This window comes from Trachypithecus francoisi, unplaced genomic scaffold, assembly GCF_009764315.1.
Source record: "Trachypithecus francoisi isolate TF-2019V2 unplaced genomic scaffold, Tfra_2.0 Lachesis_group20, whole genome shotgun sequence".
Taxonomy (NCBI): Eukaryota; Metazoa; Chordata; class Mammalia; order Primates; family Cercopithecidae; genus Trachypithecus; species Trachypithecus francoisi.
In genome coordinates this window covers 30,292,445-30,364,533 of record NW_022681466.1, presented here as the reverse complement: position 1 = coordinate 30,364,533, position 72,089 = coordinate 30,292,445, and the positions used below count along the sequence as shown (strand labels likewise).

The 72,089-nt window shown below is 39.5% G+C and overlaps 1 long non-coding RNA gene, 1 other non-coding gene and 1 pseudogene across 2 annotated transcripts; 2 read left to right on the top strand and 1 right to left on the bottom strand.

Annotated features, from left to right (window-relative positions):
* Window positions 1-46,425: 46,425 nt before the first annotated feature.
* On the top strand, window positions 46,426-51,767 carry LOC117067988 (annotated as a pseudogene).
* Window positions 50,812-50,922, bottom strand: LOC117068169. The gene has a single exon (XR_004431018.1). It is a non-coding gene; the product is annotated as a U6 spliceosomal RNA (small nuclear RNA).
* A 13,005-nt stretch (window positions 51,768-64,772) lies between the features above and the next one.
* LOC117067261 lies at window positions 64,773-67,821 on the top strand. Its single transcript, XR_004430675.1, has 2 exons — window positions 64,773-65,562; window positions 67,564-67,821. It is a non-coding gene; the product is annotated as an uncharacterized LOC117067261 (long non-coding RNA).
* Window positions 67,822-72,089: the final 4,268 nt, after the last annotated feature.

Below are 72,089 nucleotides of genomic sequence, written 5' to 3'. Positions count from 1 at the left end.
TATCAGTAATTGCTCTAAGTGTAAATAGATTAAATTCTCCAATTATAAGACATAGAATGACTGAAGAGTTTTTTGTTTAAAACAAAACCCAACTATATACCATCTACAAGAAACTCACTTTAGGTATAAACACATACATTGGCTTAAAGAGAAAGGATAGAAAAAAAATATTCCACACAAATGGTAATCAAAGGAAAGCAGAAGTGGCCATATTTATATAAAAAAATAGACTTTAGTCAGAAACTGTCTTACAAGAGACAAAGAATGACATTATATAATGATAAAGAGTACATTCACCAGGAAGATGCCACTCACAGTAGAGTACCCAAATATAAAAAGCAAACATTGAAGGGATAAATGGACAGTAACACAATAATAGTAGGATAATCCAATATTCACTTTTAATAAAGGATAGATCAACCAGACAGAAGATCAACAAGGAAATAGAGGACTTGGACAAAATTATGGACCAAATGAACTTAACAGAAATATACAGAACATTCTATTCAACAGCAGCAGAATACACATTCTTCTCAAGAACACATGGAATATTCTCCAAGTAGATCACATTTTTTTTTTTTTTTTTTTTGAGGCAGAGTCTTGCTCTGCCACCCAGGCTGGAGTGCAGTGGCCGGATCTCAGCTCACTGCAAGCTCCGTCTCCCGGGTTTATGCCATTCTCCTGCCTCAGCCTCCCGAGTAGCTGGGACTACAGGCACCTGCCTCGTCGCCCGGCTAGTTTTTTGTATTTTTAAGTAGAGACAGGGTTTCACCGTATTAGCCAGGATGGTCTCGATCTCCTGACCTTGTGATCCGCCCGTCTCGGCCCCCCAAAGTGCTGGGATTACAGGCTTGAGCCACCGCGCCCAGCCGTAGATCAAATTTTGAGCCATAAAACTAGTCTTAACAAGTTTAAGAAAATTGAAATCACACCAAGTATCTTTACTAACTACAATGGAATAAAACTAAAATTTAATAGCAAAAGGAAAGCAGGAAAATTCATAAATATATGAAAATTAAACAACACACTCTTGAATAATCAAAGAACAAATCACAAGGGAAATTTTAAAATATCTAGAGACAAGTGACAATGAAAACACATTACACCAAAACTTATGGGATGCAGCAAATGTACTACCAAGAGGAAAGTTTATAATGTTAAACACTTATATTAAAAAAACAGAAAGATCTCAAATCAACAACCTAACTTTATACCTCTAGGAATGAAAAGAAGAAGAAAAAGTTAAACCCAAAGAAGGAAAAAAATAGCAAACATTAGAGAATAAAGAAATGAAATAGAAAAACATTAGAAAAATCAGTGAAAATAAGAATTAGTTCTTTGAAAAGATCAACAATATTGGCAAATCTTTAGGGAAACTAAGAAAAAAGAGAAAAGAATAAAATAACAAAAAGGAGAAGACATTACAACTAACACTATAGAAATAAGAAAGATCATAAGACTACTATGAACAATTACACAGCAACAAATAACCTAGAATAAATGTATAAATTTCTAGAAGGGTGTAATCTACTAAGACTAAATAATATAGGATTAAAAATCAGAACATACTTATAACAAGTAAGGAAATAAATCATTAATCAAATCCTCTCAACAAAGAAAAGCCCAGGATCATAAGCTTTCATTGGATAATTCTGCCAAGCATTTTAAAAATTAGCACCAATTCTTCTCTTAAAAAAAAAAAAGGGGGGCGGAGCAAGATGGCCGAATAGGAGCAGCTCCAGTCTCCAACTCCCAGCGCGAGCGACACAGAAGACCGGTGATTTCTGCGTTTTCAACTGAGGTACTGGGGTCATCTCGCTAGGGAGTGCCGGACAATCGGTGCTGGTCAGCTGCTGCAGCCCTGACCAGCGTGAACTGAAGCAGGGCGAGGCATCGCCTCACCTGGAAGCGCAAGGGGGAAGGAATCCCTTTTTCCTAGCCAGGGGAACTGAGACACACAACACCTGGAAAATCGGGTAACTCCCACCCCAATACTGCGCTTTAAGGAAACAGGCACACCAGGAGAATATATCCCACACCTGGCCGGAGGTCCCACGCCCACGAGCCTCCCTCACTGCTAACACAGCCGTCTGCGGCGATCTATCCGCAAGCAGCAGCGAGGCTGGGGAGGGGCGCCCGCCATTGCTGAGGCTTAAGTAGGTAAACAAAGCTGCTGGGAAGCTCGAACTGGGTGGAGCTCACAGCAGCTCAAGAAGCCTGCCTGTCTCTGTAGACTCTACCTCTGCGGACAGCGCACAGCTGCAGCCCATTAGGGGAAGAGCGGGGGCGGTGCAGACGCGAACGACTCTGTCTCACAGCTTTGGGGAGAGCCGTGGATCTCCTAACACGGAGGTTGAGATCCGAGAACGGACAGACTGCCTGCTCAGGTGGTCCCCTGACCCCTGAGTAGCCTAGCTGGGAGACATCCCCCACTAGGGGCAGTCTGACACCCCACACCTCACAGGGTGGCGTCACCCCTGAGAGGAAACTTCCAAAGAAAGAATCAGACAGGTACACTCGCTGTTCAGCAATATTCTATCTTCGGCAACCTCTGCTGCTGATACCCAGGCAAACAGGGTCTGGAGTGGACCTCAAGCAATCTCCAACAGACCAACAGACAGTCCTTCTGACTGTCAGACGGAAACTATCAACAGGAAGGACACCTATACCAAAACCCCATCCGTACGCCACCATCATCAAAGTCCAGAGACAGATAAAACCACAAAGATGGGGAAGAAGCAGGGCAGAAAAGCTGGAAATTCAAAAAATAAGAGCGCATCTCCCCCTGCAAAGGAGCGCAGCCCATCGCCAGCAACGGATCAAAGCTGGTCAGAGAATGACTTTGACGAGATGAGAGAAGAAGGCTTCACTCCATCAAACCTCTCAGAGCTAAAGGAGGAATTACGTACCCAGCGCAAAGAAACTAAAAATCTTGAAAAAAAAGTGGAAGAATTGACAGCTAGATTAATTAATGCAGAGAAGATCATAAACGAAATGACAGAGATGAAAACCATGACACGAGAAATACTGACAAATGCACAAGCTTCAGTAACCGACTCGATCAACTGGAAAAAGAGTATCAGCGATTGAGGATCAAATGATGAAATGAAGCGAGAGAGAAAACCAAAAGAAAAAGAAGAAAAAGAAATGAACAAGCCTGCAAGAAGTATGGGATTATGTAAAAAGACCAATCTACGTCTGATTGGGTGCCTGAAAGTGAGGGGGAAAATGGAACCAAGTTGGAAAACACTCTTCAGGATATCATCCAGGAGAACTTCCCCAACCTAGTAGGGCAGGCCAACATTCAAATTCAGGAAATACAGAGAACGCCACAAAGATACTCCTCCAGAAGAGCAACTCCAAGACACATAATTGCCAGATTCACCAAAGTTGAAATGAAGGAAAAAATCTTAAGGGCAGCCAGAGAGAAGGTCGGGTTACCCACAAAGGGAAGCCCATCAGAATAACAGCAGACCTCTCGGCAGAAACTCTACAAGCCAGAAGAGAGTGGGGGCCAATATTCAACGTTCTTAAAGAAAAGAATTTTCAACCCAGAATTTCATATCCAGCCAAACTAAGCTTCATCAGTGAAGAGAAATAAAATCCTTTACAGATAAGCAAATGCTTAGAGATTTTGTCACCACCAGGCCTGCCTTACAAGAGACCCTGAAGGAAGCCCTAAACATGGAAAGGAACAAGCGGTACCAGCCATTGCAAAAACATGCCAAAATGTAAAGATCATCGAGGCTAGGAAGAAACTGCATCAACTAACGAGCAAAATAACCAGTTAATATCATAATGACAGGATCAAGTTCACACATAACAATATTAACCTTAAATGTCAATGGACTAAATGCTCCAATTAAAAGACACAGACTGGCAAACTGGATAAAGAGTCAAGACCCATCAGTCTGCTGTATTCAGGAGACCCATCTCACATGCAGAGACATACATAGGCTCAAAATAAAGGGATGGAGGAAGATCTACCAAGCAATGAGAACAAAAAAAAGCAGGGGTTGCAATCCTAGTCTCTGATAAAACAGACTTTAACCATCAAAGATCAAAAGAGACAAGAAGGCCATTACATCATGGTAAAGGGATCAATTCAACAGGAAGAGCTAACTCTCCTAAATATATATGCACCCAATACAGGAGCACCCAGATTCATAAAGCAAGTCCTTAGAGACCTACAAAGAGACTTAGACTCCCATACAATAATAATGGGAGACTTCAACACTCCACTGTCAACATTAGACAGATCAACGAGACAGAAAGTTAACAGGATATCCAGGAATTGAACTCATATCTGCACCAAGCGGACCTAATAGACATCTATAGAACTCTCCACCCCAAATCAACAGAATATACATTCTTCTCAGCACCACATCGCACTTATTCCAAAATTGACCACATAATTGGAAGTAAAGCACTCCTCAGCAATGTACAAGAACAGAAATTATAACAAACTGTCTCTCAGACCACAGTGCAATCAAACTAGAACTCAGGACTAAGAAACTCAATCAAACCGCTCAACTACATGGAAACTGAACACCTGCTCCTGAATGACTACTGGGTACATAACGAAATGAAAGCAGAAATAAAGATGTTCTTTGAAACCAATGAGAACAAAGATACAACATACCAGAATCTCTGGGACACATTTAAGCAGTGTGTAGAGGAAATTTAAGCACTAAATGCCCACAAGAGAAAGCAGAGAGATCTAAAATTGACACTCTAACATCACAATTAAAAGAACTAGAGAGGCAAGAGCAAACACATTCAAAAGCTAGCAGAAGGCAAATAACTAAGATCAGAGCAGAACTGAAGGAGATAGAGACACAAAAAACCCTCCAAAATCAATGAATCCAGGAGTTGGCTTTTTGAAAAGATCAACAAAATTGACAGACCGCTATCTAGACTAATAAAAAGAAAAGAGAGAGGATCAAATAGACGCAATAAAAAATGATAAAGGGATATCACCACCGACCCCACAGAAATACAAACTACCATCAGAGAATACTATAAACACCTCTACGCAAATGAACTAGAAAATCTAGAAGAAATATAATTTTCCTGGACACTTACACTCTCCCAAGACTAAACCAGAAGAAGTTGAATCCCTGAATAGACCAATAGCAGGCTCTGAAATTGAGGCAACAATTATAGCCTACCCACCAAAAAAGTCCAGGACCAGATGGATTCACAGCTCAATTCTACCAGAGGTACAAGGAGGAGCTGGTACCATTCCTTCTGAAACTATTTCAATCATAGAAAAAGAGGGAATCCTCCCTAACTCTTTTTATGAGGCCAACATCATCCTGATACCAAAGCCTGGCAGAGACACAACAAAAAGAGAATTTTAGACCAATATCCCTGATGAACATCGATGCAAAAATCCTCATAAAATACTGGCAAACCGGATTCAGCAGCACATCAAAAGCTTATCCACCATGATCAAGTGGGCTTCATCCCTGGGATGCAAGACTGGTTCAACATTCGCAAATCAATAACGTAATCCAGCATATAAACAGAACCAAAGACAAGAACCACATGATTATCTCAATAGATGCAGAAAAGGCTTTTGACAAAATTCACAGCCCTTTATGCTAAAAACGCTCAATAAATTTGGTATTGATGGAACGTACCTCAAAATAATAAGAGCTATTTATGACAAACCCACAGCTAATATCATACTGAATGGGCAAAAACTGGAAAAATTCCCTTTGAAAACTGGCACAAGACAGGGATGCCCTCTCTCACCACTCCTTTCAACATAGTGTTGGAAGTTCTGGCTAGGGCAATCAGGCAAGAGAAAGAAATCAGGGTATCCAGTTAGGAAAGAAGAAGTCAAATTGTCCCTGTTTGCAGATGACATGATTGTATATTTAGAAACCCCATCGTCTCAGCCCAAAATCTGCTTAAGCTGATAAGCAACTTCAGAAAAGTCTCAGGATACAAAATTAATGTGCAAAAATCACAAGCATTCTTATACACCAGTAACAGACAGCAGAGAGCCAAATCAGGAATCAACTTCCATTCACAATTGCTTCAAAGAGAATAAATACCTAGGAATCCAGCTTACAAGGGATGTAAGGACCTCTTCAAGGAGAACTACAAACCACTGCTCAGTGAAATCAAAGAGGACACAAACAAATGGAAGAACATACCATGCTCATGGATAGGAAGAATCATATCGTGAAAATGGCCATACTGCCCAAGGTTTATAGATTCAATGCCATCCCCATCAAGCTACCAATGACTTTCTTCACAGAATTGGAAAAAACGGCTTTAAAGTTCATATGGAACCCAAAAAGAGCCCGCATTGCCAAGACAATCCTAAGTCAAAAGGACAAAGCTGGAGGCGTCACGCTACCTGACTTCAAACTATACTACAAGGCTACAGTAACCAAAACAGCATGGTACTGGTACCACAACAGAGATATAGACCAATGGAACAAACAGAGTCCTCAGAAATAATACCACACATCTACAGCCATCTGATCTTTGACAAACCTGAGAGAAACAGAAATGGGGAAAGGATTCCCTATTTAATAAATGGTGCTGGGAAAATTGGCTAGCCATAAGTAGAAAGCTGAAACTGGATCCTTTCCTTACCCCTTATACGAAATTAATTCAAGATGGATTAGAGACTTAAATGTTAGACCTAATACCATAAAAACCCTAGAAAAAATCTAGGTAGTACCATTCAGGACATAGGCATCGGCAAGGACTTCATGTCTAAAACACCAAAAGCAACGGCAGCAAAAGCAAAAATTGACACATGGGATCTCATTAAACTAAAGAGCTTTTGCATAGCCAAAGAAACTACCATCAGAGTGAACAGGCAACCTACAGAATGGGAAAAAATTTTTGCAACCTACTCATCTGACAAAGGGCTAATATCCAGAATCTACCAAGAACTCAACAAATATACAAGAAAAAAGCAAACAACCCCATCAAAAGTGGGGAAGGATATGAACAGACATTTCTCAAAGAAGACATCCATACAGCCAACAGACACATGAAAAATGCTCATCATCACTGGCCATCAGAGAAATGCAAATCAAAACCACAATGAGATACCATCTCACACAGTTAATGGCAATCATTAAGAAGTCAGAAACAACAGTGTTGGAGAGGATGTGGAGAAATAGAACACTTTTACACTGTTGGTGGGATTGTAAACTAGTTCAACAACCATTATGGAAAACAGTATGGCAATTCCTCAAGGATCTAGAACTAGATCCATATGACCCAGCCATCCCACTACTGGGTATATACCCAAAGGATTATAATTACTCTACTACAAAGACACATGCACACGTATGTTTATTGCGGCACTATTCACAATAGCAAAGACTTGGAATCAACCCAAATGTCCATCTGTGACAGACTGGATTAAGAAAATGTGGCACATATACACCATGGAATACTATGCAGCCATCAAAAAGGATGAGTTTGCGTCCTTTGTAGGGACATGGATCAGCTGGAAACCATCATTCTTAGCAAACTATCACAAGAAGAGAAAACCAAACACCGCATGTTCTCACTCATAGGTGGGAACTGAACAATGAGATCACTGGACTCGGGAAGGGGAACATCACACACTGGGCCTATCATGGGAGGGGGAAGGAGGAGGGATTGCATTGGGGAGTTATACATGATATACATCATGCACATGTACCCTAGAACTTAAAGTATAATAAAAAAAAAATAAAAAATAAAAAAAAAAAGATGAGGAACACTTCTCTGAGGCATTCCATGAGGCTAGTGTTACACTGACACCAAAATGAGACATAAATACTACAACACAAGAAAACTATAGACCAAAGCCCCTGATTAATGTTCGTGTAAAACCCTCAATAAAATACTAACAAAGAAAATTCAACAGCACATTTAAAAATTATAACTGATAATCAAACGGCATTTATTACTGGAATGCAAGGATGGTTCAACATCTGAAAATCAATCTAATAACTGCATTAATAGAATGAAAAACAAAAACCACCATAATCATCAAATTGATGCAGAAAATGTTTATGGCAAACTGCAGTACCCTTTTATGATTTTAAGAAAAGCAATTAATGAATTAGGACCAGAAGAAAAACTGAAAACTCTCCCATTACAAAAAGGAACAAGTCAGAATGCCCATTCTCAACACTTTAGTCAACTAGTACTGGAAGTCCTAGCAAAAAAAAAAAAAAAAAAAGTTAATCAGGCAGAAAAGAAATGAAAAGTATAACAAATAGATAATGAAGACGTAAAATTATCTGTAGTCTCATAATCACAGAAAACATGATTTTATATGTAGAAAACCCTATAGATTTCACAAAAGACTGTCAGAACTATTAAATAATAAGCAAATTCAGAAAAGTTTCAGGACACAAAAATCAGTTGTGTTTCTATACACTAATAATGAACAATCCAAAAAAAATTAAGAAAACAACCCCATTAACAATAGCATCAACAAAAATGAAACACGTAGGAATAAACCTAAACAAATAGGCAAAAGACTTGTACACTGAAAACTACAAAACATTGCTAAAAGAAATTCTAAGGACACAAATAATTGAAAGACATCCACTGTACATGGATTGAAAGAATTAATATTTTTAAATGTCCATATTACTCAAAGCAATCTACATATTTAATGCAATCTCTATCAAAATTGCAATGGCATTTTTATAGAAATAGAAAAAAAATTCTAAAACTCCTGTGGAATCTCAAAGGACTCTGAATAGAAGAAATAACCTTGAGAATAAAAACAAAGCTGAAGGCCTCACACTTCCTAACTTCAAAACATATTACAAACCTACAGTAATCAAAACGGCATGGTACTGACATAAGGGCAGACATATAGACCAATAGAACAGATAAGAGAACTCAGAAATAACCTTCACATATATGGTCAAATGATGTTCAGCAAAGGTGCCAAGGCTACACAATAGAGAAAAGATAATCTCTTCAACAAATGATGTTGGGAAAACTGTATAACCATGTGTATATCCATGCCTTACACCATATATAAATACTAACTCAAAATGTATTGAAGACCTACACATAAGACCTGAACTTACACAACTTCCAGAAGAAAATGTAGAGAAAAACCTTCATGACTTTGAATTTGGCAGTGGTTTCTTGGATATGACACCAAAAGTATAGACAACAAAAGCAAAAATAGTCAAATAAGACTACATCAAACTTAGAAACTTCTGTGCAGCCATGGAAATAATCAGCAGAATGAAAAGGCAACCTATGAAATAAAAGAACATATTTACAACCATATATCTGATGCAGATTGAGTATATCTTATTTGAAATGTTGAGACCAGAAATGTTTTGGATTTCAGATTTTTTGAGATTTGGGAATATTTGCATTTACATAATGACATATCTTGGGGATGGAAACCAAGTCTATTATGAAATTCATTTACATTTCATGCACACCTTATACACATGGCTGGCAGGTAATTTTATACAATATTATTAACAATTTTGTGCATGAATCAAAATTTTGACTGCTTTTTGATAGTCACCAGTCACATAAGGTCAGGTGTGAACTTTTCCACGTGTCACACCATGTCAATACTCAAAAAGTTTCAGATTTTGAAGCATTTCAGATTTTGAATTTTTGGATTAGGGATGCTTAACCTGCAATAGGTTAACAGCTGAATATATTCAAAAAACCACTGCAACCCAACAACAACAAGAAATTCAATTAAAAAATAAGCACAGGACTTGAAAGAAGATAAACAAATGAACAAGAAGCACATGAAAAGATGTTCAACGTCACCAATCATTGGAGAAATGCAAATAGAAAGCACAATACTATATCATCTCATACTTGTTAAGATGGTCACTTGTTCTGTGGTGAACAGGTCTATGCAAACCTACCTCCAAAAGTCTGAGGAAGCTGAAAGGCTGAAGAAAGAGGCTGACATATCCAGTTTCTCAGAAAGAAACATTTAATAGGGATTTACAATGCCATGTCTGTGTCTCAGGCAGCAAGACAACATGGTGGATCCTGGCACCATCTCTTTTAAGATCCAGGGCTTATGTACCATAAAAAAAATGGTATCCATGGTTCAGAAGAGATGTGTAGGGCAACTGAACTATGATAACACCAAGGTTGTTTTGACCTAAGAGCAGGATTTACAAGTACATGCTCTTATACAAGGAACAATAGATAAAATGAAAATCTTTGAGGCCTTCCCCAAACTGGAGCTAATCAGAAGTCAACATGGCAGATTAGCATCCAAGATGCAGTTGCTTTTGCCCCCATATCATTATCCACAAATAAGCAAACAAAACAAACAAACAGAAAAGAGAAAATAGCAAGTTTTGGAGAAGATATCAAGAAACTGGAATCCTTGTGCATTATTGCTAGGAATTTAAAATGGTCACTGGGCATGGTGGCTCAAGCCGGTAATCCCAACACTTGGGAGGCTGATGCAGGTGGATCATTTGAGCACAGGAATTCAAAACCAGCCCAGGCAACATGGCGAAACCCTGTCTCTACTAAAAATACTTAAAAATTACCTGGGCCTGGTGGCATGTGCCTTAATCCCATCTACTCGAGAGGCTGAGGTGAGAGGAGCACCTGAGCCTGGGAAATCGAGGCTGCAGTAAGACATGATCATGCCTCTGCACTCCAGCCTGGGCAGCAGGAGTGAGACCCTCTCTCTAAATACATAAACAAAATGGCAAAGCCACTTTGGAAAACAGTATGGAGATTCCTCAAAAAATTAAAAATAGAATTGCCATATGATCCAGCAACGCCGCTCCTCAGTACAGATCCAAAAAAAAAATCGAAAACATGATCTTGAGAGAATATTTTGCATACCCATGTTCATTATAGCATAATCATGATAGCCAAGAGTTGGAAGCCACCTACAATATACATGAACAGATAAATGGGTGAAGAAAATGTGGTATATACATACAATGAAATATCATTTGCCTTAAAATAGAATGAAATTCTGCCATATGCAAAAACAGAAGTGAACCTTGAGGACATTATGCTAAGTGAAACAAGCCAGTTACAAAAAGACAAATAGAGCAAAATTCCTCTTATATGAGGTATCTAAAATATTCAAACTCTTAGAAACAGAAAGTTGAATGGTAGTTTCCAGGGCCTGGGGAGAAGAAGAAAGGGAGAGTTGCTGTTTCATAGATACAGCGTTTCCATTTTACAAGATAAAAAAAGTTCTAGAAAGCTCTTGCCCAAGATGAATACAGTTAACATTCTATACTGTACACTTTAAAATGGTTACAATATTAAATGTTATGTATTGTTGATCACAATTTTAAAAATAGCTACAATTGACTGGGTGTGGTGGCTCACGCCTCTAATCCCAGCACTTTGGGAGGCTGAGGTAGGAGGATCACTTGACATCAGGAGTTTGGGACCAGCCTGGCAGACATGGTGAAACTCTGTATCTACTAAAAATTAAAAAATACAAAAATTAGCCGGATATGGTGGTGCCACATGCCTGTAGTCCCAGCTACTCGAGAGGATGAGGGAGGAGAATCGCTTGAACCCAGGAGGCAGAGGTTGCAGTGAGCCAAGATCGTACCACTGCACTCCAGCCCGGGTGACAGAGCGAGACTGTCTTGGAAAAAAAAAAAAAGGTGTAGCTACAATCAAAGACAAAGAGAAATTACATCCATAATAACCCAGAATTAAAAGTCTAAATCAGTGATTCTCAAAATATAGTTCCTAAACCAGCTGCATCAGAATCACCTAGGAATTTACTCAAAATGAAAATCCTCAGGTTCCACCCAGACCTACTGAATCAGAAACTCAGGTGGGTTCCCAGCAATCAGTGATTTAACAAGCCCTCCAGGTGATTCGAATATACCTTTAAAGCTTGAGACTCACCAGTCTTGGTCAGCTATTTTTAAAGTGTGGTTTGTGAGACGCCTTCAAGTCATCCATGAGAGCAAAACCATTTTCATAATGCCAAAATGTTATTTGTCTTTCGGCTCTCTCTCATGAGCATGTAGTGGAGTTTTCTAGAGACTATATAATTTATGAAATTATAAAAAATGGAATGTAATAGCATATATGAGAATCCAGTTGTTTTCTCTAAAGCAGCATTTTTTTAAATTGGGTAAATGCAAAATGATGCCACTCTTTGGGAAAATACAGTTATTTTTAAATAAAAGTGTGTTATGCTCTCATGTAGTGATTTTTTCAATGAATTAATGAATCTTTTAAATTTTCTTAGTTTTACTTTTTAATATAAGTTTTCATAGATATAACTCTCATAAACAAAATGTTTTTGGAGTTCCCAATACTTTTTAAGGGGCTAAAGAGCTTCTGAGACTAAAACTTTGAACTATTGGTCTAAGTATTATCAACATAATGGAAGATGGGAAACAGTGTATACGAGAGTAAGCTAACATCTGTTATAATGGGATACAAAATAAGAAAGGATTAAAAAGAAACTTCACTGAGATATACTGAAATTTAAAACTTTGATGGCAAAACAGATGCAAGTATATTAATAATTGCAACAAATGGACTCTTCCAATTAAAAGACAAAGACTGTCAGACAGGATAAACAAAAGGTACAAATCTGTGTTACTTATAAGAAACACAGAGAATACCATCTAATATTGAAAGTACAAGAATGGGGCCGGGTGCGGTGGCTCACGCCTGTAATCCCAGCACTTTGGGAGGCTGAGGCAGGCGGATCATGAGGTCAGGAGATCTAGACCATCCAGGCTAACAAGGTGAAACCCTGTCTTTACTAAAACACACACACACACACAAAACCTAGCTGGGCGTGGTGACGGGCACCTGTAGTCCCAGCTACTTGGGAGGCTGAGGCAGGAGAATGGGGTGAACCCAGGAGGCAGAGCTTGCAGTGAACCGAGATTGCGCCACTGCACTCCAGCCTGGGCAACAGAGCGAGATTCCGTCTCAGAAAAAAAAAAGAAAGAAAATAAAAAGTACAACAATGGGAAAATACCATGCAAACAGCAAACACTAACCAAGAAAAAGGTGACATGGCTATATTCTCATCACTCTAATCAGACTTTAAGGTAAGAATAATATTAGAGATAAAAACATTTCTTAATGATAAAAGGTTCAGTTCAACAGGAAGATATGCCAATTCTTAATCTGTATACGCCTAATAATTGAGCCTTGATATAAAAAAAAATGACAAGACTTGCATGCAATATCTAAAAATCTAAAATTATACTAGGGAATTTTAACACGCATTTTGCAGTAAATGAGATCACAGGCAAAAATAAATGGGTAAGAATGTAAGTGATTTGAAAAATGTAATTATCAAACTTGTCCCAATTTTTATACTTGAACAATTACTCCAAAATTTTCCAAGACCCACTCATTCTTCCTGGTTTTCTTGGAAATTTAACAAATATTGCCATATGCCAGGTTACAGAAAAAGTTTCAAAAATTTCAAAGGATTGTAGTAATCTAGAGTATGTTCTCTGGCTATAGTGGACTTAAGTTAGAAATATGTAATAAAATCCCTATATGTTTGGAAATTAAGAAATTAATTTCTACACAATTAATGGAGCACAGTCAAAATCACAATAGAAATTAGAAAGTATTTTGAAATTATACTAATGAAAACATGACATATCAGAATTTGTGAGATGAAGATAAGACCCTATTGAATAGAAATGTACAACATTAAATGCACATATTAAAAAAGAAGAAAGGCTGAAAATCAATTAGCTAAGCATTAAGTTAGTTTTTAAGACTAGCAAATTAAACCCTCCCAAAATTATTAGACACAATTTTTAAAAGAATAGAAATTAATGAACTAGAAAACAAACAAACACTAAAGAGTTTCAACAAAGCCACAGGTTGATTCACTGAAAATACTTCTTAGTAAGATTGATAAATGCTTAGCTGGGTCAATTTTTTAAAAGATTAAAAGCAACAGGAATATTAAAATGGGCGTTGCTACATATCACACAGCTATAAAACAACTACAAAGAACTTTATACCAATATATTTGAAAATGTAAATAAAATGGACAATCCTAAAAAGTTATATTGTGCAAGCTCGTGTAAGAAGATATAGTTCCCAAAATAAATGCAAGAAAGATATAGAAAGTGTATCTTCTGGACATTGGCCTAGTCAAAGAATTCATGACTAAGACCCCAGAAGCAAATGCAACAAAAACAAAAAATAAATAAATGGGACGTGATTAAACTAAAAAGCTTCTGTACAGCAGAAGAAATAATCAAAAGTGTAAACAGACAACTCACAGAAAGGGAGAAAATATTTACAAACTGTGTATCTGACAAAGGTCTAATATCTAGAATCTACAAGGAATCCAAACAAATCAGCAAGAAAAAAACAAATAATCCCATGAAAAAGTGGGAAAATGACATGAATAGACACTTCTCAAAAGAAGATACATACAAATGACCAACAAACATGAAAAAATGCTCAAGATCACTAATCACCAGAAAAATGCCAATTAAAACCACAATGAGATACCACTTTACCCCAGCCAGAATAGCCATTGCTAAAAAGTCAAAAAACAAGAGCTCTTGGTGTGGATGTGGTGAAAAGAAAATGCTTATCTGCTGGTGGGAATGTAAGTTAGTACAGCCACTATGAAAAACAGTATGGAGATTTCTCAAAGAACTAAAAGTAGATCTACCATTTGATCCAGCAACCCCACTACTGAGTATCTACCCAAAGGAAAATAGGTCATTATATCAAAAGATACCTACACATCCATGTTTATGGCAGCACAATTCACAATTGCAAAGCTATGAAAGCAATCTAAGTGCCCGTCAACCAATGAATGAATAAAGAAAATGCAGTATATATATACAACATGGACTACCATGCAGCCATAAGAAAGAATAAAATAATGTCTTTTGCAGCAACTTGGATGGAGCTAGAGGCCATTATTTTAAGTGAAGTAACTCAGGAATGGAAAATCGAAGACTATGTTCTGCCTTCTAAGTGGGAGCTAATCTATGGGTATGCAAAGGCATACAGAGTGGTATAATGAACATTAAATACTCCAAAGTGAGGAGAGTAGGAGGGGGGTGAGATATATAAACTTACATGTTGGGTACTGCACTCATTAAACAAATTGAGTACTAATTAATAAATGAAGAAAAACCTTAGGCCCTGGTATCTTCACCAGTGAATTTTTCCAAACATTTAAGAAAGAAACAAAACTAGTCTTAGCTAAACTCTTGTAGAGAGTAGAAGAGAAAACAATTATAAACTCATTTTTTAAGCCAATAGAATCTTGATATAATACTAAGCTAAATGCACCAAAGATTTATGAAAAAGGAAATGTATAGGCCAGTCTCTTACTCATGCACACAGATGCAAGCATCCTCAACAGAGTATTAGTAAATCCAATTCTGCAATCACCCAAAAAGAATAACCAAGTTGCATTTATTCCAGGCATACCCTGTTGTTTCATACTAAAGTTAACCAATATGATTCCACAAATTAAGAGAATAAAGAAAACCTCAGCCGGGCATGGTGGCTCATGCCTGTAATCCCAGCACTTTGGGAGGCCGAGGTGGGTGGATCACGAGGTCAGGAGATCGAGACCATCCTGGCTAACATAGTGAAACCCCGTCTCTACTAAAAATACAAAAAAAAAAAAAAAAAAATTAGCCAAGCGTGGTGGCAGGTGCCTGTAGCCCCAGCTACTCGGGAGGCTGAGGCAGGAGAATGGCATGAACCCGGGAGGCAGAGCTTGCAGTGAGCCAAGATCATGCCACTGCACTCCAGCCTGGGGGGCAGAGTGAGACTCCGTCTCAAAAAAAAAAAAAAAAGTAAAGAGAATAAAGAAAAATTCATATAATCACCTTAATAGATGAAAAAGATGTCATAAAACTTTTTATGTTATATGAATACTTTTTAAATCCTTAGCAAACTAGAATAGAGGGGAACTTCTTGAATCCGATAAAGGCTATCTAGGAAAATGAGAGAGTGAGCATCTACCACACACGGGGACAGGAGAGGAAAATGGTTCATAACGCCAGCTATGCAGTCTGGAACCTTAAGTGGGTGGGACTTATTCTCAGCCAATACTGTTTTTCTGGACTCCCTTTTGATCTCATGAATTCATATCCCTTCAGAAAACTCAAGGCCACCTTGATGGAAGGTCAAGTGACCTATTTCTCTCTAGTCTTATACATACCTGACCCATGCTTCGCATATAGTCACATCATGTCTGTTAGAAACAGTAATTCAGTAGATCATAACCCTAAAACATCACTACTAAATTTTATTATTCTTCCCTACCCGCTGTCATGGGAGTGGAATTTTTTTTTTTTTTTTTTTTTTTTTTTTTTTTTTTTTTTTTTTTTTTTGCCAGTGGGAGTTAAATCTCTCATCTGGACCATAGTGTGTTGACTTCGCTCTTCCCTGTACCCATTAAATTAACTAAGCAATAATTTCCTGACTGGGGAAGTAATCGGGATAGCTTCACTTTCCCAGGTTTCCTCCCTCCTTTTTGGCGTGTTAGGTTTGTGTTTTGCTCTTTTCCCTTCTCTCCTCTTGTCCCTCTATCTGATTTGGCTGAGGATTACTTTTACTTTTTCCCATCATTCTTTCAGTTTTATCTACTTGGAAATATCGGTTAACCAAAGTTTAAGTGAACGCAAGTCTTATCTATGATTCTAAAACTTTCATAAGCTCTATGCCCAACATTATTACATTTAAAGAAAATAACAAAAAGTTTGATATTACAAGAGAGAGTGTAATCTTCACATTCCTAGGCACCATAACTCTGGAAAAATACACATCTTTTGTTCCTGATTCAAAATACTAATTTCCTACAGAGCTCCCAGTTTCATAAATTCACAGCTTGCTTGGGAAAATCCCTATAACACTATAAAGCCACTTTATCCTATTTCAGTGAGCTTAGTTCTTAAGGAGGCTTGCATAGAATAAAAGGAAACCAAAATATTTAAGGACTGGTTTTAGCATTAATTACATAATTTATAAATTATCTTACATAATTATGAATTCTGAACAATTCTGAAGGGCCTAATCCTCTTAGACCTTAACTCTGCTAACATGCAGGTCTACTTATCTATAAGGAGAGACAATTTCAACATTGCTGTGGATATCTGTAGACATCTTTCAGTGGGAAGCTGAAAAGTTTTCACTATAGGAAGACATTATCATTTCTGATGATCACCAGATTCCAGGGGGAGGTCAGGCAAGTGGACTTTTCTTTTTCTCTCCTTCTTACCCACTCCTTTTCTCTCTATCCCAACTCCACTAATTGAAAATGGTAATAAGTAGATACCTTGGAACCTCTACCCCTCTGACTACAATAAGTCCTGAAATCATCTTTACATCACTAGAAAAGAGATATTTGCCTCCTGGCAGTTTAAAGCAACAGCATCATGACAGCATCTCTCCTCTGCTTTCTTTGAGCTCTGTACAACTGGAGTCAGATTCCTTGAGGAAGAGGGGAGAGAGGACCATGCAATGAGGAGACAGACCAAAGTCAGATCATAGGAAGGCAAGTTGGTGCAAATGCTTCCTCAGCCGTCTCTTCATTTCTTCTGCATTTGAAGATTTTGTTACAATTCCAGTTCCCTTTCTCTCAAATGAAAGCCTAGTGTGGAGCATAGGTTTTTCAAGATATGAGGGCAAAAGCATATTAATTAAGCCCAGCTGTTGGCCTCTGCTCTCCCTCCATGAATCTGGCCTTACATCAGAGGTCTTACGTTTGGGGAAAGGAGGGCTGGTAACTCCAAGCGCAGAGGGGAAGGGAAGTTTGATTTTCATGTAAAAAGCACAGAGGGATTTTTGAAGCCATGATCCTTTGTTTAGCTGCGTTGTAATAGATAGTACAGTTGCTTTGCAGCAAAAGGATTTAGGGCTTTCCAAAGGGTTGAGAGGTCTTGGAACGTGTCTCCACTGCAGGCTACAGAATCATGTTGTCAAGAAACTTGAAATAATATAAACAATGATTATAAAATCCAAATGCCACTTGGAAAAGGGATATGGTAAGAAGAAAATGAGATAATATCAGTTAAGTACTTAGGAAGTAACAGGGACCTGTAATAGCAGCAGCTATTGTATAAATTTAATGTTTATTTTCCTATGCTGTTCTTCATCAGAGGTAACAAGTCTTGATATTTTGTTAATACTAACCCTTCCAAAGTCATCAAGATTTTGTACATAACTTCTGTTACATCATCATCCTCATTTCCTTGGCCGTATTCGTGAATTCATTCAACAAATATTTACTGAATACCTATTATATACCAGGCTAAGTACTAAATGCTGGAGGTTCAAAGATCTGGTCCTTGCTCTTAAAAGGCTTACAATTGAGTTAGAGAAACAGACACATGAACAACTAACTTGAACATAAAGCAGAGAGAGGTAAACACACCAATAGTGAAGAGGTTAAGGTGAAGATTCTTGCAAAGCAGTACTGGAGAGTTACAAAGTAGGCAGCCAATTCAAACTAGGAGGGGGCAGGGAAGGGAGTTAGAAAAAACTTCCAGGAATAGAGGAAGCTTGCACTACCTTCCGAATTGAATGAGGATTTGGTGTCCACCAAATCAAAGAGAGAAAATTGGGTAAGAGAGTAGCCTAAACAAGGTAGGGAAAGCCACAGGACCATGGGTCACCAAGATGTCTTAGTACAATGGCAAATCATATCTGTGCCTGGAACCAGGGAAGACGAGGAGTTCAGGCAGGAGTGGAGGAGTAGGCTGGAACCAGATCATAGAAGACTTTGTTTGTGCCTTATTGTACTCCCACCTCTTCATGGCCGAAGGAGGCGGCCAGCCAGATACTAAGGAGCAGCTCGAGGCGTGAGATCACAAGCACATAAAGACAGAAACCCCATTATACGAGCTTCCAGAGGGGACACCAGACAGTCCAGAGATACTCCAACTCACAAGTCCAGTTCTAAAACTCGGGAACTTGGACTTTCGTTTTTGCTGCAGGGCTGGATTCAGAGAGCACACAATGCCCAGTGTTGAAAGCCCCTTTTTGGAAGGAAGAACAGTTACACATCTGGGAAAGGTTAGGGTCATACATATAAATGAGGGGAACGGAGCACATTACTCTGAGACACTCCGTCTGTGACGTCAATCACTGCTGGGTTTGGACAGAGGTTCTCTCTTGTGCAGCAGTCAGGGACCCATTAACTTTGCCCAGTGCCTGAGTGTTTATGTGGAAAATGTGAGGCCAGGAAGTTTCTCCTAATTATGATTTGGAGGTTGTCAAGCAGCTATTCTTTAGTAATTGGTTTCTGTCTTTTCTACCTTCCCAGCACCACTCAGTTTCTATTTTCTCTTTTGTTCTAGCCCTATTTCTCTTTTTCTCCTTCTCATCTGCTCTTAAAAAAAAAAAAAAAAATCCATTATAGACCTCAGTGATTGCCTCCATCCTTTTCCTCTCCATGGCTACAGGCCCAACTGGGAAGTGAATTTTCAGAGCACATAGTCACATATAACATAGTGAGTGTTTGACTATCGATTACTTTCTTTTTCAAACTTCTGGGAACAAGCCGTACTCTACACGGGCACCAGCATGGCCAGTCTCCACTGCCAAGTCATATAGAGACAGGAAGTTGGACCAGCACCATCTCTTACCCTCTCTGGTATCAATCAAATCTAAAGAAAAGGATGGCAGATGCCAAAATCTGTATGCAGAAAAGTGTTCTCAGCCCATATTTTTCCTCCCTCTTATTACCTCTATCCTATTCCCAACACATCCAAGGCCATGATCACCTACTCAAATAATAACTTGGAGAACTAAAAACCTGCATCTTGTAACTACCATTATTTATGTAATTCTGGGCCAATGTGAGACACCCCAGTGCTCCACTGCCAACTCTAAGGGAAAAAATCATTAACATCCCCTTATAATAAGTGATTATCTGTATACAGATGACCCACTTTGAGAATGACTGATGATTGGCCGGGCGCAGTGGCTCACGCCTGTAATCCCAGCACTTTGGGAGGCCGAGGCGGGTGGATCATGAGGTCAGGAGTTCAAGACCATCCTGGCTAACACGGTGAAACCTCGTCTCTACTAAAAATACAAAAAACAAAAAAAATTATCTGGGCGCGGTGGCGGGTGCCTGTAGTCCCAGCTACTTGGGAGGCTGAGGCAAGAGAATAGTGTAAACCTGGGAGGCGGAGCTTGTAGTGAGCCAAAATCGCGCCACTGCACTCCAGCCTGGGTGACAGAGCAAGACTCCGTCTCAAAAAAAAAAAAAAAAAAAAGAATGACTGATGATTGACAGTGCAGTTTAAGTTCAAGTCTACTTTTATGTTTGCTCAGCTACTTTCCCCACCACCCATTGATCAGCCTCCTCCTCAGTAAGTGCTGCTGGGAAGCCTGAGAAAGGCAGAGATGAGTAAAAACACTTGGAAAATACAAACAAAATTTAATCATGCCAGCCTCAACCAAGCATGAACTGAAAGGCAAATAAGCGAGAGAGAAATATTATTATACATATTTCAATATATATACAATATACATTCATATATACAATATACATATATAGTGTGTATATACACACATACATATACACAATGCATATACACACACTATATATATATGTATATATACACACTATATATGTACATTTATATCTATAGACACACACTATATATGAGAGAGAGTGAGAGGTCTGTATAGATACCGATACAGTTTGGCTGTTTCCCACCCAAATCTCATACTCAATTGTAATCCCCATAATCCCCACATGTCAAGGGAGGGACCTGGTGGGAGGTGACTGGATCATGGGGGCACTTTCCCCCATGCTGTTCACATGATAGTGAGTGAGTTTGCATGACATCTGATGGTTTTATAAGGCAGTTTTCCCTGCTCTGGCTGGCTTTTCTCTCCTGCCGCCATGTGAAAAAGGTCCTTACTTCCCCTTCACCTTCCGCCATGATTGTGAGTTTCCTGAGGCCTTCTCAGCCATGTGGAACTGAGTCAATTAAATCTCTTTCCTTTATAAACTACCCAGTTTCAGGTGGTATCTTTATAGAAGTATGAAAACAGACTAATACAGATATTTATTACCTCATTTTAAATTTATATTTTATTGATGTAAATGTTACATTTGATAATGTACACATATCTTCAAAAAACACCTTGGTAACTTTCGGCGTGTGCACATGCATGTGCGTGTGTGTGTGTGTGTGAATTAAACAAAGCTGTTTATCTACTGTTTATCTAACTATAAAGCTTCCTTCATAACCTTCTCAGTCAATACCCACCCCTGGAGGGAACCACTATGCTGACTTCTATCATCATAGATTAGTTTTGTCTGTCTTTGTCATCATATACATTGAATCATACAGTATGTACTCCTTTTGCCATCTGCCTTCTTTTGCCCCACATAATATTTGTGACATTTCCACTTTGTTAAATTTAACAAGATTCTTTTTCATTGTTGTGTAGTATTCCATTATATGAATACACCACAATTTATCCATTCTACTGTTCAATCACTTAATTTTGAAAATACTATTAGTTCTTTAGGACAACCTGGGCTACTCATCTTCTTCAGTCAGGTACTAACTACACTACAGTAGACTCTACACAAGTGGCTTACAACCTCAGTTACATATTGGCATCATCTGAATATATTTTTACATTACTTGTGGCTTTTAACTGTAGCTAGATGCTCACAGGGATCCAAAAAAATCTGTGAGAAGACATACCTCCCAAGAATTCCTAAAATAATTCAAGGATTTATTTATTTTGATTGAGATTAGAGAATTTAAAATGTAATTATTTTATTTATATTTTATATAAATATATTTTATAGAAAATGTATTTATTTTATTTACAATTAATTTATTGAATTATTCTGTGCTTATGTAGCATAACATAGAGATGATGATGATGACATATATTACATGTTGATGCTTCCTGTATACCAGGCACTGTGCTAAGCACCATACACTTGTATTCTCTGGGTGGCTCACTATTGAAATCCCAGTACCTTGCACTGTGGCTGGCACATAGCAGGTGTTCAAAATTTACCGTGTATACAAATTTAAGTTGATCTCCACAACAATCTTTTGAAATGAGTTTCATTCTCCTTTTAGAAGAATAAAATTAAATGTCAGAAATTTAAAAACCTACCTGAAGATACTGAACACAAATATGGGGAAAAGTAGGAATCAAATCCAGGTTCTAACCATTCTACTAGTGTATCCTTGCATGAGACCTAAAGATATGGCCTTTCTGGTAAGATAGGAATAGGAGGAGAGCAGTGTTGATCCCAGATCAGAATATGGATGACCTGGGTGGAATCTGAAAGAAATTCAGATACAAGGAAAAAGTGGGGTGCTTGTTTTCATTAACAATTGACTATTGGCAAGACACCTTGCTCACTGGAGTGGGAAGGGTGAGGATATCTATTATTTTTCAACAAGTTCTATAAGTTTGTTTTATTATCTCCACTTTATAGGTGAGGAAACTAAGGCTTCAGGACATTACATATTATACAACACAAAGCCATGAGTTCACAACAGTTGTGTAAGCACAGTTCTAAACTAGGTCTATCTCATTTCCAAGTCCATGTTCTTTCTACTGCATCCTGCTGACAAGAAGGGAAAGTGTGGGAACTGATGGAGGTTCAGCAGGCTCTGTTGTCAGCCCAACAAAAGCACCAAAGAAGGCAGGAGGAAAATAGAAACTGAAATAATACATAAAGTTACAGCTTTTGTTTACTGAACACTTGCGATATGCTAGATAATGTACTGGAAGTTTTCATGCATTATCTAATTAACCTTCACAACAATCTCTGAGGAAGGAAGTATTTTTATTCCCACATTATAGATGAGTCACTGAGAGTTAGAGAGGTCAAATCACTTACACAATCACTGTTACTAAACAGCCAAGCCAAGATTAGAAGGCAACCATTTGCCACCCAATTGCACACTCTTAACCCCTATGCTACCTGGACTCTTGAGGCAGAGATTGGAGAAAAGTAGCCATGTGGGTAGAAGCAAAGTACCAGGAGAAGTTCTAGGAAGCTGTGATATACCAGATCTAAGAGACCTCTAAGTCCAAGGCCAATCCATGGCATGGAGGTTAAATCTGTAGACCTGTGGTCATGACCTAAAGGTGATAGGTGGACCTAGGGACCAAGCAGTGTATTTCCAGGGATCAAGATGGTTGAAAATGAAACATAAACAGTATGAATACATTTTCAAGAATAGATAATGACCTTAAAAGTTGCAATTAGGTGAGGTTCCAGCTCCCTTGTTCTCCCAAACAAGAGAAAATCAGGAATAAGTTAAAGAATGTTTTAAGCCTAAACCAATATATTGATTGCTGTGAGATGCTGAACTGAGGACACTCCTTTAGGCCACCTAGTAGAAGTGGTGAGATAACCTTGTGTTGGTCACCTGTGCTTCCCAGAGTAAACAATTTGCATTTAAAAATGTCAACCTTACCTCAGCTAGACTATCTACTAAGACACATATATTTGTAATAGGCAACCTTAAGTAGCTACATTCCAGACACTTCCTGGGGTTTGTAATCTTGAAGTAGTAGTCTTGTGGAGTACTCTGCTGCCAAATACCTACCAAAAGCACATCAGAGCAAAACAAAATTTGAGAATTATTTTTAGAAATAAAAACAGATTCTTTAATTAATCTGATTATTAAAATAACACATTTAGTGCATGCATACAATCCCCGTGTCAGCTGGGGTCTCCTGTATTTTAAGATTAGAAACAGATTGTGTGAATCCCTTATCTTTGCCTTGAGGTAAAATCCATTATCTTCCCCATGATTTTAATGAAATACTACAAGGCTTACATGCTTGTAATCACCAAGGGCTCTGTCGTCTGGCTTTCTCTGAATCTTGGTTCTTTACTGTGCCTTACTCTAATTCCAGTCTGGTGTTGACCTAAATGCAAAAATCAGTTACATTCTTCTTGTTCAAGTTCTTGGTGTGTGAAACGGACTGTAATAAACAGACATGGTAGCAATGCAAATAACTGAAATCCACCACATCACTCAGTCATGCTCATTTCTCCTTGCTCCTGCTCCCACTATTTTCTCTACTCTTCTTCCACCCTCAAATTCCTTTGCATTTCCAATGCACAGTGAGTTAGTTGTCTTTTGTGTGATTTTGTATCTTGCTAACCCAAGTCCTCGGCACCACACCTTCTTCTCCTAGCAGCTTATAAAGGTATTTTATTAAAGAGATACACTTTTTTAAAGATGAAATCTAGTGCCTGCCAGTATGATTTTTTTTAAACCTCACTTTTAGAGCTATGCATTGTTAATCTCCAAGAAAGGAATCACATGTGGCTATTTGCAAATATTTGAACTTTTGTTTCCTTAGAGCATCCTTCAGGCTTAATGATGTACCGTGGAAAACACTGGAAAATGCTGGATGAATCCCATTAGTAAGTAAAACAAAAATCGTAGAAACAGTTTTTTAACAGTGGTATCCTATTCTCATGACCAATCCCTTAGACAAAAGGAAATTTGCTCACACTCAGTAGCATAGCCAAGTGACAAAAGCATTGAGAAAAATCAAAGGCACTATTACCTCTCTGAAAGTAAAATACTTAGAAAGGAAACATTTTTCTAAGCCATAATACAATGAGTATGACCTAGGTAAAATATCCTTTTCTTACTGGCTGTGATCTACTCAGTCTTAAAATTCTAGGAAGGTGATTTTCTTAATGAAGTCATCGTAGAATTCTCTGCTTCAGAAAGATTAAGTGCTATAATTTCTTACCTCTATACTCCTGTTGTGTGTTACTCATACAGCTAGCAGGGCCCTTAATGAATTGCAGTATTGTTCATTATCTGTTCCTCCTCTGCCCTCTTAACTAGGTGGAGAGTAACCTGATGTCAGGGAATGTGGTTCTGCACTTCTCAATTGACATGGATGAAAATTATTAGTTGGATTGTCCAGTTAAATGAAAGTATAGAAACTACTTTTACAGGCTGGGCACAGTGGTTCACGCCTATAATCCCAGCACTTTGGGAGGCTGAGGCAGGTGGATCATCTGAAGTTAGGAGTTCAAGACCACCCTGGCCAACATGGTGAAACCCCATCTCTACTAAAAATACAAAAAATAAAGTAAAATTAAAGAGCCAGGCATGGTGGCACACGCCTGTAGTCTCAAGGCTGAGGCAGCAGAATCGCTTGAACCCGGGAGGCGGAGATTGCAGTGAGCTGAGATCATGCCACTGCACTCCACCCTGGGTGACAGCAAGACTCTGAGAAAGAAAGAGAGAAAGGGAGGAAGGGAGGAAGGGAGGAAGGGAAGAAGGAAGGAAAGAAGGAAGGAAGGAAGGAAGGAAGGAATTTTACAATAAGTAAAACATTTTTTTAAACTTTCAGTTGCTTAGAAATCTCCACATCTTTTCAGTTTTCCATAAACTTTCAGTAAGCTTTTTTGAGGAATCAAAAAATTCAGCAATTAACTTTTTCAGCTTAGAAATGACATGATAAAGTCCAAGTGGAAATAAAAAAGAAAAACTTGAACTTTCAAACATTCAACTATAAGTCAAAGGAAATATATTTAGCAACAGATCAAATAAAAACAAGAGCAAGAGGAAGAGGTTGGAAATGCTAAATTATACGATTTTTAATTACCTCAAGGATTAATTTTGCCAAATGCATACAGACATCATACAGTATAACTTTAGTAAACTAATAGGAGAAATTGAACAGACATTTTGAATAGAGGAATATTAATAATTAATGTAAAACACATATAACCAACAGCATCTATGTTTTCATTGTTTAGAGAAGATAAATTATTTTCAGACTTCCAGAAAACATTTGGATTACACAAACTAAAATATTTTAAAATAAAGAAAAAATTATGAAACAATAGTTAAAAGAACAAAAGAATGGAGTGTTAAGATTATGTAAAGCATTTACTATAAAAATTAGTAGTAGTTATATATGAAGAATTAAACACAAGCTCTAAGTCAGTAAAATGTCCATATTAATAAGGGAAAAAATGAAATACCCACAGCATAAATGACAAATGACGTATTTTACTTAAAATACGTGGAGAAATCTCAACTCTCTACATTTACTGGAGATGTAAATCAAATTTGTAAAAAGCTATCACTAATTTGCAGTCAGAACTTTCAAAATTGATGCATGGAGCAGTGAAATGACAGTTTCATAGTCCTAATAATATGTCACAATAAATAGTTTAATGTGGCTGTTGTACAGAGGGCAGAGTGGCGGAAATGGGACTAATACTTTCTGGTTTTCCTCTCTTCGTAAGTTTCCTGGTTGACATCTTACTACATCATCATGTAGGTTGAACTGGATTGTGAATACCCTTAGACGCCATTGGAAGGGGTTTAGATTTCACTTTCTAAGGCAATGAGAGTTCATTCAGAGATTGTGAACTGGAAGAATATCACGGTCAAAACTGTGTGGCTGGTGAATAGAGACAAATCTGGTGTCTGGGGTTATATTATCGAGATTCAATAAATGCTAATTCTATACTTATTTATTGAGTGCCTAATATGTGCAAAACTTCATGCTGAGGAATAAGCCTAAAGAAAATAGATGAAGTCCCAATCCTCATGAATCTTCTTGTCCAGTGGGGTCATTACTGTAGTCCATAGAAAAGATTAATTAAATCAGATGAGAAACCCAAGAATCAAATAATACTTGGCCTAACCGTAGTGCCAGTGATTATTTTGTGCAATCCTCTCACACTTACAGAAAATAAAGATGCAGCTAAGAAAGAATCACAGTTCTAACTTGAGTTTAGTGGCTGCATATTTGGATATGGGCTATAATTTCAGATAATCTCAGATTTGGGAATCTGTGATTCAGAAATTTAAGCATGAACCTTAAAGAAAGTATTCCTATGAATTATAGTTGCTCAGTGGTATTTATCTTATCAGAATTTCTCATCAGTGAGGAATAATACGCAAGATGCAACAAAGAGCAGTTTCAAAAAGGCACCCAATGGTGCTATCTTTTTACCTTAAAATTACCTAACGATAAAGGCTGGGCATGGTGGCTCACACCTGTAATCCCAGCACTTTGGGAGGCCGAGGCAGGTGGATCACTTGAGGCCAGGAGTTCAAAACCAGCCTGGCCAACATGGTGAAATCCTGTATCTACTAAAAAATACAAAAATTGGCCAGGTGTGGCCAATTACTGGTGTGCACCTGTAATTCCAGCTATTTGGGAGGCTGAGGCAGAAGAATCACTTGAACCCGGAGGCAGAGGTTGCAGTGAGCCGAGATTGTACCACTGCACTTCAGCCTGGGCAACAGAGCAAGACTCTGTCTCAAAAAGAGAGAGAGAGAGAGAGAGATAAATGTAGATATGGATATAACTAGAATTTTTATTTGCTTGGTAACATGATGATTGTAGAAGGCTATGCACAGAGAGGCTGTGTCAGCCAGGAAGCTAAGAGAGAAAATACAGAAAGAGCATTGGAACATCAATAATATGTAGCACTGTAACAAACTGTCAACTGCACACACGTGAGTATCAGCAAAAGTATATCCTGAGGTCTGAAAGTTCCATGTGAATTTTAAATTCTGTTTTCACTTCAATGATAATACATCACTGAACTTAATCTAAAAACATTCTGCCTGTTCTAGATGACCACTTGATAACAGAGTTTTCCCATACAATTTCGGGGCCCTTGCATTTGTGATGCTAATTGCATTAGTACTAAGTAAAGTCCAAATGACCCCACAGAGCACTTTTTAATTGAAGGTTTACAGTTGTGCAGAGAAAGGAATTGAAAGAACTGAAACACTACATAGAAGAACATCACATAGATATCTTAAATGCAAAACTCCTGTCAGTAGTCTGTTAAGGTTGTTAGTGGATGCTATGATACCCACTTCTGAGTATAAGTAAGAGTAATAGATTCACATGAAGAAATGTCATTCAGCTTTTTGGGCTGTAACACCTATAATAATTACTAAAAGCAATTAAAGGTTGAGTGCAGTGGCTCACGCCTATGATCCCAACACTTTGGGAGGTCAAGGCAGACCAATTGCTTGAGGTCAGGAGTTTGATACGAGCCTGGTCAACATGGCAAAGCCCCATCTCTACTAAAATTACAAAAATTAGCAGGGTATGATGGCACATGCCTGTAATCCCAGCTACATTAAGAGGCTGAGGCAGGAGAATTGCTTGAACCCAGGAGGCAGAGGTTATGGTGAGCCAAGATTGCATCACTGTGCTCCAGCCTGGGTGATAGAGTGAGACTCTGTCTCAAACAAACAAGAAATTATAAATATTTATTTTTATATTTAACCCAGTTAGAAGTTTCTCCTGGATATATATAATATGTGTATATAAATTATGTATACATATAAATTATATATATAAAATAAACCAGGAACACACACACACACATATATATAGTTATATAATTACACATACATATAATTTCTTTACTTCAATAGCTTTTGGGCTACAAGTGGTTTTTGTCACGTGGATGAATTGCATAGTGGTGAAGTCAGATTTTAGTGCACTGGTCACCAAGTAGTATACATTGTACCCAATATGTTATTTTTTTACCCCTCACCCCCTCTCACCCGCCCCACTTCTGAGTATCCAACGTCCATTATACCTCTCTGTATGCCTTTATGTTCCCATAGCTTAGCTCCCACTTAGAAGTCAGAATATATGATATTTGGTTTTCGAGTTCTGAGTTACTTCACTTAGAATGATAGCCTCTAACTCCATCCAAGTTACTGCAAAACACATTATTTTGTTCATTTTTTCTGGCTGAGTAGTATTCCATGGTGTATATATAACACATTTTCATTATCCACTTATCAATGGTCACTTAGATTGATTCCTTAATTTTGAATTGTGCTGCCATAAATATATACATGCAGCTGTCTTTTCAATATCACTACTTCTTTTCCTTTGGGTAGATACCCAGTAGTAGGATTGCTGGTTTGAATGGTAGATTTACTTTTAGTTATTTGAGCACTCTCCATAATGTTTTTCATAGAGGGCTGTACTAATGACAGCGCCTGCAGTCCATCTGGAGCAGCCGCTGCCATTACGCTGGCTGCAATAGCGAAGCTCAGCCAGGGCTGCACACTCCATGAAGCTAGCAACAAGTGGGAACCCCAACACTTCTGAGCTGATGGGGAGGGAATTCCCCAGGTGCAGCCACAACAGCCCAAGTCGTGGCTGCAGACTCAGGCCTCCCACTCCACAGAGCAGGAAGGGGCCCCACCCCTTTGGGCATAGCTGCAGCCGCCCAACCCAGGCTGCACAGCCAGGCATCTCTGCACTCTCAGGGGCATGGGAAGGGCTCCCGTAAGAGGAGGAGAATCTCTTGAACCCGGAGGCGGAGGTTGCGGTGAGCCGAGATTGCACCATTGCACTCCAGCCTGGGCAACAAAGGTGAAATTTCGTCTCAAAAAAAAAAAAAAAAATTGAAGTAGGGACTATTATTATTCCTATTTTACAGATGATGAAACTGAAGTCTTCAAGGAGATTGTATAATTTGACTATGTTTACACAGCTACCACATAGAAAATCTGGGATGCTATGCAGTCTGATTAACAGCTTTCATTTTCAACCACATGTGATACTGTGATTACTGCTATGAAAGAAATAATGTTAATTTCTTGGAGTTACAGTTCAGGGAACTGTAACAGTGGGCCCTGACACAGTATGGTGTGGGGAGAGGGTCCAAGAAGGCTTTTCCTGAGGAAATGAGGTTTCAGCAGAGAAATGAAGGGGAAAAAAGGAGTTAACTAGGCAAGTGGAAGTTGGCAGAGCTTTGTATGTAGAGGAAACAGCATGCAGGGCAGGCCCGGGTTGGAAAGCAGCATGATACTCTTGAAGAAGTGAAAGTTCATTTCATGGGCTGTTGTTCACTTTATGGTGGCAAGGCTGGAAGTGATGATGCCTGTGTGTGTCATGGGGAGAGAAATGAACTGATGTGGGTCAGTGCATTTCTGCTCTGACTATACCCAGGGGACCATCACTACAGCGGTGGCCTTATTTTTTCTATTAAGTCTCTTTCAGTGTGAGTTCAAGATCACTAGCATATTATCCCTTTCTCAGTCCTGTGTCTGCCTTCTCATTAGTCTTTGGATGAAGATGAAACTCCTTAAAATCCCTCCAAGTGCTGTGTGGGCTGGCGGCTTCTGGTTCTCTGCTGTCCTTTTAACCCTGCTTCCTCCTGCTCTCTGTGCTCCCAGCTTCTCACTACGCTGATTTTTTTTCCGTCTTTTATGCTCCTTCTGTCTCCTTTTGTCTGAGTGATTGTCCTTTCCCTCTTTGCTTGTTCAGGTATTCAAAAATTATTTTCTAGCACCTGCAATGTGTTGGGCACTGTTGTAGGCACTGGAGTTACAACTAAAATTCAAGACATGCATGGAGGAGTTGGGTTGGGAAGGGCAGACAGAAAAAAAAGAGGCAGTAAACAAGAAGAAATTATCATGCAGATAATTAAAGTCAAAAGATCTGATGGAGAGAAACTAGGCGTAGGTTGGACGGGTGGTTAGGAAAGACCTTTCTAAAGATGTAATATTTAAGCTTGAGATCTGGATAACAAAAGGCGATAGACAGGCAAAAGTAACAAGGAAAAATATGTCAGAAAGAGAGAACTACAAGCTCAAAGGCCATAAGCTGGGAATAAGCATGGAATGTTTGAAGAACTGAAAGAAGGATTGTGTGACCAGAGTAGAGTTAGGGGTGGGGCTCGGGGTGGGAGTGGAAATAGTAACAGTTGAGTCAGAAGATACGAATGTCGGATGTCATAGGGCTGTGTGAGTCAGTGGGAGGAGTTTAGATTTTATTCCGGTTACCACTGGAGGGATTTCAGAAGAGTGACAGGATGGGATTTACCTTTTAGATGAGATTTACCTTTTGGCTGCAGGGTGGAGAATGAAGTCTTGATGGAAAGACTGAAATAGTTCACAAGAGAGAGGGGATATTGATGTCTTGGCCCTGGGTAGTGGTGGGAAAGTGGTGGATTTTGCATACTATAAGGGAAGAGAAGGCAGTGTTAACTGATCAACTGCTTTGGGGTAGGGGGAGTGAGGGAAAGAGAAAAATTGGAAAGAATTCCTAAACCTTTGTTTCGATCAATTAGAGGGATGGTGGTGCCACTTACTAAAACAGAAAAGCTATGAGAAGAGTTGATGTTTGGTGTGAGCAGGGCTGAGAATTCTGCTTTGGACATGCCTGTGATGGATCCAAGTGAACTGTCAGTTCTGAACTTTTGAGGAGAGGAAGGACTAAATGTGTACGTGTGAGAGAAATCGGCACATACATGGTGCTCAAAGACATGGAGAGATGTGTGGATAGGGAAGAAAAGAGGGCCCATCTGGTTCACTGCTGCTCAACATTCCCCAGTGTCTCCCCCTCTGGTGTCTCCTTCCTCACTGCTTACATAAATCCCTGTTGTAAACACTCGTAACCATCGTGTACCCTCCTTCACAGTTCTTGACACAGTTGAAATCTGCATGTATTTGTGCAATCGGTAATGCAGTGATAATGTGACTAGGTGATAGATCCTTAAGTGTAGAGACTCTGTCTGCTTTTGTTCATCATGTGAAGAAAGATTACCCAAAACTTAGAAATAAGGAAAAAAGGATGACTGCGTGTTCTTTCCATGTCATAGAGCATTGGGTAATAAGCCTGTCCATGGGTCAATTGGTTTTGATTTGACGTACTTTTTACCTTAATAAAGGACCAGACTCTGTGAAGTTAGGGCTGAACTTGTAGGAAACTGATAACATATAAATGACTTTTGTCTAGTAGAGAGAGTTATTACCCCCAAAGTTACGGTTTTACTATACTGTAGAAATTGACTGTTTTTTAAATCCAATTTAGAAATCTTATTCCAGCATTTTTCTGGTTAAACTGCCTTTCTTCTTTTCTCTCTCCTTTTCTACATATACATACATATTCATATGTGTATGTATATCATATATTTATTTTTATACTGTATCTTTCTTTGAATCGGCTTATCTTGATGAATCCCTCATAAATGACTCAAATACAACTTTGACATGTGCGCACTATGTTTTTCATGAGAATTATGTTTTTTTGGGTTTTTTTTTTTTTTTTTTTGAGACAGAGTCTCGCTCTGTCACCCAGGCTGTGCAGTGGCGCGATCTCAACTCACTGCAAGCTCCGCCTCCCGGGTTCACGCCATTTTCCTGCCTCAGCCTCCCCAGTAACTGGGACTAAAGGCGCCGGTCACCACGCCCGGCTAATTTTTTGTATTTTTAATAGAGACAGGGTTTCACCAAGAACTATGTTTTTAACATTTTGAAAATTGTACAAAAAATTGTACACTGACAGGCATTCACATGGTCTCCCAGCACTTTACACAGTAAAGCCCCTGATACAGTCTATACTCAATACGTATTTGCTAAATGAAAGAATAAACTGGCCTAGGACCTAATGAATATAACTAAGATTTATGAGGCTAACTCTTATCTCTGCTAAGTGTTTGGAAAAATATATGGTAATCAGGCTCTGAGAAAGGGCCCACGCAGGTCACCCTTCAAGTACCTCTGCAATGTCTAACTCATCCGAGAGTGATTATCCTTGTCAAGGCAACAGTCTTCGGGGGCACTGCTTAGCTTAGCAACAGAATCTTCAATATAATTTTTTTATAATACCTATTGCAAACAAGTGACCTGGGTGTGGATTTGATCTGGGACTCCTTAAAGACCACAAAATTATTAACTAACAATGACTTAAACCACAATATGGGAGAAACAACATTCCCTTTACTAAGTTGTTAACCTAAACATAAATCTATGCATATGATATAAAAGAAATATATAGTGTTCCAGTATTAAATTTCATTTCCTCCTTATTAAGAAATTAGTGAATTCTTATTCAGGTGTAGCTCAGGGCAAAATCTCTGTCTTGGTATGTCCTAGAGTCTCTTTTTTTCTCCCCTCTTTCCTTTTCCCTCTCATCTCTCTCACCTTGTTCATGTTGTGAATATTCTCCCCTCTTTCCTTTTCCCTCTCATCTCTCTCACCTTGTTCATGTTTTGAATAGTCCATTGATCCCATTCTTTGTTTTAATTATTGATCCATATATTACTTGTCTTAATATATATGTATCCATATATTACTTATTGTCTTAATACATGGATCCACTTATCACTATTACTTTTTTCTTTTTCTGAGACTGAGTCTCACTCTGTTGCCCAGGCTGGAGCACGATCTCGGCTCACTGCAACCTCCACCTCCCGGGTTCAAGCAATTCTCTGCCTCAGCCTCCTGAGTAGCTGGGATTACAAGCGCCCACCACCACACCTGGCTGAGATTTTTAGTATTTTTAGTAGAGACGGGTTTCACCATCCTGGTCAGGCTGATCTTGAACTCCTGACCTTGTGATCCACCCGCCTCAGCCTCCCAAAGTGCTGGGATTATAAGCGTGAGCCACCGCACCTGGCCACTATTACTTTATTCTATCAGTGGCTTTATACAAAATGCAGAAAATTATTTATCTATGTGCAGCTGCTAAAAGTACTGAATTTAAGTGTATCAACATCATTTCTGTAGTTTCAACTACTATGCTCTTGCTAAAAGTCTGAAATTCTAGAGGAAGAGTTCACCTTCAAAGCACTCAGCAGAACACAAGCTGTAGCTGTTGCTTCTCTCTCTCTCTCTCTCTTTTTAAACAACTGGAAGAACTACCTCCTCTCATTTTCTTTTTGTATTTACTACTTCTACTTGTCATTCGTAAATCACTTCAGAAACAACGTGTCCTAGTGTTGCCTCTCTGCTAAACCTCCTCCTCCTCTTGCCCTTCTCTGTTCTGTACTGTAGAACAAGAGGTTGTTGGTTACCTCCATGGCTTTTATTGAGAGAGAGAGTGACATTCAGGATGAGTTCAGCTTGAAAATCCATCTCTCACTGCTTAAAGATGTAAACTCTTACAGAAAATTCACTTTCTATACCTTCTAGTGATAGCAGTTCAGGGACTTGCTATTTAATCATCTATGCCCATGTGGGATGCCCTTAGTCATGGTCATTCATTTAATTGTGTGGGAGCCTTCTGCATTTATTTCAGCATGTTTGGCTGTTTTACCAGCTCATTCACCTCTGTGCATCTGAAGCAGTATGTCATATATTTCTGGCTGATACAGCATAAGGGCATGGACAAGAGGATAGTTGCCTAGAGAGGAAGAATTAATAAATTGGGTTGTAAATGAAGATGGTATAAGAAGGAATGTTGGTGCAGAAGAATGAGGAGCATTTTAAAAAAATATAGTCTAGGCAAAGATGCAAGGACAACATGTCTTTATTCTTCATGGTTTAACAAATATGGATTGACCACTTCCTACATGTTTGGCATCTGTTCAAGGTAATGGGCAATAAAGATCAATAATGTACCATTCTAGGCAAATTCATAGGGAAAGAAAGTAGATTAGAGACTACCAAAGTATTGGGGAAGAGGGGAAGAGGGAATTATTGCTTAATGATTACAGAGTTTTTGTTTGGGGTCATGAAAAAGTTTGGAAATAAACAGCGAAGGTGGTTGCACAACATTTTAAATGGAATTAATGTCACAGAATTGTATACTTAAAATGAACAAATGACAAATTTTATTATATAGAATCACAATTTATACAGAGTAATAATGCTATATGCACAAAACCACTGAATTATCCAAATGAGTGATTTATAGGATATGTGAATTATGCCTCAGTTAAAGTTGTAAAAAATTAAGACACTATTTTTGCTTTACAAGAGTTCAAGTCTAATGGAGAAAATCAATCTATACACAAATTATAGGTATTACTAAAGGACAAGGTATCAAAAATTGATGGTTAAGAGAACATATATGAGTCACATTGTTCCAGTTTAATCCCTTCTCTATGTCACTAACCCTATAACCTTGAACAATTCACTTACTATCTTTGAGCCTCACCTTGCTTACCAAAAAATGGGTCCAATATTAGTGTATACTTCATAGAGCTATTGTTATAATTCAGTGACGTAATTTGTGTATGTACATGAAACATAGTAGAAATGTAGTATATTTTAGATAAAATGTTAATAAATGCAGTTATAGTGAATATGCATTTCAAAGCTAAAAGTATTGCATAGATAGACTCATACATGTTATGCATATGCACTATGCATTTGAAGGGGAGAGCTTCGAAATGATTATTGGTTCAAATGACAGTCATCAGTATGTGGTGCCAGTCATTATATCATTGATGAGTAATTTTGATATAGAAAAATTAAAATAATATTCTCATCATTTCTCAAAATTCAGTAACAAATAGTCTCCTATAAAGAGGGGAAAAAAGTTTCACAGACACTAGTGTAAATCACTAGTGTTGATTTACAGTATTTTATTTTTATCATAAGATTTCTTAAATATCTACAAATATAAAACAAGCATAAGCTCTTTATACTTATACAACAATATAACATACTTGAATTTATATAAAATCAATATGTCAAACTCTACTTATCTGATAAAGTTCAAATCAGAGGCATTAATTTAATGTGATGGGTAATATTGTTTCGCTGATATTAAACTACTAATCTTAAAGTTAAGAGTGGAAAAGTAAATGTTGTGTTTTATATTTTAGTTGTGGCATTGGTTCTCTTGTATTTGAGCATGATGGGCCATAGGATTAATCACCATTACATCATTCACCAACTTTCTGTTTCAAAAATATACTAGCTTTTCTCTTCTGGACATTGGCCTAGGCAAAGAATTTATGACTAAGACCTCAAAAGCAAATGCAACAAAATCAAAAGTAAATAAATGGGACCTAATTAAACTAAAAAGCTGCTGCCCAGCAAAAGGAATAATCAAAAGAGTAAACAGACAACTCGTGGAGAGGGAGAAAATACTTACAAACTATGTATCTGACAAAGGTCTAATATCCAGCATCTACAAGGAACTCAAACAAACCAGCAAGAAAAATAATAATAATAATCCCATCAAAAAGTGGGCAAATGGCATGAATAGACACTTCTCAAAAGAAGATACATACAAATGACAAACAAACATGAAAAAAATGCTCATCAGGGAAATGCAAATTAAAACCACAATGTGCCACCACCTTATCCCAGCCAGAACAGCCATTATTAAAAAGTCAAAAACCAAGAGATCTTGGCATGGATATGGTGAAAAGGGAATGCTTACGCACTGCTGGTGGGAATGTAAATTACTATTATGAGGTCTTTGGGGTGTCACTTTTCTGGCTAGAAACCTGTGGCCAGCGACGCCTTTGCCCGAGTTTTACTCAGGGCTGCTGGGCTTCTTCCTCTGTTTTGGCCTGGCAGGCTGCACTCAGCTCATGCTACCAGCCTGGATCCCACGCCTCCAAGGGAGACTGAGAGTCAGGCATGGAGCAGCGAGGGGTGTGTAAGCGAGCGTGGGGTCCAGTCACTGTATAGTCAGACATGCCTGCTGCTGCCACAGGGAGGGCAGCTCCAGGTGCCAGCATGGGCACAGGCTCTCTGTGATGCTGTGGCTGGACCTGGCACACCACAAGCAGCTTCCCCAGCTGGCACCGGGGAATGCAGTGGTGCCTGGAAGCTTGGAGATGCCAGGAACTGCAGGGCCCCAAAGAGGGAGTCAATGCCCTGACTTAGGGAGCTCCCAGGTCTGGGATCCCTGAAGGGCTGCAGCTCTTCTCTCCTTCTCTTCACCCACAACGTGGTGAGTAAGGGGCAGGTTTCAGCCATGTTTGTGTTCCTTTAGCCTCGCCATTTGGTGGGTCCTGAGTTCTTGTCCGGCAACCAGGAAAAATGAGGTATGCAAACATGTGGAAGGTGAGCAAGACGAAGAGAAGCTTTACTGAGCAATAGAATAGCTCAGAGAAGACCCACAGTGGGCAGCTCCTCTCTGTAGTCAGGGTGTCCTGACAAGAGTTCAGCTCCTAGCAGAGACAGTAGCTCCTCTCTGCAGGCAGTTCATCTCAACAAGTGTTCAGTGTTTTCGTATTTTTAGTAGAGACTGGGTTTCTCCCTGTTGGTCAGGCTGGTCTCGAACTCCTAACCTCAGATGATCCACCCGCCTCAGCCTCCCAAAGTGCTGGGATTACAGGCATGAGCCACCACACCTGGCTACCCAGCTATTTCAACTTTAAGAATATTAAATAACACACGCAAAATGCTTAGCACAACCCCTAGCATGCAGTTATGTGTTCAGTAAATGTTAGCTACCATCGTCATTATATTATGATTTGTAATGATATATTTATCCATTTGACTCAGTAATGATGCCTCTCACTTCCACCAGACTGGAGTCTCCACTAGGGAAGGAACAAAGAGGGCTTACTCCAGCAGGGTAGAGTGCCTGGCTCAAGTAAGAGCTCAATTAATATTAGTTGAATGAACAGATTTACAGTCTCTTCTTGAATGCAAAACTAATTGCCATGTAATATTCCTTTGCTGGACTGTATCTAGCAACACTGGAGTCTGGCATTGCAAGATGCATACTGCAGTTGTGACTTAAGATTATGATTGTCTAAGTCTGTTCCGGCTGCTATAAAATTACAAGAAATTTAGAAGGCCGGGTACGGTGGCTCACGCCTGTAATCCCAGCACTTTGAGAGATTGAACCAGGAGGATTGCTTGAAGCCAAGAGTTGGAGACCAGCCTAGGCAACAAACAAGATGTCATGTCTACAAAAAATGTTTGAAAAATTAGCCAGATGTGGTGGTATGCACCAGGAGCATAGTATGCACCAGCTTACTCAGGAGGCTGAGGAGGGAGGATTGCTTGAGTTCCAGAGTTTGGAGGCTGCGGTGAGCTATAATAACACCACTGCATTCCAGCCTGGGTGACAGAGAGAGGTCCTATCTATAAAAAATAATAAGTAAATAAAGAAAATTTAGAAAATATTTCTAACAAGCATTACTATGAAAGAAGATTTGGTGCTGGAATAGATGTATTCATTCAAATTAATTTTATTGAGTATCTAATATGTTCAGTATGCCTAGGAAGAATACTAGGCACTGGGGATGCAGCAAGAAATCAAACGTATCAAAACCCCTAACCTAACAGAGTTTTAATTCTAGTGGATAAGACTCTTGTATAATTGTTTTTAAGTGTCACATACATAGATTTCTTTGTACTCCCGCTTTTCCTTTTAATTTGCAGTCATCTGAACATCTTTGTAAGTCTAAATGAAGCCCTTTGTAAATCAATCTACGTGTCCTTCTTCTCCTGTTAGCCCGCAGGTCAAGCCTTCAGTTCTTTCCACAGCCCCCACAGCACGCAGCTCATTACTTAGCGCCCTCGGCACTCACATGCAATCTGAACTCAAACAATATGCTGCGCGGGCTCCATGACAAAATAAAAAGAGAGCTCATGTTCCACCAAGTTGGATCTAGGACTAGGAAATCTAGAGGCCATTTGGATCAAGTGAGGAAACCCTGTGGAGGAACCAGTCTCCAGGAAACATGGGAAATTTACATTACTACCCCTTCTTATTCTTTTTTTTTTTTTTTTTTTTTTGAGACAGGGTCTCAGTCTGTCTCTCAGGCTTAAGTGCAGTGGCACAATCATGATCACCGCAGCCTCAACCTCCCAGGTTCAGGTGATCCTCTGACCTCAGCCTCCCAAGTAACTGGGACTACACATGTGTGTCACCACCTCCAGCCCCTTCTTATTCTTTTAACCTCCTCAGCAGGGCTCTCATTGAAGTGACAGATGTCCATCTTTGCCTTTGCATAGCTGTCTCTGCTTTGGAATTGCCCCTAGTTTTGCTCTTAGGGACTGACGAGGACTCTGGGTGAGAACAAAGCCCTATTTTTTCAGGTCCATGGATCTTTCAGCTTGAAGTCAAGGTCTCACTTTCTTCTTACAGACCTGCCCCTTCCCCTTTCCAGCTGGCAAAGAAGCAGGCTGCTCCCGCCAGGTTTCAGAAACTATGGTCATTTGATGGTGCAAGAAGTCAGACTGTTTTGTTACAAGTGGCAGAAAGCTCTGGGGATCCTGCCTAGGGGGAGCTCGGCCAAAACATTGGGTTAGGAGGGAGTGGGAGGGGTAATCCGTTTGGTCCCATGGCAAATCCCACCACTGACTCCTTTGAACAAGGGCTATGGAATGAGGCCCTCTCCCAGCGAGCTGTATGAAATTGGAGACTCCACTTACCTTCTGCTTGTTAAAATTAGACAAGCCCTCCACACAGCAAGAGAATAAGTGGCAAGCGTGTGGACAGCTCTTTCTGAGCTGGATGATTTAGGGAAGCAGCTGTGGGGGACACAGGAGGGGGGATTTGGAAGAAGGACCCACTGGGCTGAGGGAGGACTGTTCACCCCCTATTTGTAAGGCTGGTAAGAGCAATATTGGTTGGGAGGTGGAAAGAGGAGAGTTTGCTGTTTCCAAGGCTTTGAGCTCTTTGCCATGGAGTCAGTGGGGAACCTTTGAAGACAGGTTCCCCCACCCCATTTCCCACTGGGGGCCTGGGAGGGACTTAAGTTAATACAATGATCTGGGAACAGCCAAAATCCAGTTGCTATTTGGCTCTGCACTTCCAGGGAAATGTGAGCTGTCTGTTTCTCATTACTTTGCTCTTATCACATCAGGCTGTTCTTGTGGGGAAGCAGTTTTATTTCCAAGAAACCTGTTTTGATTCTCCTCCCTTGAAGTCCTGCAGGCTCTTGCCTCCTCCCTCTTCCCTACCCCTCCCTCATCATCTCACCCCTTACTTCATCTGCTAGTGACCCAATTTCTTCCCCCATCTAGGAACTAAGCTACTACCTGCCCCCCGCTAACACTAGACCTAGAAAATAAAAAGATTAAAGTTTGGTCAGTGACCGTGGCAGATGGCAAAATATAACTCCTCTTCCTTTGTGTTTCTAGGTTATTACTTTCTTGTTTACGGTGTTAAAGGGACTGTGAACCTCAGCCCATTTTGTGGTCATAAATCAGCAACTTGGAGAAAGTACCTGGTATGTTTGCAGGTGGGAGACTTCTTGTAAAAAAACACCTGGTGGCCCACAGTCTGAAAGGCAGGACAAAGCAAATCCTGTGGATAAGTCCAGCCACCATGCTCCAACACCATCTCCTTCGGGACACGAATGGGTATGGACAGTTAAGTCCTCTATTGTTGCACATGCTCCATGAGGACCTGGGGATGTTCTCAGCCAGCAAGGACCAGCTGGATGGCTGCTTCTTGCTCAAGCATCCCTCAGTGAGACCTCAGGGAACCCCAAGTGCCTCTCTCCAAGTCCTGGTCACACACATTTGCCTTTACTCTTCCTTCTTTCTGTCTCCCTCACATTTTATCTATCCCTGCCTTTCTTCTATCCCCACCTTGTAAAAAAAAAAAAGAAAGAAAAAAGAAAAAGAATGAATAAGATCTACTATCTGATAGCACAATAGGGTGACTATAGTCAATAATAACAACTGTACCTTTTAAAATAAAGAGTGTAATTGGATTGTTTGTAACTCAAAGGATAAATGCTTGAGGGGATGGATACCCCATTCTCCATGGTGTGCTTTTTTCACATTGCATGCTTGCATCAAAACATCTCATGTACCCCATAAATATATACACCTACTATGTATCCACAAATTTTTTTAAATGAAAATATCTTCCCTATCTTTTCCTAGAGCTTCACTCATGACTGTCATTGAAGGGTTTACAGAGTCCCACGTCACCCAGGGTCCACTGAGATCTCCATGCTCTTCAGCTTTAGGGAAGATCACCTCAATTCCACTCACGCTTATGCCCTGCCCTGTGAAGATCCAAAGTCCTCCTCAAGTTGTCTGTGAATTCTTCAAGAGGTAGATCCTTTTGGTCTACTCTGACTCTCAACTACTGTTTCCACTAAGCTACCCAACCGTGTAGGTCATTGATTCTGTGTCTGCTATGCTATTTCTTTCTGCGCCAGAATCACCAAGGATAAGAACCTGGCACCTCCCTCAGTTTAAAAAACAACTCTTACCAGGCCCATGTATGTGAGTAGATGAAGAGGTTCACATTAGAGAATCTCACACAACTTCAATTGCATATAGATATATCCCTTTTTGTGAAATGGTCCAACCACACTTGCAGATTTTTCATAGACTCCATGGCCCCAGGAGCCCCAGCTTCACCCACTTCTCTGTCCACTCTTCTTCCTTCCATCTCTCTTCTTCACCAGTTCATCTGCAGAAAAGCCTTTGTAATGACAAAAGGACCATCCATTTTAACGGGTCTATCTTCCTTACAAGGCTGTTGTAAATTTTAATTTTTTAAATTATTAATTGACAAATTATAGTTGTATACATTTATTGGGTACAATTTTACTTTAATTATTATTATTATTATTTTTTTAGACAAAATCTCACTCTGTCACCCAGGCTGGAGTGCAGTGGTATGATCCCAGCTCACTGCAACTTCCGCCTCCCGAGTTCAAGCAATTCTCCTGACTCAGCCTCCCGAGTAGCTGGGATTACAGGCGTTCACCACCACGCACAGCTAATTTTGTATTTTTAGTAGAGATTGGGTTTCACCACATTGGCCACGCTGGTCTTGAACTCCTGACCTCTGGTAATCTGCCCACCTCAGCCTTCCAAAGTGCTGGGATTACAGGCATAAGTCACCGTACCTGGCCTTTTTTACTTTAATTTTTAATTATAAAATATTTCAGGCATTTAGAAAACTACACTGGTATATTTTAAGATTTAACAGATTTAAATAAGATATAATGGATGCTAAAATGCTGCTTTTTTTGCTTCAGGTGTCTCTCTCTTCCCCACCCCCACTACCTCTCCTCCTGTAAAATGAAATGCTTTTCACACAGCTAAAGCCTGGAACCGATCCCTTTCCTTCCCTCCCACCCCCTTTAGGATTAACCAGTATCCAAAAGTTGTTGCATCATTCTCATGCATGTTTTTGTACTTTCATTATATATGAATGTTTCCATAAACAACACACAGTATTGTTTGGGGTATTTTTAAATATTTGCTTGAATGGTGTATCGTAGTCGATGCTGAGAATGAGCTTTATGAGCAAGAACAACATTATCTTATTCTACTTTCTATTTCTTACAATCTCAGTCAGTGGCCCAACATCTTGTAGGTACCCAATAAATATCTTCTGAATAAATTGCATTACAAAATAGCCTCCAAATCATCAATAATAATAAAGCATGCCAAGTTAAGTAGTGACCCAAGATACGTGGTCATTTATACACTTTTTAACTTTTGGCCTAAGAAATTTCAATAACTATGAATAACTGTTCCAACATAGGTACATTCTTCCTGAGATTAAACAGGAGCTTTATAAATGCCTCACTAAGGAGCCTTCTATCACCAAGGCACAATGTGTCTCCCTTTACATGACCCTAATTCAAGGAGATCCCCCGAGACTGAAGTTCTTAGCCCATGTCCTCCTATTCCCTAAACTGCTGACTTCATGGATGAGTACAGCCTCTCCTCTTCTCCTACCCCGAGTTCATCCCCTCAAATGCCAGGAAGACTACTTAATGCTACTATCTCTGGAGCAGCCAAGGACACCAGCAGTCATTCAGTAATGGGTAGGGCTCACATCCCTATGGCATTATTTATTCATCCAGACTGTGAAGAAGCAGAATCCTTCAGACTCTTGGCTGCAACTCCCTGTGAGACAGAAACCTCACTCAAGGCAATGGGGCTGGGAGCTGCTCTAACCTCTCACTACTCTGACCTTCAGTAGAGAAAACATATAATTTATCTTCTAAACTGTTATAACTTGGGAGTAAAGATGGTGCCATTAATAATTATGCCAGGTTAATAGACATAAAGACCCCTTTTGGCAAACCAGGATGTATGATCATCCTAAATCAGCAATCCTGTGTAAAGCCAAGCACAGTATCCCTTCTTATAAGGTGCCTCAAGTGATATACTATCCAGAGCCTCAGGAAAAATTCCCTCAGTCCCTTTTCCAGGATACATCTAATGATGGATGAGTCCATTCTCTTACAGCAGCATGTGAAGACCTAATCTTAATATTGTTAAGTATGGGGAGAAGAGACGGCTTTTTAGCAAAGAGTAATTAAACTCACTTTCAATTTCTTTTTTCTTTCTCCACTAGGATGAAATTAGAGCCTAGTCTTTCCACCTAGTCCTCTGAAAGTTTGCAGAGAAATGACAACATACATCAGATGTGTATAAATCAGAGGAGAAAAAAAAATAAGACCAATGGATCAAAACTGTGGCTCTGAAGCAGAGTTTATTCGGCATCAACAGTAATGTTTACTGGGTGACCATATGGTTTTAGGAATAAGAGTTTTAGCATTAGATAAATTTGTGTTTGAGTTTCAGCTTCACCAGTATCTTCATAAGACAGACAAGTTACTTCTCTAAATAACTTGTTTAACTAGACTGCGAGAGTGGTATTATTCCCACCCCCCTTTTACAGATAAACTGATAACTCAGTTTACAGATAGACCTATCTGTAAAATGAGGGTGGGAATAAGATCAATCTCACAGTCTAGTTAGAAATTTTTCAGTGAGATAATAAATTTAAAGCCCCAAGGACAGTGCCTGGCACATTTTAGGTGCTGGGCAAATATTAGCTATAATGATTACTCATACTATTTAAATCTGCATTGTATTTTTTTTTTTCAGCATTTTCTCTACTTCCACACATATTATCTCTGTCCCATCAAACTGGCCATTTAACTTTTCCAAAAACTGCCTTGCACTTGCCACCTCTTCATTTTTGTTCCTGCCCTGCCTCTTACCTGGAACACTTGCCTCTTTCCTCTCTATTCTTATCCTTTTGGTTCAGTATAGCCCCATCTTATCCCTTTTTCACAGCCTACTTCAACTGCCACATCCTCCATGCAGTCTTCTGAAAGGTGAATTCTCCATCCCTGATTTCGTTGTTTTCTTATCACTTTCCACCATGCATTATAGGAGATTAGTACTTTTCTAGTACCCTGTGAATTTGGCAAGGACATATATACTATGTCTGATTAAGATTTCTCTTCCCCATAGTGTTTATCATATTACCTTGAAAAATGTGCTCAAGGAATATCTCCTGACCATAGTAGAGCTTAGAACATAGCAGTTAACAGCTGGAGTCAGACAGACCTGAGGCTCAATCATAACTTCTTTTTTTTGAAACAGAGTCTCGCTCTGTCGCCCAGGCTGGAGTGCAACGGCTCGATCTCGGCTCACTGCAACTTCCACCTCCTGGGTTCAAGTGATACTCCTGCCTCAGCCTCCTGAGTACCTGAAATTACAGGAGTGCACCACCACATCAGGCTAATTTTTTGTATCTTTAGTAGAGATGGGATTTCACTATGTTAGCCAGGCTGGTCTTGAACTCCCAACCTCGTGATCCACCCTCCTTGGCATCCCTAAGTGCCAATCATAACTCCTAATTGCATAATGTAAAGCAAATATTTAACCTCTTCAAATCTTGATGCTCCCCTCTACAAAGTGGGCACACGGCTACACAAGTAGGGTTGAGTACCCTGGGTTTACACTTGAGCAACCAGTGAACATTCAGGAGATCATAGCCTTCTGCTGCATTTATTAGCTTAGTCACTGTTATCATGAAGTTTCATTATCGTCAGTAATACTCTTTCAGAATGATGCACACCTATTCCCAAAGTGCTTTTAGATCTTTTATTTTATTGTTCAAGTCAGTTCCAACAAATGCCAGAGACTTGCGTAACAAAGACCTCTCCTACATCTTTCACTCAGGACCAAATCTGACATCTCACAAGCTCCCCATTACAACTGCAGAATTCATGTGTTTTCATGTTTTTCACCATGAGCACTATGACCATTAATCTCACCCATTATGTCAGTTGTTCAACTCAAGAACACATAGAGATTTTCTCTTATCTGTCACAATACATACAAAAACTGAAGCCTGATCTTGGCCATTCACAAATATCTCCCTTCTGGATCCACATTATGAATCATTTCTTTTGCGACCAATTGGTTCATTTCTTCGCCCCTCACTGCTGGTTCCCATGCATAACTTACTCTACCTTATGCTGGTTCCCATGCATAACTTACTCTACCTCGTAACTTATTCCTACCTCTGAGCTGTGTAACAGGCCATCCATCCACCTTTACCACTCAAATTTAACAGTGTGCTGTAGTGATTGAGAATGGGCTCTAGAGCTTAACAGAACCAGATTCCACTACTGGCTGCATCGTTGACAGACTGGAAATGTTGGACAATGCACTTACCCTTTCTGAGCTTTAATTTTCTCCTCTGTCAAATGTAACTGGGTAAGAGTGACTTCAGACTTCACGTGACGTCGGTGCCAGGCGAACATGGTGGCGGGCACTGGACCCTTGCTTTGGCTGGGGACGGAAACACTGGAGGTGCCTGCCCCTGGCGCTCTTTGCCTTGAACCCGCAGCGCCGGTGTGAGCGGCTGCGGAAGAACCATGCTGTGCAGGCCGCCTCAGTGGTGGTACGGCAGGGAGGCACCTACACCGGGGTCCTCTTTCCCCAGGAGTCCTTCTTTCACTGGGTGTTCGGTGTCACCGAGCCAGGCTGCTACGGCGTCATCGACACTGGGAAGTCGGCCCTGTTTGTGCCCAGGCTTCCTGCCAGCCATGTCACCTGGATGGGAAAGAGCCATTCCTAGGAGCACTTCAAGGAGAAGTATGCCGTGGACGATGTCCAGGACGCAGATGAGATTGTCAGTGTCCTGACGTCACAGAAGCCCTCTGTCCTCCTCACTTTACTTGGCGCCAACACGGACAGCAGCAGCGTCTGCAGGGAGGCCTCCTTCGAGGGCATCAGCAAGTTCAAAGTCAACAACACCATTCTTCACCCAGAGATCGTTGAGTGTCAAGTGTTTAAGACGGACATGGAGCTGGAGGTTCTGTTCTACACCAATAAAATCTCCAGCGAGGCCCACCGTGAGGTAATAATGAAGGCTGTAAAAGTGGAAAGGAAAGAATATGATTTGGAAAGGAAATTTAAATATCCAAAATAATAGAAAGTATAATGAACTCGAAGTCCCCATCAGGTTTTTGTGTTAGTTTTGTTTGCTAGAGCATTTTAAAGCCAAACTCCAGATATCATGTCATGGCACCTGTAAATACTTCCGTAGGTATTTCAGTTGATGAGAACTTTTTTTATTTTTCCGTAACCACCATGCCAATATCACATCCTTTATCACAAATGAACCGTAACTCCTTAATGTCATGGATATCTAGTTCATATTGATCTTAAACTCTTCTTAGCATTGATTTGTTCAAGTCGGGATCCACACAGAGTCCATACATTGCACTTGGCTGCTGTTGGAAGCAGGATGTTGTGAAGCTGAGCTCCGGGGAGATCACCCCTGTCTACAAACTGCTCGACCTTCCCTCCACCCCTATCCCAAGACCCCAGATTGGCCTTGCTGCCGCCTCCTGTGTGGACCAGGGTGGCTCTTGGAGAGATGAGCTCGAAGCCAGAGGCCACAGCCCAGTGCGCCAGGAAGCTGTCAGCCAGGAGCAGCCACCGGCATGAGTGCGCCTGAAAGCTGAGTGGCACGGGGTCAGCGTGTATGCCTGCTGTGCTCATGTTGTGCACCTGCCGTGCACGCTCACCTGCAGCTCTGGCCACAGGACATATAGAGGGGAAACAGTGCTGGCCGGGGAAGCCATCTGATCTGTGGGCCCCTGAGAGCTTAGAGCAGGGGGGTGGGAATGAGGACTGAGATAGCAAAAACGAGAGATAAAGTCTGTTTCTGAGGGGACCGAGTGGGGAGAGAGGGGTCACGCCCTCTGAAGATGGTGGGAAGATGGGTGTCTGGGAAAAGTGTCACATCACAGCGTGTCCCTGGCCAGATTTGAGGAGGGCGCCCCCTATTGCCGGTGCCCAGGTTGAACGAAGCCCCTGGGACATCTGCAGCCAGAGAGACGTACTAACACTTCTGCCTCCTCGAGCTCCTTTTCCAGGGCAGGATCACTCTGGGATGCAGTTTTGTCGTGGTCCTTGTCCTGGAGAGCCTGGAGGCACCTTCTTGGGGACCACGTCTCATTTATCTGCACGCTGTCTGACCCACCGTGGGTGTCAGGAAACATGTGGGTGGGTGCGATAGATGGATGGGAAAAAAGAAGAAAAGGTTTTAAGCTATTTTTCTGCCATCTTTTGTGCCACTGGGGACTTGAGAATTCTTCTCTGAACTAGCTGGGGAATAAAAATCTCTTCTAAAACTAGAAAAAAAGAAAAAAGAGCGACTTCTGGTGACTTCTGATAATCTGGCAAGCTTAGCTAATGTGGAAAGACTGTCCCTCCATGTGATAAACATAGAAACAGTGGAGAAAATACAACAAAAAGAAAAAATTAAATATGCAACCAAACTCATGAATAATAAAAGAAGCCAGGCACAGTGGCTCACATCTGTAATCCTAGCACTTTGGGAGGCTGAGGCAGTCAGATGGCTTGAACCTATGAGTTTGAGACCAGCCCTGCTCGACATGGTCAGACCCCATCTTTACAAAAAATATTTTTTAAAAAATTAGTCAGGTATGGTGGTATGTGTGTGTGCAGTCCCAACTACTTGTGAGGCAGAGGTAGGAGGATCACCTGAGCCTGGGGAGGTCAAGGTTGCAGTGAGCCATGATCACACCACTGCACTCCAGCCTGAGCAACAGAGTGAGACCTTGTCTCAAAAATAACAGTAATAACAATAATAAAAGAAAATTCTCGGATGGGCGCGGTGGCTCAAGCCTGTAATCCCAGCACGTTGGGAGGCTGGGACGGGTGGATCACGAGGTCAGGAGATCAAGACCATCCTGGCTAACATGGTGAAATCCCGTCTCTACTAAAAAATACCAAAAACTAGCCAGGCGAGGTGGCGGGTGCCTATAGTCCCAGCTACTCGGGAGGCTGAGGCAGGAGAATGGCGTGAACCCAGGAGGCGGAGCTTGCAGTGAGCTGAGATCCAGCCACTGCACTCCAGCCTGGGTGACAGAGCGAGACTCCATCTCAAAAAAAAAGAAAAAAGAAAAAAAAGAAAACTCTCAGGTCCCAGGAATAGAGCAGGAAATCAAAGTCAGGGTAGGGAACAGCAGACAAAGCCTAAGAACTTTGGATCAGAACTTTGGATCACAAGGATCAGAAACTGGCAAAAACCGTAGGGACAGGAGGCATTCCTATACTTCAGGTTCCTACATGACAAGGTGCTGAACTTGAATCCCTACTAAAAGCTAGTGATGACAAATGCCATCAGACCATAAAATTGGACTCGAAATACTCCTCTATTGGCCGGGATACATAGTAAGAAAGCTACCCATCAGGTATCATGGCTAAAAGTTTAGACTCATAAGAAATCATTGGCCTTAAATTGACACACTCCAACTGGTGGGACACTTGAAGCCAAGAAATTATCACAAAAACAAGATCCAGAATTGGTAAAAAATCCACTGAGATTTAGAAGAAGCAAACTCAAATCATCCTATAAAGAAGAAGGTATATCTCAAGTCATGGAGACTCAACTTTTGCTAAGAATGAGTTTACTACAGAAAATAATTTTGAACCACGTGAGTTAATAAACCACATAAAAGAAAGTCAGAAGATGCAACAAATAGTAGGAATTTGCAATAGAAAATGGCAAATAAATCAGTATAAAAATGTTAAATAAATGTTTTTATATTTAAAGAGAGAAGAAGCATAAACACAATGCATTATTAAAACATTTTAAATTATTGTTTTAATTTTTTTAAGAATTAAAAACATTTTTTTAACCAAATAGAAATATTGATAATGAACACATAGTCACTGAAATAAGTACACACAAACCTTCATATTTAATGGTTGGGCCAAAAACAGATTATTCATAGCTGAGGAAATAATTAATGATTTAGAAAATGGAGCTGATAAAGATGTTAGAATGCATTATATGTGGCAATAAAATGGAAAATACAAAAGTTAAGGCCTGCATGGTGGCTCATGCCTGTAATCCTATCACTTTGGGAGGCCAAGGCAGGAGGATTGCTTGAGTTCAGGAGGTTGAGAGCAGCCTGAGCAACATAACAAGATCCCATCTCTACAACAAAATTTTAAAAATTAGCCAGGCATGATGACACGTGCCTATAGTCCCAGCTACTCAGGAGACTGAGGTGGGAGGATCTCTTGAGCCTGGATACCAAGGCTGCAGTGAGTTGTGATCATGCCACTACACTCCAACCTGGATGATGGAGCAAGACCTTATCGAAGAAAGAAAGAAAGAAAGAGAAAAAAGAGCTAAGAGAACTGAAGTAGAGAGAGAGAGACAGGCCCAAATGAGTCTAAAAGAAATTGTAGGAGAACACAGAATGTGAGGGGAAAAGCAATATTGAAATAGAAATCGAATAATAACTTTTTCAGAACTTAAGAATGACTTAAATTCTCACATTAAAAGATTATTCCTAGCACTGAAAAGAACAACAAAATTCTCCTACATATACTATAGGGAAGTAACAAAATATGAAATGCAAACAGAAAATATCCATATCACCTAGAGAAAGGAGATTACTCAAAAAGAATGACCATTACATCAAAAAGTCTCCCCATTCGTTATCACAGATACCAGAAAACAATGGAACAATTTCTGCAAAGAGCTAAGGAAAAATATTTGGCCATCTCTATTTCTACACTCAACTAAATTCTCATGAAAAAAAATGAGGGCAAAGTAAATATATCTTCAGGGGAAAAAAAAAAAAAACTGAGTTTCTAAGTCCTCACTTAAACTGCTTCTAAAGAATATAGTTCAGCTAAAAGAACCCAAAACCCAGATGTAAAGAGGTGAAGTAAAGAAGCAAGGAAAAGAAAAAAATTGGCAAACATGAGTAAAGTTAAGTATTGGTATTTAAAAAATAATATTGACCAATGTTGGTGGAGGTGATGAAAAACAGTTCAAACTAAGGAACCAAAACTTGGAAATAAAGATGGAATGAAGCTAAGAATCTTTTACTGTTTAAAAAGAGATTAAAGACATTGATTTATATGTCTTTGCAATGTATATATGTTAAAGTGTAAGGCAACTACTAAAAGAATAGAAATAGAATGTAAAATTTCTACAGAGAAGCAAAAAATGAAATAAGTAAAATGCGATTAATCATACAGATGGCAGAAACGGAGGAAGAAAAAAAGGGAAGGGGAGAAGGCAAAGAAATAGAAAACACAAGGTAAAATGATTTTTTAAAGCAGCACAAATATACCTCAACAAATGTTAATAAACATAACTTTCCTCTGAAAAGACAAACTATTAGATTGTACTGCTTTCTATCCCATAGATGCTGTTTACAAAGGACATGCCTGAAAGTAAGGACACAGAAAGATTTAAAATGAAGGGATTAAAACATTGTATATCACATAAATATTATTCCAAAGGTTTTCTTCATGGCATTAACAGGCTAGTTCTAAAATTCACATAGAAGAATAAGGGAACAAGAAGAAACATGAATATTGTGAAGATAAATAAGGAGAAGGATTTGCCTGACTAAGTATCAAGACTTATTTTAAATCACAATAGTTAAAACACTGTCATATTGGCATGGCAATAGACAAATGAACCAATATCCAAAATACACACATATGGAGATTTGGCAGTGTCACTAATCAGTGGGAAAAGGAAAGACTAGTCAGTCAATGGTGTGGGACACTTGGCTATCCATTTGGAAGTTAATAAAAGTGGGTACATCCTTGTATCAAGCCATATGCAAAAAAAAAATGAATTCTATATAAATTAAAAACATTAATCTGAAAAGCAAACTTTCTAAACATTTAGAAAAGATTCTAAATTAGGGGAAAATATCTTCATGACATTGGGAGAGGAAGTCATAAAAAATCAAAACACATAAAGAAAAAGTTTTTGAACAGAATATGCCTAAAAATATTAAAATAAAGAAAAGGTTTGATATATTTGACTAATGACAAAAAGAAAATGTTAGAATGACAAAATAAAACATAGAGATAACACTTCATGAATTTGCGTGTCATCCTTGCACAGACAGGAGCCATGCTAATCTTCTCTGTATCGTTCTAATTTTAGTATATGTGCTGCCAAAGCGAGCGCAAAACATAAAATTAACACAGGAGTGAGAGACCAGAAAAAGATATTTGCAATGTGTATGACAATTAATAGGTTAGTATCCAAACTATGTAAATAACCAAGACATTCGTTTGAGTGCAGAGTCTCAATTCACAAGGAAGGAATATGAAGCAGTCTACCTAACACCCAATAAGGGAGCAGTTGGTAAGGTATATAAGAAGGATGCAAAACTGGTAATGGAGTATCTCGCCATTTGTGATGAATGTTACATTACAGAAATTGAGATGCTATTGAATGAGAAAGGGGAATTTACAATTGAAACTGAAGGGAAAACATTTCAGTTAACAAAAGATGTGGCCAAACATGATGAGATTCCAGAAAACACTCTATGTGGAAGAAGTTATTCTGAATGTAACTGAACCCTCCTTCAGCCTGGGCAGGATCATGAACATATATTCCATGTAAGAGAAGGAGATGAACAGAGAACATTCCTCAGTTTCCCTGCTGTAGTCACGCTATTCAAATGTTATGCCCTCTCACTGAGCCAAAACCAGGAGTTCATGCCATTTGTCAAGGAATCACTGGAAGCCCTGACCAGGCACAGGTTGTCTCACAAAGTAGATGATTCCTCTGGGTCAACTGGAAGATGCTATGTCAGGACTGATGAGATTGGTGTGGCTTTCAGTGTCACCATTGACTTTAACACAATGAACAAGGCCCCCCACACTGCAACTCTGAGAGACTGAGATGCAATATGGCAGATAACAGCAGAGGTCTCTGAGCTGCCTAGTGTAGTCCGAGATCTGACCAGTGGCAGCATCATATGGGCCAGTATGGAGACCAGGTATCCTCTCTTTGAAGAGCGATGATACAGGAGGCAGAAAGAAATTATTTAGGCAGATTTAGGTAGAAAGAAATTATTTAGGCAGATAGTGAGGGCAAACGAGTCCTCAGCAGAGCTTCCCTTCAAACAATAAGCAGCCCAAAAAATCACTTCTTTTCCAACAAAGAGCAGCCTGAAAAATCAAGCTGCAAATATAGATAAGCAAACTGGAAGCTTGCACAGGGGAATGCCAGCAGCTGTACCAATAGGAAAGGCCTACGTGGGGGACAGGCACGTGCACCATGGAAGCTCCATCTTCCCTTTTTTGTTAACACGTGTACAGTAAGAAAGAAATGGGCAATATGGCACAGCTCAGACAGAGAACCCACTTGCATAATAAAGATTGAGGTGGGGGTGGCCAGAGATTCGTGCCCTATGCAAATAGCACACCTGGTCCTAACCGGATTTTTGCACCCTATGTAAATCAGACACCACCTCCCTGTCAGCTCATCTATAAAACCCTCTACATTTTGCTGTGGACCAGAAACTTATTTTTTCAGGATCCCTCTCTGTAGCAGAGAGCTATTCTCTTTCTTTTCCCAATTAAATTTCCGCTCTTAACCTCACTCATTGTGTGTCCGCATCCTTGATCTCCGTGGCTGTGAGACAACAAACCTCAAGTATTACCCTAGACAATGAGGCCACTTCAACAAGAGACTGGTAAAAAAAGAGACAATCAAGGAATAACGACAATTTTTGGTGATGTACATTAATTAAATAAATAATGCTTATCATATCCACTTTATAAAAGAGAACAGCATTGTGATTATTCCCGGTAACTGTATTCTATCTTCAGTGGGTGTCAGATTTTTATCCCCACAATTAAAATTGAAGGAATTCTGAAAGAAAAAAAAAAATCTTAACCTTGGGAATTAATATTTCAACATACGAATCTGGAGGGGAGACAAAAACGTTCTATCTATTACAGGGTCTAAAAGCACAATTGCCCACTTAATCTCTAATTGATGGAGTAATGTTAATATTTAATATGCAGTTTACTTGTTAAATGTAGTTCCAAGCACTTTGCATGTTTGAATCATGGCACTCTTGTATACTGGATTCTTTCCTTAAGCTCATACAAACACCTTCTAGCATCTCTCATTAAAAACAATAGCACACCCCTTTTGAACTCTCATAACCCTACAGATGCTGCTCCATTTCTCTGTACTTTTTCATTTAAGAGTTTTCTACAAACGTTATGTCCACTTACTCATTTTCCACTTACTCTTTACTCACTACAATCTGAGTTTCACCTCCAGTACCACACAGCAATTACTCTTGTCTAGGTCACCTGTAATCTCCATGTTACCAAATCCTATGAGCACATTTCTGCCCTCATTTCAGTTGATTCCATAGTAGCACTGCACATAGTCAATCACTCCTACCATTTTGGAACTCCCTCCTATATTGACTTCTGTGACACTCTTCAGTCTTGGTTTTCATTGTATACCATTGCCTACTCCTTGCCTGTCTCCTTTACTCCTCTTCTACCCAATCTTTAAATGTTGGCACTTCTCAAACCCCAGTGGCAGTACTCCTTTCTCTATACTCGTTCTCTTGATGTAACCCGGACATTCTCAACAGGGTGTGATTTTGTCCCCTAGAGGACATTTGCCAATGACTAAAGATATTTTTTATCGTGACAACTGGGAGTATGTCACTGGCATCTAAAGGACAGAGGCTGGAGACACTGCTAAACATTGATGGTGAGTATACAATCCTAAACCCAATATATTATAATACATTGTATAACTCAGCTTCTCAAGTAGCTGGGCTTAGAAGCACACATCACCATGCCCAGCTAATTTTTGTGTTTTTAGTAGAGATGGGGTTTTGCTGTGTTGGCCCGTCTGGTCTCAAACTCCTGGCCTCAAAGTCATCTGCCCATCTGGGCCTCCCAAAGTGCTGGGATTACAGGTGTGAGCCCAGGCCACCATGCGTGGCCTGAAATTTGAGTTTTATCACAAAAATAGAACAACAAGAGTTTTACATATAACCAAGATGGGGTAACAAGTGATTGGATTTACGCTTTGACTAAACAACCAAAACAATAAACATGTAACAGTGGTTTTCAAGCAGCAGACATCAGGCACTATAGGACAGAGATACTTGAAACTCAGAGAAACAAACAAGATAATCACTGTTGCCCTAGTTTACTGCCTGGACAGACAGGCAACACTGCAGGGGTGTAGAACCCACACAGAGCCCAGCCGTCACCCTGAAGTGAGGAGAGAGAACCGGGTGTCTAAGAAGGCAAAGGTGGCTAGAATTTGCAAGACAGGTCCCTGGAGAGAAATTATACACACAGAGAAAAAGATTGAACTCCAGAAATATTCAAAAGGTCCCCCTCAAATGTTCAGCTGAGTATTGACCAGTGCATGCATATGAGAAAACTGTATGAGACTATGGAAGGAACATCCAGAAAAGAGCACAAGTAGCCACTGCCAGGGCTTACAACTCCAAGAATAGTCTGTGTTCTCACCAGGCAGAGTAGAACACCTTGTAATTCATAGTCCATTAGGTGGAGCATTCAGAAACGTATTGCCTCAGTAAAGGGAAAATTTAGCTCAGGACCAAAGGCCACTCTAGTCCTACCTTAAAATGCTTAAAAGCAAACCTCAAAAAGACCAAACTACTTGCTAATAATGTAACTGTGTTCCAAAACCAGGTAAAAATATTTATTATAATCTAAAAATATAAGATATAAGATATAGAATATAAAGATAACCAGCACCAAACAATTACACAATGTCTGGGATCCAATCAAAAATTACCAGGCATCCAAAGAAGCAAGAAAAAAATAGCCTATGCTAAGGACAAAAATTAAACATCATTCTCAGCAAACTGTCACAAGAACGGAAAACCAAACACCACATGTTCTCACTCATAAGTGGGAGTTGAACAATGAGAACACATGGACACAGGGAACGGAACATCACACACCTGGGCCTGTCAGTGGGTAGGGGGCTGGGGAGGGATAGCATTAGGAGAAATACCTAATGTAGGTGATGGACTGATAGATGCAGCAAACCACCGTGGCACATGTATACCTATGTAACAAAACTGCACATTCTGCACATGTATCCCAGAACTTTAAGTGTAATTTAAAAAAAGAAAAAAATTAATCAATAGAAACAGACTCAGAAAATACAAAGATAATAAAATTAGCATAAAAAGGTATTAGAATAACAATTATTAATGATATTCCATATGTTCAAGATGGTAGGTATAAGACTAATCATGTTTTGTAGATATATAAAAAATATTTTCCAAAAGATCCAAATTAATCTTCTAGAGACGAAAATGACAATTTCTGAGATTAAAAATGTACTATATGGAATTAATAACAGATTACACATTGCAAAAGGAAATACTAGTAAGCTGTGAGATACAACAATAGCAACTCTCCAACATGAAGTACACACACACACACACGTGTGCATGCGCGGCAGACAAAAAATAAACAGAGCATTAGCAAGTTGTGGGACAACTTCAAGAGGCCTAATCAAATGTAATTGGAATCTCTGAAGGAGAAGAGAGAGAGGAATAAATAGGAAAACAAAAATCTGAAGGAAAAAAGTGCAATTTTTTCCCAAATGTAATGAACACTATCAACCCACAGATTTAAGAAGTTCAATGAATCCAAAGCACAAGAAATATAAAGAAAAGTAAACCATAAAACATCATAAACATGAGACTTAAAACCAGTGACAGAAATTTTTCTTTTTTTTTTTTTTTGAGACAGAGTCTAGTTCTGTCACCCAGGCTGGAGGGCAGTGGCGTGATCTTGGCTCACTGCAACCTCCACCTCCCTGGTTCGAGCAATTCTCCTGGTTCAGCCTCCTGGGTAGCTGGGATTACAGGTGCCTGCCACCATGCCCAGCTAATTTTTGTATTTTAGTAGAGACGGGTTTCACTGTGTTGGCCAGGCTGATCTTGAACTCCTGACCTCATGATCTGCCCTCCTCGGCCTCCCAAAGTGCTGCCATTACAAGCATGAGCCACCACACCCAGCAGTGATAAAAAAAAATCTTAAAAGCCCCCAGAGAGAAAAAGACATATTATATATAAAGTAATATAAATAATAATAGCTGACTCCTGTTCAGTAACAATGCAAGCTAGAACACAGTGGAACAACATCTTTAGAATACTGAAAGAAGAAAACCTTCACAACTTAAATTTCTACCATTCACAAAAATGTATAATAAAGATTTTCTCAGACTTACAAAAGAGGCCTGGCACAGTGGCTCACACCTGTAATCCCAGCACTTTGGGAGGCTGAGGCAGGTGGATCACCTGAGGTCAGGAGTTTGAGACTAGCCTGGCCAACATGGTGAAACCTTGTCTCTACCAAAAAATTACAAAAATTAGCTGGGCACGGTGGCGCACGCCTGTAATCCCAGCTACTCAGGAGGCTAAGGCAGGAGAATCACTTGAAACCAAGAGGCAGAGGTTGCAGTGAACTGAGATCCCATCATTGCACTCCAGCCTGGGCAACAAGATAAAAGATAAGGCAAGGAGGAATGGAAATATACTGTTGTAATAACACAAAAGAAGACACAAAATAGGAATTAAAAAAAAGATGATACAAATACAAAATAAACAGCAAGATGGCATGTTTAAACTGAAGGATAACAATCATTAATCATCAATTACTAAATGTTATTCATGTAAGCACCTCAATAAAAGAGATCATCAAATTAGAAAAACAAAAGACAATTTTATGTGTATACGTATGTCTAAATTTGTCAAATTGTACACTTTATATTCTTGGTTTATCACATGTCCATTATAGCTTAATAAAGATTTTAAAACAAATAAATAATCTAGTGTTTGGTAGCAGAATAGGGTGATCATAGTTAACAATAATGTATTGTATATTTCAAAATAACTAAAATAGTAGAATCAAAATGTTCCTAACGCAAATAATAAATGCTTGAGGTGATGGATATTCTGATTACCCCAACTTGATTATTACACATTGTATGCTTGTATCAAAATATCACATGTAGCCCTATAAATATGTACAATTATTATGTATCCATAATAATTGCAAATAACTACAAACAATATTTTTAAATGTATAAAATTGTATTTAAAATTTAAAATAAATTAAAAATAAAAATTAAATAGAATAACAAAAAGGAAAAGTAGACAAGAGAAAAGGGCTGAGAATAAAAAATGTGATAGGGAAGGTCTTCACTGAGGGACTCACTATTGAAAGCTGTAGACCAAAAATCAATCACATCATTCATGAATTCAAGGTGACCATAAGGAATCTGTTGAAGACAAAGTAACCACATGTTTTCTAAATTAAGCCAAGTCACAGGAAGCCATAAATGTTTTCAAAGGCACTTTTCCAACAAGTTATTCATTAAAAGGATGTTGAAAGATGATTCAAGTGTTTGGTTCAAAATCTCACCTCAAAGAGGAATATTTTCAAGAGTCTGTCTTCCTAAGAATTCGTATCTAACAGGAGAGCTCCTATTAGATATGAATCATTAAATTCATCTTATTTTTGACCTTTGGAATGAGACTAAATTAATCTGCTCCCTCTCCCACTTGATAGCCCTTCAAATATTTTAGATCATATTATCCCTTCTCTAGGCTGTCTATGGTAAAATTAACCATTCCCCGTGGGACCTGCTTCCAGAAATTGTCACCACCCTAAACGCTTTTGTTTGGATATACTTCTGCTGAAAATCTCCCTTTTAAAAATAGAGTACTATAGTCAGAATGAGCACAAAATTCTAGGTGTGGTCTGATCTTTTAAAACTTAAATTATATACTTATACATTGCAACCTATAAACACATTTGTTTTCTTAATAACATTGGCAAAATGTGTGTCACATATATCCTTTAAACTCTCGGCTTGTTTTCATGTGAACAGCTAACCATGATAGGAGTCTTCATCCTATCTTTTATAATCAGCATTTTGAACCTCAGTGCAATATTTTATATTTGGTAAGATTATGTGCTTTCTCATATGTGCAGGTTTACTTCACATCTTTTTATTTTAATTGCTTGTATTTTTGTTGCTCGTTTTTTGTTGTTGTTTTTGAGACGGAGTCTTGCTCTGTTGCCGAGGCTGGAGTGCAATGGCGCGGTCTCGGCTCACTACAACCTCCGCCTCCTGGGTTCAAGTGGTTCTCCTGCCTCAGCCTCTCAAAGCGCTGGGATTATACTTTCAATGTATTATCTATTTCTACTAATTTTGCATCTGTTTTTTACTATGACTTGCAAGAAAGAAGAGAAATTAGAAAGAATTCTAATCAGAAAAGCAAGTTAAGCAGCCAGGTACAATATTTCTCTCAATAGCTATTTGATATTACAATGTGGAGGAAACATTAAAGATTAGCCTGCCAAAACAAATCATTGAAATCAAAAATAAAAGAACTGAGTCAAGTAGTCAGCACATTAGGATCAAGTCCTGATTCCCCTAAAAAATAAATATGGTGGAAGAACGTACCTGTTTATCTCTCTTTCCATCAATCTTCCAAAAAGGATGGAAATAAAAGAATTAAATAGATATTAATTAAAATTATATAATACACAAGAATAAAAAGAATGGTAGAGATGATAATAGTATGTAAAAGATGTCAGCAAAATATTGGAACTTGAAAAGAATGATTAAGTAGTAATTGGCTTAATAGATTTGATAGAAATCTAGGTTATAGAAGAGAAAGCCAAGAAGATCCAAGCAACTCATTTCATAGAACCTCAGAGAGGCTCAGAATATTATGTCACTAGCTGTCTCAAAACATCAAGATGAAAGGTGGGATTTCAGGATTATATAAGAAGGAGTTATACTCCCCAACTTCCTCCACCATTCAGCAAACTGGTTACCTATCCCTTCTTCAGTCTAGCAAAAACAAACAAACAAACAAACACATAGGAAGTTTGTCGTTTGGAGAATAACCAATCAGCTCTCTTCTTCCACTTGGTTTCTCAACATTGGTAGCCAGGCTTATAACACCTAGTCAGGAAATTGGAGAGTTCCTCTATGTGGAAACTGAGAGGCTCAGGAGTTTTGAGAATTCCCCCCAAAAATTAGCTAGGTCCATTCCTAGTCTCTCTAAAATGAAGTCAACAAGCCCTAGCCCACCCATAGAGATACGGGTTTTCTTGGAGGAGAGCAGTTTTAGAAATAACTCAAGAAAAAATGCCCTGGCACTGAAAGATAGAGATCTATCGATTATGTGGAACCTGCCCAAATGCTCATCAATCAATGAGTGGATAAAGAAAATGTGATATATACACATACCATAGAATACTACTCAGCCACAGAAAGGAACAAAATAATGGCATTTGCAGTAACCTGGATGGAATTGGAAACCATTGATTCTAAGTGAAATATCTCAGGCATGGAAAACCAAACATTGTATGTTCTCACTCAGAAGTGGGAGCTAAGCTAAGAGGATGCAAAGATATAGGAATAATGCAATAGACTTTGGGGATTTGAGGAGAAAGAGTGGAAGAAGGGGTGAGGGATAAAAGACTATACATTGAGTACAGTGTACACTGCTTGGGTGATGGGTGCACCAAAATCTCAGAAATCACCACTATTCACGCAACCAAACACAACTTGTTCCCCAAAACCCTATTGAAATAGAAAAGAGAGAGAAATCTACAGATTAAAATATTGCACTCAGTGTCCAGCACAATGAATTTTTTAAAAACCCACATTAACACACATCATTGTGAAAATTCAAATTCAGGGGAAAAATAGTATATATAAAATATTGTGAATAATATTAATATTAGCCTTCTTTACAGGAACCCTTGAAGCTTAAAGACAAAGAAGTAATATCTTCAAGATTCAGAGAAATAATCAGTTTCCACATAGAATTCTCTACACAAGCACATATGCATGTACACACATGCTATTAATCACATAAGAGGGTAGAATAAAAATGTTTTCAGATATGTGAAATACTGTCTCAAGAAATTTAATGGTCAAGCACCCCCTCTTAACAAGTGCCTGGAAAATATACTCTACAAAATGAGAAAGTAGCCCAAGACAGAAGATCCAGGAAATAGAGATCTCATACAGGAAGGGGAAGAAATTCCAGTATGAAGTTAGGGAAGTCACAGGATGTTCGCTGGTCATCAGATTGTCAAGACTGGCACAAGAGAATAGAAAGTTCCAACAGGGCTGATTCCATTAAAAAAAAAAAAAAGAACCGATGGATTATCTGAAATGTTTGATTGTGCTGAAAAAAGATATTCAACTAGTGGAATATAGAATGAATTAGTGACAGAAATATGGGGAAAAGAGTTAATCAAAAATTTAGGCAATGATTAATGCTGGGAAAAACAAAAGGTTGTTCAAAAGAGAAACATGTAATTGTGTATTTGATTTAAAATATACATTTTAATTAAAAAATATATATTCATAAAGGAGCAGAATCTGCCCAGTAATTCCATTCCTTTTCTTTCTTTTAAATGTGCAATCATTATTTTCTTATTTTAGATATTATTTCATCCATTGATGATGGAAAAAAAGAATTTAGGTCCATGTATACTAGCTGAGCATGGTGGTGTATGCCTGTAGTCCCAGTTATTTGGGAGGCTGAGGCAGAAAGATCACTTGAGCCTGCTGCAGTGAGCTACGATTGCACCACTGCACTCCAGCCTGAATGAGAGTAAGACCCTGGCTCAAAAAAACAAAATGAAACAAAAATTTAGATCCACATATACTAAAGTCCCTTACTTACACACATACACATACTTCTGCTAACCCCATCTTCCTGATATTATAATTTTTGGATAAGCAAAGATTCATCATTCACAATATTATGACTATGCAAATACTGTCACAGCTGTAGCTCAGGGAGTTGGGAAACTGTGTACAGAAAGTCAATCAATAAAATAATGTCTACAATTGAAAAAAATTAATACTTTTTTAGCGCATTTAGAAATATGGGGGTAAAATTCAGAAGAGTCAGCTAAGAGTTGAAAGTTTATGTTTCTAAGGAACGTGACTCAATGTTAGGGAGCAGGACCCCTGTAGTTCTAGTTTTTTTTTTTTTTACAATATGATTCTGTTGTTCTTTGATAATAATTTTAATTATTTTTTAAATTATAATCACCAAAGATCTTACTTAACATTATAATAAAAGCTCTTTTAAATTGTTTAGAAACTTGTTCTTAAAATTAAAAATATTCATTTGAGAATCAAATAATTTATTCTGTAGAATTGAAAAAGCAAATTAATGTTATATATATTTAAAAATCAGATAAATTACAATCCAGGAATTTAGAACTCCAACCCCAGACCATTTGGCCAAGGAAGGTTGGCACATGACACTTACTTTTTTTTTCATTTTCCTGTTTATCATCATGCTTCATTTCCCAAATTATTTGGAATTCAGAATGCATATTGGAATTTAGCATCTTTGGATCAGTAAAATCTCCTTAGTCATATTTCCTCTGTTCGTTATGAACAATGAAAAGAGAAAGATTGAAAGAGTACTGTGCACATATAAATCTATGAGCCAGTTTTTAACTTCTAATCTAAAGCCCAGTTCTTCTTTAAGTCTTTCTTCATGGAGTAGGGAAAACAAGGATAAAAGGCATTTCGGATGATGTATTTTTATAGTTGCAACACACAAAATTATAATATGGAAATTTGTCCTTACAGATATCTGAACAATTTGTAGTGAAGAACAGATTTGCTCCAAACTAAAATGCTATTTATTTGCTGTTTTTTCTTCTATAATTAAGAAAATTTAAACCCAGTCCTCTGTCAAAATAATAGTTAGAAAACTTTTTTCTTTATTACTTACTCATCTACGCTGCTGAATATGGCTACAGGTAAGTTGAATTGGCCAGAAAATTATACAAAGAATTTATACTCAGGGGCTGAAAAAAGTATTATACTGAATAAGTAAAGTCCAGATGTTAGAAAAAAAAAAAAAAAGCAACTTAAAAACTAGTGAAAATAGGCTGGGTGCAGTGGCTCACGGTCACAGTGACTCATCCCAGTACTTTGGGAGGCCAAGGAAGATGGATCACTTGAGGCCAGGAATTTGAAACCAGCCTGGCCAACATGGCAAAACTGCCTTTCTACAAAAAATACAAAAATTAGCCAGGCATGGTGGTGCATGCCTGTAGTCCCAGCTACTTGGGAGGCTGAGGCAGAGAATCACTTGAACCCAGGAGGCAGAGGTTGCAGTGAGCTGAGATGGTGCTGCTCCACTCCAGCCTGCGTGACAGAGTGAGACTCTGTCTCAAACAACAACAACAACAATAAAACTAGTGAAAATATAACTACCTAGCAGTACAATCCTGTGTTTTGTGAATCCTAGTTTTTATAGTAGGACAGAATAAAATACTGGAATCTAGGATTTTGGTCCTGAAACTGCAACTCATTGTCATTTGACAACAAGGCTAGTCACTTCTCCTCTCTCTGCTTCATTTTCCATCTGTAAAATGAGGGGATCAGACCAGATGATCCATCAAGTTTCTTTCAGGTCATAGGAGAATACAAAATGTACATTAAGAACATAACAAGAAATTCCTCTTTCTCTTTTTGTGCATCCCCTAAATTGATTTCTATAATTTTATGGAAGCATGTGAAAACCCTACTGTTTCCAAGGATCTGATCAACAATTACAGCAGGAAATGTGGTCATCTAATTTAACTCTTAAACATCGTCAGCAAGACTAACAGCTTGGATGCATCCCAATTATTCCCAGAAATTAATGGTGTGGTATAAAGAATAATCAAAAACACTTCCACTTAGCTTTGGGATTCATTATATTTTTTGGTTTACTGTAGATTCCAATTAACATTTTGGTTTATTCAGGCTGATTTAAAAATATGTTGTCTTAATTACATACTCAAACCAGCTAGTCTACAAATATGCCTAGTTAGATAAAAGAGATAATATCCTTGAATTTGACATAGTCCTTGAATTTCTAAGGGCTGGTTTACACTGAGACCTAGTTATGTGGTCATATGGTTTAGCTGTGTTCCCACCCAAATCTCATCTTGAATTATAGCTCCCATAATCCCCATGTATTGTGGGAGGGACCTTGTATGAGGTAATTGAATCATGGGGGTGGATTTTCCTGTGTTGTTCTCGTGATAGTGAATAAGTCTTAGGATATCTGATGGTTTCATAAAGAGGAGTTCCCCTGTACAAGCTCTCTTGCCTGCTGCCCTGTAAGACGCCTCTAGTCCCAGCTACTGGGGAGGCCTTTGCTCCTCCTTTGCCTTCTGCCATGATTGTGAAACCTCCCCAGCCATGTTGAACTGTGAGTCCATTAAATATCTTCTTTTTTATAAATTACACAGTCTTGGGTATTTCCTCACAGCAGTATGAAAATGGACTAATACACATGGTAATAGCAGAGAACTCTGTGGTGTCTGCCCAGCTCATAATTCCTTCTCCTCTAAAAACAGCTCTCCATTCTAGCCCACGGGTGACAGGAATGGGACCCTAGAAGCCATGTTTTAGTCACATAACATCATTGCCTAGAACTCAGCTAACTGGACAATGGCTGAGCACCAGAACCAAATTAAGCCAATCAGAGCCCCTTCTTAGGAATTTACAATTGTGACTGAAAGCAAAATCTCAGTGAGAGTTCGCTTATACAGACACTATATTAACTTGAAAACTGGGGCTCAGCCATTGTCTTAGGAGTAGATGAGTAATAGAGATAGATTTGCAAAGACATTTGAAGAGAGAAATGGAGGACAAAATAAAGCAAGCCTGTTTTCTGGGCTCTTCATGGCTCTCCATCTCTAGTCCCTTTTGAGTCACAGCTCCATCTCTCTGCTGGCTTCCAGAATATATTCATATCTTCTTTCATTATCTTAAATTCTCCTTTCCTGCTTAGACTAATTAAAATGGATTTCTATTATTATCAACAAAAAATTCCTGCTAAATAGATTTTTTTTGTAACTGAATTGAAAACTATAATGGGGATATCTTTTTAATTGATTTTTTTTGCATTAACTTGCAGCTTAACTATACAGAAAAGTGGCTTGGCACCAGAGACTTCAGATAACTAAAACATGATTCATATTGAGGAAATTTTATCTTATTTTCTACATCAGTCTCTAGTCTATAAAGCTTAAGTTTTATTTTATAATGAGAATGATGCACTGAATTTATGAGGTTAAATGGAGGGTCACAGCAGTGGGACTTTTTATTGTAATGTACAACTGCATTCCTGAATCAGGCACAGGTTAATACATAATAATTAATTATTCTCTGGAAACAATGGCAAAGCATTCCTAGCAAAAGACAAATCAAATAGCTACTGGAGTATTATGGCTGCCATTTGTTAATTACTCCCAGATAGCTGCAAAATACACACCATCTTCAGCAAAAACTGAAACTCCAAACCCCTTAGAGAAAATAAGGGGATCAGGTGCTACAATGCAAAGAGCACCAAAATGGGTGTCTGCTGATGTGAATCCAAGTCTTTGCAACTATCTTCACTTCTGTGAATTTTAGCTTCTTCATCTCATTTGAAAGAGAGAAAATTCAGCATGAGATCCAAAGATCAAAAGTAGCTCAGTAGACCATGCGCTAAGTCCTTCTTTTTCTGAACATGTTGTTAAACATTTTATGCCCCCATTTCCTCAACTGTATAAGGGAAATGCTACTTGTACCTACCTCATAGGGTTGTCGTGGGGTAGTTATTACATAGCAAGTGCTTGGGAGAGTATCTAGCACATAGGAGCACTCAATTAATGACAGCTATATTAGTTTTTTACTTTTTTATTATTCCTGAGGATTTTTTTAAACAAGCTATAACCAGTTATGAGCGTCTCATTGGTATATTTACTTTGACCATTGCCAACTATATATTTCATGTAGCTTGTTAAATTTATAACTGTCCTCAAAGCTAAATATATGTAATGATAGTATTTTAAGACATTTAAGTTATATTCCACTAAAAGTAAATCACTAAACTTGGGTGACATAAAGCATGAGTGAATAAGGAAGAATGGGTCTGAAGAAAGCCTGACGATAGCATCTGACTCATTTTCGAATCATGGCCAATTTTTATGCTACGAGAATAGCATACCATGTTGCCTTTACACTTCTGGATTTCGTACCATGAGGGTCAACTGCTGAAAATATATACACAAAAGAAAAAGAAAACAAAAATCATATATATTCTATTTGTTTGAGTTCTAATGTTGCTTTCAGGTCAGACATTCTGGAGTTTCATGGTTTTGGCTTCAGAAAATTCTAGATCTAGAAAGCAGTTGTTTCTATGGGTGTCCCAAAGAAGAAAACTGCTACATGAAACAAGAGCAAACCGTGGTCTCGTCTGCACATTTGCAGAGTAGCATCAGATCCATGGAGATGCTGTTCGCTGAAAAAGTAACATTCATTGTGTTGGACCTCACCTATGTGACCCTTTCCAGGGCACAGTCTGGAAGGACATGGAAAATTAAGAGAGAAGTTAAGCACTGCACAATTTAGTGAGAAGAATTTTGAATCTCAGTGAACAACCCAGGCAAGACAATAGGAAGAGAATGGAGATAAGGAGAAGGTATGAGCTACAAGAAGGAAGGTCAGCCCTCCACCAAACAAGCAAGATATTCCCTGTGGTGAAGAATGGCTGATGACTTTCAGCACAAAAGTATCTAATGTTCAGTTTCAAGTTGCTGTCTACATGATGCTATGCCATCATCCCTCCATTACTGCAAAGCTTCTGTAAAAGAGAAAAAGAAAGTTAACAGAGAAATGAGGAGCAATATTTAGGAAGCATAATGGAGCATAAAGACATGCAAACTCTACAAAATTACACAGGTGAGACTTTTCAATAGCAATATCTTATTTCAATTTTAAAATTCAGGCTCAGACTAGAAAGTGAGGGTACTTGGGGTCACCCACACAACTGACACTTGGGTGACATATGTATTCCTACACAATGGAGAAATACCTCTTCCACATGATGGCAAATATCCCTGTGAATGTTATCTCCTTATCTTTCACTTTATCTTACCATTGTTCAGTTTGTTTAACTCCTACTTGGGGTCTATTCCGTACTATTGTGTCCTCCTCACTTATTATGGTTACATTCCACTTCTTAAACAATTATGTCTACTGCAGCTCCATGTTTATGTAAAACAGTGACTGTGTACTAATGTTTAGTCACAATAAAAGTAGCCCACACAAAGTAAAAGAGAGTTGGATTTCAAAGGAAAAACACAATTTAAGACTGTTCTCTTTGATATTTATTTCTTTCAGTACATCAGCCAATACATAAAAACATGCTCACTTTATCAAGGCCAAAGGTTAGATACCAAGAGCTTCATTGATTCCACAAATATTTATTGTTCATGAGTCCTATGACTGACACTACTAGGGAGTAGGGCCACAGTAGGAATAATAAATGATCACAGTGTAGTTAGGAAAGAGAAATGAAAACAAAACTGGAAGCTGGAGTATACACCAGGCTAAGACAATATAAGGAGGTTATAAAAGCCTCTGGCATGGGAAGATACAAAAACTTCAAAAGAAGGTGACAACTGGAGCAAGTTTTGAAGAATCCATGAGGGTTCACCAAGCCAACAGGAGGGCAAGGGCATGAACTTACAAGTAACAGCCACATTATTGAGGGAAGCTTGGGCATGTGGGGAGGTCAGTGGAAGAAAAAGGAAAGGCAGGCAGCATTGGGGTTATGGAGATGTTTGCATGCCTGAGATGTTTGGCCTTTAATAACCATGGAGAGCCACTAAAAGTTGATAATGATAGGAGTGATTAAAGACATATCTTGCTTCAGAAGGATGGCTTGGAAGGAGAAGTGGAATCTGAAAGTCCACAAAATCTACAACTTTTGTCATGACTATGGGGAGGAGAAGGGAAATTAAATCATTATTATTAGGTAGATTCAAATAGGAAATTTTATTTATTTCCCTGTGCCTGGCTGCCTGAATCTAATGGTTGAACTTGCCTTAGGGAAGAGGGTCAAAAACAACCTGTCACTTATTTCTTCCTCCTTCCCCCCAGACAACTCCCAAATGAGAATTTCTACATCCAAGCAATTCCTTCTGCTTTCCTGCATTTTTATTTATTTATTTATTTTTTGAGGCGGAGTCTAGCTCTGTCACCCAGGCTGGAGTGCAGTGGCGCGATCTCAGCTCACTGCAACCTCCGCCTCCTGGGTTCAAGTGATTCTCCTGCCTCAGCCTCCTGAGTAGCTGGGATTACAAGTGCCCGCCACCACACCTAGTTCATTTTTGTATTTTTAGTAGAGACAGGGTTTCACTGTGCTGGCCAGACTGGTCTCAAACTCCTCACCTCGTGATCCACCTGCCTTGGACTCCCCAAGTTCTGGGATTACAAGTGTGAGCCGCCGTGCCCAGCCTTTCCTGCATTTTTAACTGCCTCTGGGGCAGTCTGTATTAATTAACTCTACAATCTCTTAGATTCCCATCCTAGTTGCTAAAAGGGAAACCTTCTGTCTCCACTAATATTTCAATTGCCAAAGGAGGACCGTAGGGTGTAGTGTGTAAATGGCAGAGAGGAGGGTGAAGTCCACATCGTTCTGAGTTCCTAGAGCAGCACCAACTATTTTCACATCCCTGGACTGGATTGATTTGTAATCCTCCTCTCTCCTACTGCCTGACCTTTTAGCACCTCAGTCAATCTCTGGAAGCCAAATTGGGTTCCTATCCTGGCTACGTACAATCCATTCCAAATGCCCTTTTGCCAAATCCCCATGGAGTTTAGAGATCCTTCTGGGGATTTATGAAGCTTTGTTGTTTTTAGATCAAACTTTCTCTTTTATTTCTCTTTCCTCACTAGGGCTTTGGAGGAGAACTCAGCTTTCAGTTTGATAATGAAATATTAGTTAAACACATCATCCCCAAAGGGATCTCTTTGCATCTTCTATGAATGACGACGGAAACAGTCTCAGTTGATCAGCAAGATGGCTGAGGATATACTCACCTAAATGAACAACGAAGATTCATCTGCTACAGCTGAGCTGTATTTGCATGGGCTAACTTATTGAGAAGGAAAAGCTAGGTTTCAATATTATATAAAATGTGTTTGTTTTGTTTCTTTGTTTGTTGTTTGTTTGTTTTTCAGACAGGGTCTGGGTCCATCACCCAGGCTGGAGTGCAGTGGTGCCATCACAGCTCACCACAGCCTCGACCTCTGGGCTCAAGTGATCCTCCCTCCTCAGCCTCCCAGGTCGATGGGACTACAAGCGCGTGCCACCACATCTGGATACTTTTGTATTTTTTGTATAGGAGGGGTTTCACCATGTCACCCAAGCTGTTCTTGAACTCCTAGACTCAAGTGATCCATCCATCTCAACTTCCCAAAGTGTTGGGATTACAGGCATGAGCCAATGCTCCCAGCCTGGATATACAGTATGAAATATTTTTCATGGTAAATTAATTATGAGTTGTTGGGCAAAATCCGGCTGCTTATTTGTAAAACAAACTAGCATTTTTTAAACCATATTCTGCTTTGTATTGTCTCTGTATGAATATCTCTTGTAAACTGCAGTAAGAGGAAACCTGAGAAGGATAGTTCTGTCACCTCCATTTTATCTTCAGAATAAATGTCAACATCTAGAAGTTCTGGCCGGGCGCGGTGGCTCAAGCCTGTAATCCCAGCACTTTGGGAGGCCGAGACGGGCGGATCACAAGGTCAGGAGATCGAGACCATCCTGGCTAACACGGTGAAACCCCGTCTCTACTAAAAAAATACAAAAAACTAGCCGAGCGAGGTGGCGGGCGCCTGTAGTCCCAGCTACTCGGGAGGCTGAGGCAGGAGAATGGCGTAAACCCGGAAGGCGGAGCTTGCAGTGAGCTGAGATCTGGCCACTGCACTCCAGCCTGGGCGACAGAGCGAGACTCCGTCTCAAAAAAAAAAAAAAAAGTTCTTCTTCACACAAGTTTAAATAGTTAGTGCTAGACAGACCCAGAACAAACATCTGAAGGAATCCCCTGAAAATATGAGTTCACTAAAACCCAAAGAGGTTAAGTGACTTACCCAACATCACACGGGCAGTTTGTGGCAGAGCTTCAATTCTACCCAGATTTCCTGGTTTTTCATCCAAAGCTTTTTAGCTACTTTTCTTTATATGCAAATTGCATTTTCTTCCATCTTAGCAGAAAGAGTAAAAACAATTACGTTATAGGTTTAAGACTTCCCTGAGGCTGGTGCAGTGGCTCACGCCTGCAATTCCAGCACTTTGGGAGGCCGAGACGGTCAGATCATGTGAGGTTAGGAGTTTGAGACCAGCCCAGGCAACATGGTGAGACCTCCAACTCTACTAAAAATACAAAAATTAGCCGGATGTGGTAGTGGGCATCTGTAATCCCAGCTACTCAGGAGCCTGAGGCAGAATTGCTTGAACCCGGGAGGCAGACTGCAGTGAGCCAAGATCATGCCACTGCACTCCAGCTTGGACGACAAAAGCGAGACTCCATCTCCAAAAAAAGAAAAAAAAAAGACTTCCGTGAATAACTGTGCTTGGTGGTGTGCGCCTATAATCCAAGCAACTTGGGAATTTGAGGCTGGAGGATCACTGGAGACCAGGAGCTTGAAGCTGTAGTGAGCTATAATCGCACCACTGCACTCAGGCCAGGGTGACAGAGCAAGTTCCTATCTTTAAAAATATATATTATATAAATTGAAAAAAAAAGAACTTCCTTGACTAATCCCACCCACCTGTGATGTTATCCTGGTTAGTAAATAATCGTGAGCTATGGTATTGATTTATGTGTTCACATAGGCAACGAGCACCTGTCAGGCATTTATTATTGTGCCTCACATGAGGCTAGGCAGTCGGAGAACAATGAGATAACACAATCTAGATTTTTAAGGACTTCATAGTGCAAACAGTAAGACACACTAAAATAATGGGTAAGATGTGCTCTAATCCTGGCATGTGAAAAGTTCTGGAATATAGAGAGAAGGCTGAAAAGTGATGGGTGCAACCTAAGACTCTGGCCAGTGACTAGCAGTTTTCCAGAGGAGGAAGAAAGGGAAAGGCATTTCAGGAAAAGGCCAGCATGAACACGCACATGAAGCTGCACACAGGTGCAGAAAAGGGTAGCTGTTACTCTTCTGGGGCTAAGTAGGCAGACCCTGGTTTCTGCCACCCCTGCTAAGTTTAATGCTTTCTGAGGACAGATACAAGGTGTTCAAACTTAAGTTGATAGTTCCCTTCTCCTCTGACCTGTTGAGTGGCAGCCTATTTTTTCTGACTGTAAAATGGACTACAAGAGACAATTCCTGCTCAGAGGGTGCCCTCTCTCGGTAAGCGTGCACATGCAGTGTTTCTCTCCAAGAAGGAAAAAGATACTTCAAATTGCCTATAGTGTCACCCTCATGCAAACCTATAAAGAAAACAGTTTCCCTGACAGGTCACTTTAGTTGACAAGAAGAGCAGAGGTGAGGGAAAGAGCCATAGACTGAGTAAAACTGGATCCCACAGGCCTAGCGACCTGATCATAAAATCAGTGGATTGCACTAAATGTTCTTAGTTCCTCCTTTCTCTGATGTACCCTGACTTCTAGAAGCTACAGCTCACTAAATCTTGGCTAAATTTAAAATTTTTGCTACTTGGCCGGGCGCGGTGGCTCAAGCCTGTAATCCCAGCACTTTGGGAGGCCGAGACGGGCGGATCACGAGGTCAGGAGATCGAGACCATCCTGGCTAATACGGTGAAACCCCGTCTCTACTGAAAAATACAAAAAACTAGCCGGGCGACGAGGCGGGCGCCTGTAGTCCCAGCTACTCGGGAGGCTGAGGCAGGAGAATGGCGTGAACCCGGGAGGCGGAGCTTGCAGTGAGCTGAGAGCCGGCCACTGCACTCCAGCCTGGGCGGCAGAGCAAGACTCCGTCTCAAAAAAAAATTTTTGCTACTTAAACCATATTCTCAGAAGTTAAGGACTCCGAAGAAACCAGAGAATCCCCACCAGGAGAGAAATATTGTTTCTGGCTGTGGGCAGCTTTCATCTCTGAATGTTCTGTAGCAGCCAGAGATAATTGTCCAAATAACTTTTCCTTTCTCTTTTGCTCACATTCTAGCAGTAAAAATCCTTTTTGAAGATGGTCAATAACATGAGGACATAGAGCAGAATCACATTCTGTTCCTACAAGACACCCCCACCATCATTTTAAACTACAAATCTGCCAAACAAAAGATCATCCAAAAGATACTTTCTGAGTGCATTGCAGAACTGGGAGGGTATCTTCTTCTGAAGTGATTTCATTTTTCAGGCTTGCAATAATAAAATGATCTTAAGAGTGCTGAGGGCCAACAGCTGAGGGGAGTAGAGTCACCATTGAGCCCTGAGGCTTGGTGGTATCCTGGGACTTGGAAATTCCCCGCAGATAATTCCAGCAAATGCATTATTATAGGGGAAAACAGTTCCTGGAAGTGGGGAAGGAGACTGAGAGCGTGGGGAGGGGAGAGAAATGAGCCAGAGGCAAACTGTGTGTGGTCATGTGGGAAAAAATTAGCTTATTTTTTCAGTTGTTGCCCAAAGAATGTCACTGGTGATATAAAGAAGTGGAAAATGAGAAAACTCCATGATCATCCAAAAGCCATTATTGTCCATTTCCTGCTCCTGATGGGAAGGAAAATTGGACCATAAATCTTAGACTTACACATGGTCGTGGTCTCTTAATGCCCTCTGCTGGCAGGGAGGCAGACTGCAGCTGCCTGCCCTGTGTTACTGTGGACAAACTGCATACATAGTACCTCTAGGCTTCATTTCCCTCATCTGTAAAATACGGATAATAATAGTATTTCTCGGCCGAGCGCAGTGGCTCACACCTGTAATCCCAGCACTTTGGGAGGCCGAAACGGGTGGATCACCTGAGCTCAGGAGTTCAAGACCAGCCTGGCCAACATCGTGAAACACCATCTCTACTGAAAATACAAAAAAAAAAAAAAAAAAATTAGCTGGATGTGGTGGCACACACCTGTAATCCCATGTACTTGGGAGGCTGAGGTGAGAGTATCGCTTGAACCCGGAAGGCGGAGGTTGCAGTGAGCCGAGATGGCACCACTGCACTCCAGCCTGGAGGACAGAATGAGACTCCATCTCAAATAATAATAATAATTAATAATAATAATAGCATTTCTCTTACAGAAACTTTGTAAAGATTAAAGGAGCTAACATATATAACTCATTCAAACTGGTGCTAGCTATAAATTAGAATGGCCTTGTTGGCCACATTTATTTCCTTCCTCTATCTCCACTGTTTTTTGTTTGTTTTCCTAAATCAAAACAAATCAATTACAGCTCTGTAACGGTGTGGTGGCTGACACCTGTAATCCCAGCACTTTGGGAAGTCGAGGC